Source organism: Populus nigra, chromosome 5 (assembly GCF_951802175.1).
Source record: "Populus nigra chromosome 5, ddPopNigr1.1, whole genome shotgun sequence".
NCBI lineage: Eukaryota > Viridiplantae > Streptophyta > Magnoliopsida > Malpighiales > Salicaceae > Populus > Populus nigra.
Genome location: NC_084856.1, coordinates 11,837,875 through 11,909,963, shown reverse-complemented (window position 1 = coordinate 11,909,963; position 72,089 = coordinate 11,837,875). Strand labels below are relative to the sequence as shown.

The 72,089-nt window shown below is 30.2% G+C and overlaps 2 protein-coding genes across 10 annotated transcripts; both read left to right on the top strand.

Annotated features, from left to right (window-relative positions):
- The first annotated feature begins 42,350 nt into the window (after positions 1-42,350).
- On the top strand, positions 42,351-47,618 carry LOC133695071 (BTB/POZ domain-containing protein NPY4-like). 7 transcript variants are annotated; one of them, XM_062116852.1, is made up of 5 exons: positions 42,351-42,430; positions 43,195-43,842; positions 45,208-45,277; positions 45,440-46,615; positions 46,825-47,618. In XM_062116852.1, exons 2-5 carry the CDS (start codon positions 43,781-43,783, stop codon positions 47,395-47,397), a joined length of 1,881 nt encoding a protein of 626 aa, XP_061972836.1. In that variant the 5' UTR covers positions 42,351-42,430; positions 43,195-43,780; the 3' UTR covers positions 47,398-47,618. The 7 variants fall into 7 exon arrangements, with proteins under 7 accessions (XP_061972836.1, XP_061972835.1, XP_061972834.1 ...); XM_062116851.1 differs by lacking the exon at positions 42,351-42,430 and adding an exon at positions 42,474-42,580; XM_062116850.1 differs by lacking the exon at positions 42,351-42,430 and adding an exon at positions 42,490-42,645.
- Positions 47,619-68,252: 20,634 nt separating this feature from the next.
- Positions 68,253-71,827, top strand: LOC133695034 (transcription factor bHLH74-like). Of its 3 annotated transcripts, none has more exons than XM_062116781.1 (8): positions 68,253-69,862; positions 69,974-70,207; positions 70,288-70,353; positions 70,450-70,518; positions 70,976-71,047; positions 71,138-71,278; positions 71,362-71,443; positions 71,541-71,827. In XM_062116781.1, exons 1-8 carry the CDS (start codon positions 69,329-69,331, stop codon positions 71,546-71,548), a joined length of 1,206 nt encoding a protein of 401 aa, XP_061972765.1. In that variant the 5' UTR covers positions 68,253-69,328; the 3' UTR covers positions 71,549-71,827. The 3 variants fall into 3 exon arrangements, with proteins under 3 accessions (XP_061972765.1, XP_061972764.1, XP_061972763.1); XM_062116780.1 differs by having other exon boundaries at positions 71,526-71,827; XM_062116779.1 differs by having other exon boundaries at positions 71,523-71,827.
- Positions 71,828-72,089: the final 262 nt, after the last annotated feature.

The window sequence follows — 72,089 nt, the reverse complement described above, 5'->3', positions numbered from 1 at the left end:
TTATGACCAAGTTGATAAGTGTGTGCAGCAAGTTTGTGATTTTGATAGTGAGGATGGATAAAGCGTAGCTTTGAGCTATGGCTATGATTTTACCAAGATAGAAGAGATGGACAGGTATATATGTGTTCCCCAAAACATGCATGAATCAGCATTGGCTTTGCAAGCTTTGCAAACTGTTCCCCATGATGCAGTAGTCATTCACCCCATCATGGACAATGAATGGGTGGCGCCTATCCCTTTAGTGCCCAAAAAGATTGGAATTACATTTGAAGAAATACGAAATGATGCTTACGAGAATGCAAGGGTTTACAAAGAAAAGACTAAGAATCTTCATGACCAAATGCTTACAAGAAAGGAGTTTCATGTTGGAGACAAAGTCCTTCTTTATCATTCGCGTTTGAAACTTTTTCTTGGAAAATTGCGCTCTCGTTGGATTGGACCCTTTGTTGTTTCTAATGTTTTTCCTTATGGTGCAGTTGAAATTACAAGTTTAGAAACCAACAGAGTACTCAAGGTCAATGGGCATCGTTTGAAACCTTTCTATGAAGGTTGGACGGCAGAACTCACCGCTTCTATAGAGTTAGCTGAACTAATCTATGAAGAATGAGCATGCCACATGTCAAGCCAATGACATAAAACAAAAGCGCTTACTGGGAGGCAACCCAGCACAAAAAAAAATCAGATTTGCTTTCTTTTTCCTTATCTTTTATTTTTTCGCATTTTAATTTATTTTCTGTCATTCTCTTATGTTCCTTTGCTTTTATTTCAACATTGAGGACAATGTTGTGTTTTAAGTGTGGGGGTATTGGGAGAATTTTAGTTTTCTTTGTTGTTCTAAAAAAAAAAATTTGTGTTTGATCTTTTTAACTCCCATTGGTTTTTGAGAATATGAGTATTATGTATGAGAATTAATTAAGATAGATGAAGATATAAATCAAATGAAGGAGTATGCATGCAAATTTTAAGGTTTAATTGGTTTAGGGATTTACTTTGAGAATATGTCATGTTGACTTTATAGTGTTATAACAATGCAAGCTTTTGAGCCTTCAACATTATATTCTTTGATTGTGCCTTCTTTCAATGATATGTATCGCTAGAACTTGCTTCATATCTTGTTGAGATTACATTCACATTACATATATACATGAAGATGATAACGGCATTAGGAATTTTAACCACTTGAGCCAAAAAGCCAACCTAAAGCATATTATCCTTAGTGAGCCCCTTTTGAGCTTGTTTATCTTTTCTTTGCTTTATCCAAGTATAAGCCTTAACTTTTTATATGTTTTTCTATTCCCCTGGCCAAGGATTAGTAGAGCATATACTTATGATATCTCATGGAATTATGGTTGGAAATTATGTGAAAAGAAAGAAGAAGTGATGCTTGATGAAAAGATGGGCAAAGTTGCCAAAGGTTAAAAAAAAAGAAAAAAAAAAGAAAAAAAAAAACTGTTCATTTATGTTCTTAAGATTTTATGTTGAAAAAGCTTGAAATCGAAAGAAGTTAAGCATTGGTGATTAAAGATGAAAAATTTATGTGCTTTGATGGAATATCTTGTTTGAAATATCATTTTTCAGAATGCTCTATTTTGTTTGGTTTGAACCTTTCCTTTTACTTTCTTTTACCTCACCTTAATCTTAGCCCCATTACAACCGGAAAATAAGACCTTTTGATTCATGTAGTACCTGTAATAAGTTGCTAATGGAGATGAGATTGAAAAGCAAGCTTATGGTAGAACATACTCTTTGATTGAATTTGAGAGATTTAAACACATAAACCCTAAACACATGAGTGTTGGAGTGTATATCAATGAGAGGACCTATCACTTTGGCATGGCATAGATTTCATTTAAATCCCGACGATTGATTGAGTTTTGAAGTTTGCATGTAAATGAATCCATGAGAATTATACTATTTATCCTTCATGATTGTATTCTTGTTTATAATGCATATATTCTTGGACATTGATGGGAGATTAAGAGATTGATCATAGTTATTTTCAATTTGATTTTATTTATCCTTTCTCGAGGACGAGCAAGAGCTAAGTATGGGGGTATTTGATATAACCATATTATTCGATAGTTTCACCCACATCTACCTAATGTTTTGTCCATGTTTTATATATAAAATGCCTTGATATTCTTTATTTTATGTTTTGAAGGCATTTTTGGATGAAAGATGCAAAAAGGAGTAAATTGGAGGTAATTGGCAGATTTGACGTTCAGTCGATGTTTTGTGCAGAGCATGAGTTCTAGAGATCGAAATGAAGTGATTCCAGTGGCACTAAAAAGCTAACACCCATACCTTTCTGGAAATGTAATGCAAGAAAAATAAAAAGAGAAAGATCATGGAAATCACATCTTGCAAAGTCAAATCTCGCATTCTGCCAGTGTTGACCTTTGGCCATTCAAAATTTAATATCTAGAGCTACAGACTTCCAATTGATGCAAACTCAATTGTTGTGGATTCCTGACTTATAGACCTATCAACGCTCCAAATTTCAGCCAAAAAAATGTCATATGAGGGAGATATGATTTTTCAAAGATGACAACTGAATTCTGCCAGCAAACAGGTTTCGTGAAGAAACAAGTCCAAATTACATTCCGAAGCATCTAAACCGACATCCAAGTTTTTATATCAGCAATTTAGCTCCTCTAAGTCAGAGCTTGAAGATTTCATGCAAGGATATTTCTTCTTTTAGGAAAAATAGTTATTGAAGTACTTAAATGTAAACTGTCAACTCAAGGAAGGACTATTTTGTAAAATAGAGACTACGGTTTCTTAGCATATAAAAAGAAAGAGAGAAGGAGGCAGCAGCCAGCAGAAAAGAGGGAGAGCAGAAGGAGGCAGCAGCCAGCAGAGAATAAACACAAATTCTCTCCTCTACAAACCCAAAAATCATGCTCTTTTCATTCTTTAGAAGTAGTTGTTCAATAGTTATGCAAGGCTAAGCTCTTTTCTTGGTTGCAAGGACACAACAAACCTTCGGATTTCAAGAACCGTGAGATTTATTCTTCCTTCTATTTTCAGTTTATGTTATGAATGAGTATGATTGTTTTCCTATGTATATTTCCTATGATTGTTGTTGATGATTGCTAGAGCGGACTCTAAGTTATTGTTGTGAACAATCTATTGCTAAGTTTAATATCAAAACCGGAGTTGTGATATATGAACTTGTGAAGCAACTAAGCTTGATAATTGTGGCGGAACTACGTTATTGAACTTAGGAAGAACATTAGAACAAAGTGACACAAGCTGCGGACAGCTTGTATGTTAATCTTGATGAAATTATCTAGTTCTTAAAGCTACCATTAAATTGAATCATTAGTGCGGACACTTTGATTATTTATTGGTTAGGATTAGTTATACGGTGGATCCGTTAATTAATCAACGTTAAGAAAAGATAAAATTTCAGAACATAAACTGCAATTTTCGTTTCAAGGATCGGTTCTAATTTCCGTTGGTGGATGTGTGCTTGCGACCAAGGTTTGTTTTCTTGATAAGTTTCGGTTTTAATTGATTTTGTTTGCTAGTTTAATTGCTACCATAGTTTAGATAATCACAAACCAAATCCCCCCCCCCCAATTACATAGCGTACAACATAAAAATCTGACTTGAAACTTCCTCGTGGGATCGACCCTTTGCTTGCTCTATACTATCTTGTGTGTTTTAAGCTAGGGTAATTAATTTGTGCGACCGCGACATCGCAACACATCACCTAAAACCTGGGAATTGTGTGCACTTCCTTCTTATCCAGCTAAAACATATATAAACTTCAAATTAAAAGTTATAGTTGCTAAAACATTTTGTGGTGTTTCCTCTTTTCTACCTCGAAACTTTCCTTGAATTCAACAGGAACATTTGTAGGAACATGGATACTATCAATTGCTCCCACACAATCCTATATAAACATGAAAAAAATAATTTATAACTTTTTTCTTATAGATGTAATTAATTAATGTATAAAAATATTTGTATTGTTCTCATACCTTAAAATTATGGTAGAATCTACGATTATTCATTATCTCCGTGGAAATAGTATCCCTAGGTCTTTAATAAGGTGTTTGTATAACTTAAGAACTTATTTTAATACAATTCTAAAGTAACGATAGATAGTTTCAACAAACATATAATATATAACACTAATAAAATGAAATCTTTGGTTTCGACCTATAATTTGTGAGAACACAATTACTTGCTCCCTAATAGACACATTTTGAGTTGATCGTAATAGGTCACGACTTGTGAGAACATCAATCAAATTATATAATACAATTGATTTCATACGAATTTGTTCGACGCAATGTCTATCACCTCGATTCAAAATGCTATCAATATAGAATTCTCGTTGAGCAATTGCATTTATACGTGGTTGTCTTGGTATATAAATTATATTTCTTTCTCGTTCAATAATAGCTACCCTTGCAGTTAAAACACTTACAGCTACTTCCATACATGCTGCATGAATAATCTTACTATCCATAATAAGAAAGTGAAGTTTTCTGATAACATAACCTAAAATTTTTAGGAAAATAAGTATTCAAAAAGCATATCAAATACTTACGCAATCAATACAAGAAATTATAATCAAACTGACACACATTATAAATTAAAAAGTTAGAAATAAAAGGAGCTGATAATGTATCATAATTATTGCAATGATATTTGATTCTATAAACAAACAAGGCTTTAAAGTGGATCACTAGTTTGGCAGTAGATACTGAATGGTCAAGTTGGTGGTAAAGTTTGGCAGTAACCGGTGTGCACACATATGCAAACATCATGGCTCAATACCATAATATGGTGACAGTTCTCAATCATTATATTTTATGGTTTGAAAATATAATTTTCTTGCAAAATTCACTCAATCCCTTTACAGTTTCATGGTAACAAACTATTTGTGCTCTTACTTGCCATCATTTATTAGTACAGACCGAGATCAGTTTACTAGGAAGGGTGTCTCATTCAAACATTATAAAGCTTTTGGGTTTTTTGTCTTGAAAATGAAGAGAAGATCCTTGTTTATGAATACATGGCAAAAAAAAGAGCTTTTAGACTACCAAATATTTTTTGTAGACTACGATTTATTTTCCATTAAGGAGAAAATCAATTATTCTCAATTTAGAGTTATATACTGCAATATTAATCTCAACATTGTATAACCTTATTTTTTTTCTCCTAACACACATGTTTCTCCTGATACAGAGAAACCAATTCGATTACTGTCATGGGAAATTAGGCTTAAAATTGCGATAGAAATTATTGAAGGACTGTCTTACTTGCATTCATTAGAACACCCAATAATTTTCAAAGATATAAAGAATCTATCGCATAAATAATTTCAAACAATAGCAATTAAGATTTTTAAAAGCAAAGGTCGTTCCATTTCTTATAAGCATCTAAGATTGAATCAACAAGCAAGATCCTAAGATCCTATACCAAACAAAGCATGGGATTGTTATGTTTTTTTTTTCCCCAAAAACCAAATAAAACATGAAAAACACAACAAATTAACAAGATCACAAGATTTATGCCACAATCACAACTACAAATCCAAACAAAGAAGAGGAAAACAAAAGGCAGATAATAGAAAGACATATGAGGAAAAGGATTACATGAAATAAGATGATTTAATGCTTCAATGGAGATTGTTACAGATAACAGAGAATAAAAAAAAATTATTATGATGATTTTTTGTTCCAATAAAGAGATTTGAGAGAGAGATTTGCAACAGCCACATAAAAGTATTTTTTTTTGTAGAGATTTCCATTAAAACTATTTGAAACAGAGAAAGAGGGAGAGATTTTGTTCCAATATTCATACGTCAAAATGAGATGTTTCTTTGTAAAGAAATAAAAATGTTTTTTAAGAATAAAAAAATAAAAAAATAGTTTTTAGAAAAGTGTTTTTCTAGAAACAAACAAAATCCTAATTAATATAAGAATCCTTAATGAAGAAGAATTTGTAATAAACTAATTTATTACAATCCTTGTTTAATTAGAATATTATATTCCATATTAGAGTAGAATTTTTTTTTGAATAATTTAATTTCTTGATTAACTATAAATTTAATTTCTTGATTAACTAGTACTTGACACCTATCTTTGTAATCTTAAGCACAGCACAGGTCTCCGGTTCTCATCCAGCAACAGACAGCAGCAGCAGCCTGGAGCGGTAGTAGCTGCACTTCCTCTCCTCTATTTCAGCCGTGGACAACAGCAGCGCAGTTTCTCTCCTCTGCACTGTGAGCAGTTCCTCAGCAACAGCAGTAGTGGTTGTCCTCCCAGTTGCAGCAGCACCAGAGTTTTCTGTTCCTCTCGGTCACGACAGCAGCAAACTCCAGTTGCTTCTCTGCTGTTCAAGGCCAGCAACGTGAGCAGCAGCCGTCTCTCTACAGTGGCTAAGCAACGTCCACTCCCTATCCTTCTCTTTTCACAGCAGCTTCGTTTTTCTTGTTCCAACCGAGAGATTCCAGTCGCCAGCAGCACTGTGAACAGCAGCAGAAGAATCAATCGAAAGTAGCAGGCCGTGAGCAGGAGTTCTTAGCTTCAGCAGGCCAGCAACCTCAGCCGTGGTTCACCACCAACAGCCACCCCACGCCAGCAACTTTCCCTTCATACCGTGAGCACCAGCCTTCAATCCATTCCCAACCATTTCGATAACTCAGACGCAGGTAAGTTTCTCTTCCAGCCTTCACGTTAAAGAGTTATGTCCAGCAAATGTTTCATTCTTGCTATAGTAATGGGTTGGTGAAGATAGGTTTAATCTTGGGCCCTGGCTTAATAAGTTTCATGGCTGATGATTTCGCTAAAGCCCACTACTTTCCATGGGCTTATGAATGTTTTGTTGGGACTTACATCTGAGCATAAGTTTTGGATTGGGCTTATGTTTGTTTTGGTTTCAGCTAGAAAGCCAATCTTGTATGGTTGGGCTAAAGCTATAAAAAGCCTTAAGGCCATGTTAGGCTTGATAAAAATTTTATAAAAAAAAGAAGCAATTTTTGAGTTGGCGTAAGGTTTATTTAGCAAACATATTCCAAGAAAAATTTCAAGCCTTGTACAGGTAGAAAGCCCAGCTCATGTGGTTTAGCTAAATCTATACATAGCCTAAAAACCATGTTATGCTTGATAAAAAATTTATAAAAAAAAAGAATCAATTTTTGGGTTCATAAGGTTAATTTAGCAAACACATTCAAAGAAAAATTTCAAGCCTTGTATTTCTACTTTTTATAGTGTTTTCCCAAACACGGCTTCAGTTATTTAAAAAAAAAAAATTAGAGAAATAATTTTACAATTAATTTTGAGTTCCTCATTTTTTTTTACTCTCTTGTATTTAATATTGCATTTAATATTTGAAATTGTGACCTCCAAACGAGATGTTTTTCGAGTATTAAATAAATTAGTTTCCTTCCACAAAACACCAAAAATCTTTATTCAAAAATACAATTTTTATTTTTACTTTTCGTATGGGCCAAGTCTCTAAAAAAATATTATATTTGCATATTTTAGCATATTAAAAAATCACAAAAACAACCTTTTATTTTTACATGTATTTTTAGATTTAGTAACCAATTTATTAAAGTCATGAAAACTTGGCTCACATTTTAAAAATATCAAAAATATTATTTTATTTGATCCAATATCAAGGATTACAAACTTTTACATAAGATATGTTCCCGTTATTAAAAGAAAAAATACAGAAATATATTTCGACTCTAGAATAGATAGGTTTTAACCTGATAAGATAAAAAACTTCTTATTGAGGAAAACTTTTCTTAAACTTTAGACATACCAACAATTAGAAAACACATCAATATCTTAATTTGTGTCAGACAAACAAAAAATACAACTTACTATAGGTAAGGTGTGCTCGGGATAATACGTCTTCTCTATATATAATCAGTCCCCTTATCTAAACTCTGAAATCAGTTATGGTTTCTAGTGATAAAAAAATACTAGGTGACGACTTCATCCCTTTTTTACTAGTAAGAAACAAGAATTCCTTGTTCTTTTTCCTATTAGCAAAGAGACCTCGATCTGGGAAGATGATTAACGCGACACCGCATATGTGCGACAATACTAGGACTGAATGGTTAGCCATATGTAAAGATGGTGGATTAAAGGCTTATTGCTAGATAAATATTCAAAATGGGATCTTGATTATACATGTTTAATACAAACGTTTTGATGAAATATAAATGTTTATTTATGTTAATGTATATTGTGTTTTAGGTACGTCGCATACCAGACATGAGCAATAGATTATTTGTTTACATTTATAGATTAAGTATCTACTTTGTATGTAAATGTTTTAAAAATCTCATTTTGGTTGTGTAACAAATAATGTAACTAAATGAATATCTAATTTGAAACTAGATTTATCATGCATGTAATTTTAAATTAATAATTACTTTTATTATGTGTATTGAAATTGTAATGCATGCTTGTGTGTGTGTGTGTGTGTGTGTGTGTGTGTGTGTTTTGATGATGGTAAAGATGATGGAGTGAAGGGGTAAGCTTGAGGTTGCCTAATATGTTGAAATTGATGTGGTGATCCAAGATGGTTGGATTTGAAGTATATGAAGATTTGATGTGTCAATTATAAGATGTGAGATTTTTGAGAGGCTTCTTTTCATGGGAAAACTCTGCTGAAATTTTGTAAAAAATTATTTCTAACATAAAAGGACTGCATGAAATTCATCAAATGGAAAAGGTTATTGAATAACCAATGAAAAAACAATTCTTGGTATTTTTCATGCAAAGTATTGTTATGAAATGTACAATTTGGTTGAACAATTTGGGGTTGTTACATAAAAAGTGTATACTTGGTCTTCAAATATAAATTAATTAATTGTTAAATTGATAATAAATTAAATTATTCTATTTTATTTTGATAAGAATTATGATTTATATTTAGGCCAACTTATTATGAAATTAATGAGTCGCACACACTAAGAGCTCTTAAGTTAGAAATTAAATTAGAATAATTAAACAAGAGTGAATTTATTGTAAATATAGTTTAGAAATAGATGACTATAATGTAATTAATATAGGAGATTGTAATTCTAGACTTGAAAAATTTAAGTTGAGACTTGATTGAATAAATTTCTAAAACTTTCATGAAATAATATATGGGATATTATTTTGAAAACAAAATATGATATTTTTCTATTTATAGGTTTATCAGGTTTTTCTTATAAATAGAATACCATACCTTTATATTTAGTAGTTGTTTTGTTATAGAACATACAATATAGAAAAACTCCTCAAAATACAAAAAAAAAAAAAAGAGTTAGCACTCAAAAGCATAACGATCTCTCTTCTAAAAGTGTTTTAGGATTTTTCTTATTAGCGGTTCATATAGATTACTATTTTGCGACAATTTGGCATTGAAAAAGGTGACCAAACCTTAGAAAGAAGATCTAATCTTCAAGCAATCTTTGTTCAAACCCTAAATGACATTATATTATCAAACAAGAACCTTGAAAATCCTAATAAAAAATTAAAATTATCATTTCTATTGTGTCGAAGAGTTTGGGAAACCTAGTAGAAAGATATTTCTTGAATTAAATAGGTGTGAGAGAGAGCTGTATGAAACTATTTTTCAATTAGAACCCGAGAAAAAAATGTTGGAAGAAGAGTTAAAGTTTTTGATCTCTCAACATAACTATTGAAATTCAATGTCAATAAGGAGAAGAAATAATTGGTAACTAAAATAAAAGAAGAGGAACTACTTGGGATTAGTGTTTATCATGTCAAGTTTTATTTTGTTGTTATTTTAATGAATGAACAATGAGATCAAGATTAATACATTTTAGTCATGAATGATAAAAGTGGTTTCTAAATTTTAATTTGAGTATTTTATTATGATTTGCAATAAATTTTTTATATCAACTATATTAAAAAAGACTATAATTTTTTAATAAAACTAATATCCATTATATAATTTAAAATCAAAATCTAGAATTCAAAATGAAATGATATGAAGGTGAACAATATCAAAATTAGTATACCAATAGAAAGTAATCTCCAATGTTAATTTCAATCACCAACAACATCAAAATTAATAACTAAACAAAATAATCCTAACTCATGCAATAATTTGATGAATCCGCATCCACAAATCATAGTGAACTACAACTAAGATTCTTCATTCATTTTATGCTTCATTTTGGTATTTCTAATGTTCATGTGGAAATATAGTTCTTCTTTTATTTGTTTTCATGACAAGCACTATATAAAAAAAAAAGCTACAATTTAATGAAAGAAGATACATATTTATTGAATTGAACAATGAAATTTAAAATGGACATTCATATTAATTTGTGATTCAACCAAAATAATACTCATATCTACATCCATATTTGTAGAGACACCAACACCACCACCAAAAAAAACCCCACCACCATCTTCACCACAAAAACAACAATTAAACACCCCTTATACTATTAATATCAAAATCCATTCTCACCCTAAAAAATTCACTAACATCAACATCAACTAAAACATTCTCTGCACTACTATTAATATCAAAATCCATTCTCACCCTAAAAAATTCACTAACATCAACATCAACTAAAACATTCTCTGCACTACTCACATTAACACAATATCTTCATTCATATTATATGCACCACCAACATCAAAACTAGCATAAATGTTCATATCAATATCAATACCAACATTTATATTGACGCTATATGGATTTGCAACCTTACCCTTGTTTTTCTCTATACAATCATAAACATGAATATATTATTTTTAATGTACATTATATTATAAATACAAAAGCAATAAAATGATAATTTTAATAGAAGTAATATAATTTATCTTTACAAGGAAAAAAGTTATTGTTATGCCACTTTTATGATAATTTGCACACTTCATTACTCTATCTTTCTTAGATAATTCTATAACACCATTATTAGGCTCCCAAGATTCTCTAATCCTAAGTTTCTTAGGTCTTGCATGTTTTATTTCTATCACTATTGGATGAATAGGTGGTTTAATCTTTAGATAAATCGTTGGCCCACTAATTATTGTATGCAATTCTCATAACCTTAACAAACTTGTACACGACATAATCAACTTCATTTAAATGATTGGTCTTGCTGATAGCCAAAACATGACTACAAGTTATCTATGTAAAGTTATATTTTCGACAAGTGTATTTTTTTTCTTTAATTGATTTGTTGAAAAACAATTATGGCTACGCCACTAAGCCAAACAAATTGTTTTTCTGCTTCAAACTACAACGCAACATTTCTCTATTTTCCAAAGACAAGGATATGCATGTTGTTGTTGGACTCCTTATACTCTTTTAGGTCTGGTTTTGGTTTCACATTCTTTATGCATTAAAAGTTTTATTTCAAGGTGATGTCTTAGTGGACGCCTAATTTGTATCACATAATGTATAAAAGACTCATTAGTGTAGTTTTTAAATATTATAATATACACTTAATGTTTATAAGCATGCTTGCTAATTTTAGATAGATTTTACGTACATTTAGGTATAATGGGACCCTTTTTTATTTGGCTTCGGTCACTCCTCCTTACTTGGTTGGAATATCCACTCCTATATATAGAAGGTGGAGATGGTGTTTGGGATTTCTTTCATGCTCGAATCATAGCTATTGATTCGCTTAGAATGGATCACAAATATTGGTAACAAGCCAACAACTTGGTACTGTAAAACTAAGTTGTTAAGGTTGATCGGGTCAATCTCTATGGACTAGCATTACAGAAACTCTAAGGGTAACCATTTGGTGGGAACCATATCGAGGTGTAGTACAATGTCAGGGTGTGAGGGAGGTGTGTTTTTGTCTTGTTTGGCAAGGGTATAAGAAAGAGAAAAAAAAACATTGCAAAATGGCCTCGAAACTAGGCATCTTCGGGTTTTTAAAAGGAAGATGTGGTGCCAAACAACATGTTGTTTGGCTTTTATTATTTTTTTTCTTAATATTAGGCAAAATGACATCGTTTTATTTAATAAATCGTAACCTTAGATTAAATTAGGTCATAAATTTCCCTTTTGATTTCAGCCCTCAATCTCCAATTTGTTCAATTGAATCTAAATTTAATAATCAATTCTATTTCACTCCTACTGTATTTCAAAAGGATCCTTTGATTTTAGTGTGTTTTTCAACATTGATCTTGGATATTTTTAATTTCATCCTCAATCAACCTTCAAACTTCTAATTTCTTCAAATTCACCCCCTATTTATTCGCTATGTTTTCATGCCCTTTGCATCTTGATCCTTAGTTCTAAATTCTTCAATTAGACCTTAACCACAAAACTTTTATTTTCTTGTAATTTTTCCCCTGGTTTTATCCGATTAAGCTTGTAAAAGTTAAATTTGGTCCTTCAAAATTCTAATATTCTCAATCAATCCCAAATCAGGCTTTTAAATTTAATTTTTCACCAATTAAGTCCTTCATAAAATTAATTTGGCCCACGTAAAAGTTTAATTGTGCACTTAATTAATTTTTTAATTTTGGCCTAAATTATTTCTTAAACTTAATTAGGCCTATGATTAAATCAAATCAGACATTTAAAAGTCTAATTAAGTCTTTAGACTTAATTTTTATGCAAATTCATCTGATTTTCACTTTAAGTTAACCTTGATTTTACATTCTTCTTCATGTTTAGGTCCTTCAATGGTGCAATTGAGTTTTCAATTTTGTCAAAGGTTTAGTTAGGTTTTTCATCTATTATTTATGCATATAAATCCATCTTGAGCCTGTTTTTTTCCAATCAAGTCGTTTGTCTTTTCTCTATTTTTATTTTATTTATTTATTTATTTATTTTTAAAAGAAAAGGAAATTTTTTGGGAAACCAAAATTAGGTTATGATAGTTGCCCTCTTTTTACAATGCTTATGATAAAAAGTCTCATAAGAGACTTTATATAGTAAGCTTGTGAGGAAGAAAAGTTAAAATAATATGGATTTGCTAAATCAAGAAGTGGTTAATCCTTTTCAAAGTGATGACATATTCAAGAATATTTTCAAGAATGATAAATATAAAGGGTGAGAGCTCAAAGACGCATTTAGAAGATAATAGTGCCAAAAATACTATTTAAAAGAGATAAAGCTAAACAACTCACTACCTAAATGTGAAGGCTCAAAGGTGCACTAAGAAGAAAATAGAGTCAAAAGAACTATGTAAAATAGATAAGGCTGCACATCATACTATCTAAAGGATGTGGGCTCAAAGGCGTGAACACTATTTAAAAGAGATAGGGGTTAAGCATCACACAATTTAGAGGGTGAGGGCTTAAAGACACACTTAGAAGAAAATAATACTAGAAGCACTAAGTAAAATAGATAGGGCTAAATAGCATGTTATCTAGAAGGCGAGAGCTCAAAGACGCACTCAAAAGAAAATAATGTCAAAAGAGTTATATATAAGAGATTGGACTAAACATTGCACTATCTGGATGGTGAGGGATCAAACATGCACTTGGAAGAAAATAGTGTCAAAAGAACTATATAAAAGAGATATGGAAAAATAGTGTGCTATCTAGAAGACAAGGGCTCAAATGCATACTAAGAAGAAAATAGTGTTAAAAGCACCATGTAGAAGAGATAAACACTGTATTATCTAGATGATAAGAGCTCAAATGCACACTCAAAAGAAAATAATTTCACTATGATAGAGTAAGTGGCTTAAAAGCGCACTCAAAATGATATGCTTCAGAGTTGCATTCACATAACCTTAAAGGTATCTCATGATCTTATATTTTTTAAATTGAACTACTTTTATCTTTGCATTGGCAGAAATTAAACCTCCAAATGACCTTCTTTGTTGGAAAGAGCTAATCCTTGATTTTTTTTTTCCTTAAATCCTTAGTCTAATGAATCTGAAAAGATCTTTTCCAAGTCCTCAACTCGGTTAAATTTTATATACATTGGACAATACAATATGAAAAGTGGGTCTAAGCCTTTTTCATTCAATAAAGGCAAATAGTTTTTACAAAGAGTTTTCACATGTGGGGATAAGATTCCTATAAATCTCTATTCATTCTCAAAATCAATGCCCTAATTGGATACATTTCTTATGAAAGCTAAAATATCATTCAAGTCTCCTCGTATCTATTAGCATTGTTGTGGATCAGATAGGCTTTCACTTGTTATTCATTTGTCCTTTAAGCCACCCTATCAATTAACTTGTTCATTTGCTCTATTTTGTAGTGGAACATGGTGTTGTCTTAGAGCAGCGCATTATTGGCTACAGTTAGTGACATGTTATTTCTATTTAATATTTGAACTGTCTTTTCAAGCTGTTAGATCTGGTCTTTAGCCCTTTAAAGTTCTTCTCATTCATTGCCAAGCTTAGCTATCTTCGTGTTCATCTAGACATCAAATCTACTAATGTGATCTTGCTTCTTTGAAATTCTGTTTTAATTCATTCAACTCTCCCTCAGCATCTAGATACTGTTCTTTCAGCTTTCTCAATTCTTCCTTCTAAATTTCTAGCTCTGATTGGACTATAGGACCCGTTCTCTTAGAGTGTTTGCTATATCCTAAATTCAGTGTCATTTGAAAGTTAACATTTATATCAATAACTTTCATGAAGAAACGTTCTTTAGATATCATTGTTTCTAAGTTCTAATTCAGTTAAAAAAAAATCAGGTAGCAAAATTATCCAATAATTTTAGCTTTATAGATAGTGTAATTTTGATAAAACAAACTAGATGTTCTCATGCATCATATAATCATTTAAGCTACTTTTTCATATAATTTCTCAAAACAATTCTTCAATTTTTATTCAATTTTGGCTGAAACCCCACTAAATGAACAGAGAGTTTTCTTTTCAAGTTTCATGCCCATTAAGTCTAATTCCTTCACTTTTCATACTCTTTTTTTATTTCCACCTTTCACTAAACCAAACATTTTTTTTTTCCTAATTAACACCTTATCCATTTATTTATTACCTTTACTACCACAATTCTACTTAATTTACGTTGCAATCAATTCAAACTGACCCAAGCTCTTTTTCTTATATCTAGGTCGGAACATAATCACTTTTCTTATGTTTCTTTTTAATTACTTCTCCATAAAAATTCAATACAAGCAACAATATTATACATAAAACACATATCAATTTGTTAAAAAATCCAAACTCATGTTTTCTTCCTCTCTCTATTGTTATTCGAATATGCCTATAAAGGCAAGTGTAATTCTTCTTTTGAATTTCTTCCTAATCTTTTATTAATAAATCATGTTATACTTTATGTAACTCAATTTAATCCATTCTCTTCACAATTAAATCAATCATGTCCATCCTGAATTTATTTGTGTAGGTCTATAAGTCGTACCTAAGGAAACATGATTTTTCTTTAAACTTTCATATAATAGATCTCATACCCACTCATTAAATTCATCATACTACACATTTAAACACAAATTTCCTGCTAATTAAATTAACAAATTCAAACTCTCCCTTTATAGGTGTGGTCGAAAATTCCCATATCAAGAGCACACATGTTCCTTCAAATTTTCTTCCAAATACTACTTGACCCAACCCTTTTTCATGCCAAAAAACATAGTTCTAAAATAAATATTCAATTCAAACATCTTTATATGCAAACTCAAACTCCATATTGCATTTCATCACACAAATCATCTCAATTCTACCAAGATTTTAAGTCAAGCTTTAGGCTAGGATTCTTACCACTTAATCTCTAGAAATCAAGAAGAAATAAACAAGAAAATCAAGCTTTTTCTTCACCTCCTCTTCTTCCATTTAACTTTCAAAACCCTTGCTTGAATCTTATAATGATCCTTTTTAAACTTGTTTTTATGTATGATTTTCACTTACCCACATTTTAATGCACTAAATCTTACCTTACCCAAGTATTTTCTCTTTATTTTCTTCAAAAATCAGATACAGTGACTTCTTTTGCCATTAGAAATGTTCAACTGTTGTTATATAAAGGGAGGGGGAGGGTACTTTTTAGTTATTCACAAAAATAGCCCTCACTTATACCTTTTTAAATTTTTGTTCACATAAACTACTCGACTACTGCTTAAATTGCAACCCCATCTTGAAGTCAGATTAATCTAAAATTTTAAACCAAGGTAGGGTAATAATATGTCAAGAGACCTCTTGTATAATTTTTCAGCTCAATCCAATTATCAAATTAAAAGTTAAGTGTGAAATAATAGAATTAGTCAGTAGGTGGTTTTATACTAAAAATTTAAATTTTCTTATTCCATCATTACATCAATATCATCAATTATCTCAATAAATCCCTAAGAACATTTACTTATTTCAAACTATACTTATTTGTCCTTTTCACCATTTATTTTATTTACAATTTTTTTACCGTTTCATGTTAACATTACCATTTATTTTTACCGGTGCTCACGCTATTTTTTTCATGTAAGTGCTTACATGGTTACATATTAGGAATTGATGAGTCAGCCCAAGAACAGGAGTTGTGATTGGGGAAGGATTATGATTTAATCACCCAAATACGGTCTATGGATCTATTGTCCTTTAGATGATTTCACAAAAGAAACTAAAGGCATGGAATGAGTAAATTTAAACATATGAGTTGAGTTATATTATTGATAAATAAATGAATATAAGGATCATCAATGTGAAGTATGCGCTAGAATAACAAATGTTTGGAGAAGAGTTAATAGTGATGAGCTAAGAGATATATAACATGGTCTACGAAAGGTCAATAGAGAATGCAAGGAGTTGCGTATTTAATGATAGCAATTTGGAATTAGTTGCAATGAATTGCTAAATGTTGAAATTTATTGCATAGTACTAAATTGCTTTTATAAATTAAATTGATAACTAATTCAATAAGTGTGTGTGTGTGTTGCATGCCCATACCATTTTCCATCACAACAATAATGGTGTAGCTACTTTCTTTTGTTATAGCTAGCCAAACTTTATTACCATCATCTTTTGTTATGTATGTAGAATGTTGTCTTCCTTTATATACTTTTGGGATTATAGTTAATGAACGTATACTTGTAATAGATTTGGACTATTTATACATAAATCTATAATTATAATAGCTGAGATTTAATTATGCATGCATCATATATATTAGATCTAATATAAAACTTATTATTGCATTGGATGATATAAATCATAGAAATTATATGGATGTAATGAAGTATGGGTCAAGTTATGCTTAAGGTTACCTTTGGAATTGTTAGATGGATTGTGTTACATGGTGATGAGAAATTGTGGTTGTAATGTTGAGTTTTTGCAGGATTAGTGCTTGAACTAAGTTTTGGATAGGAACCCGTATCGAAGAAACTCCACATAAATTTTATTGAATCGGACAGATTATTCATTTAACTAAATAAATCGTTACTAATATGAAAGAGGACCTAGGAAAAATGATAGGGATATTTCCTAAGAAAGAAAAAGAAAAGATGTTTACTAAATGGATGATCCAATATATAAATGTACGTAATCACACTAAGAAAAGATAAATATCATTGATATTTTATCGTGCCAATGTATAATATAAACAATGGAAGTAAATCATCCTAAATGAAAAGTAAAAGAAAAGAAAATCATCATTTTAAGGGTTCACAAAGGAAAAAAAAAGATTGTATTATGAATACACTATGATTATGAGTAAATTGCAAGTGAGAAATATATTTGGTGATATACAAAAAAGGGCTTATAAAAAATGACTCTATTTTTCATAAAGGTGGTTTGATTTTATGTTATAAAACTGCTTGTAAATGCATGGGAATCACAAATTCCCTTCAAACATTCATCATTTTCCCTCATCTTTCAATATTGTTATGTTAATTAAAGATCAAAATAATGAAAACAAGCGAACAAGGAAGGAAATTCTTTGCATGAATCTATATGACCACAAGGTTGACCTACAATTAATTCATTGTTTTTTTTTTTTTGCCCAATCAAGCTTATGTTTTGTTTTTTTGCTTTTGCTTTTGCCTTGTTCCATTCCAGGCAAGGCCTTACGTTTGTCAATTCTGACCTATTTAGTGGATGGTGGTATTGGAGTTACCCTAAACGCAAAAAAAGCTGGGTGGGACTGAGAAAGAGCCAATTTGCAGGGACTGTAATGCCATTATTGATTTGTCTGTTCCTTGGTTAGCTAACTCTTTTAAACCCTTTAATTTGTGTTTTCACTTCACTTAAATGTTTTACCTTCTTTGTTGTTTATTTGACTATTATAACATTGACTAGTTTTAGTTTTTAAGCCTTTGTGCTTTGGATTTGTGGATTCTACTGCTTTGTTGATTTGTTGTAACATATTTCTTTTCTTAACAACAATGATGCAGCAATGTTGTTGTACTTTCTTAATTGCTTATTTTTCACTTCTTTATTTTTAACCTAGAACCACACTACTCTTTTCTTGAAACTGCAAATACTTTTCCTATTTATTTTCCTACCACAGAATAACTTTTTGAGCTGTCATTCCTTTCAGTAAATAGTCTTATGATGATTATTATAAAAGAACATGTTTTTTTTTTGTCAAATATTGATGCGTAATTCTAGGTTGCAACTATATCTTTGCTTTTTAGCATGTTTATAATGTTCTTTGTTTCTCTATTTTTTGCTATAACAAATATCATTCTAAAATTTATCTCCATTTTAGATTACATCCTACATATCCATGGGTGGCTCACTCACTTTTTCAACACTTTACATTGTCACTGTTTTTCTCCCCCTCTTGTTTTAGCTCATGCACCATCTGCCTCGGTGTTGGAGTTGTTTTCTTTCCGATTTTTTTAGATCTCTGCATGCTATTGAATCTCTTTTCATCCTTTTAATTTTTCCTTACCTACCTGAACATTTTTTATGTGTTTGTCTGGCTTTTCTAAGGGAATTAATGACTTAAACAACCCAGACTTTTAGAAAGGTTTTCCATTCAGTCTCCCTAACTAAATAGATTAATAGATTGATGAATATAGAGAAAATAAGCTAATAAATTAGTCAATTGTTCTAGATTTGCATGTCATCTATGCTATATATTTAAGAATTCCACTTTCCTTTTTAATAGAGGAACCTTAACAGATAGGTTTTACCTAAATGCAACGACCTTCTTTTTTGAACTACATGGACAACCCTCCACTGCTATTATAAACTCCAATGATTTCATATTTAAAACTTCAGTTATGTCAAGTGCACTACATTGTCGCCTAATTAATTCAACTGTTGAAACATAGGGTTAACTTCTCTCAAACATTTTTTTTGTTAGACATACATGTGTTGTTAAGACATAAGACTGCTTTCTTAAACTCTAGGTTTGCCCTCTTTTTTACTAGATGGACAACCATCTTCTGCTATTTTCTTACTGCAATTGTAACATGTCTAAAGTTTTGGTGGTGTAGATTGCACTACCATATCTAATTAATGAAATTGTTGAAACATAGGGTAATGCTCTTTTAGCCTTTTCATTGCCAAGCATGCATGTATTGTTGCATCACATTATTAGCTTATTATAAGTTTCTAGCTTTTTGATTTTTTATTTCATTTTATTTTTTCATAGCATGCTTGAAAACATAGGCTTCTCAATTAGTCTTCTTTAAAAAAAAAACTCAGCTTAAGGATTCCCATCTTAGTTGCTTATGCTTTAAAGGTTGATATGTGATGTGCACTTTGCATAGCTGCTTTTTTCATTTAAATGCATGCTTTTTTATAGCATATTTCTTGCATTTTGTGTTAAAAAATCATGATTGCAAGGAATCTACCACTCAACAAATCATAGGAAGATAGGTCTTTTCTTTTTGCATAATTACTACTTGTACACTATTAATTTATATTTATGATATTTGTTCAGAACTTCTTTCTCCACCTTATTGTTTTGTACAACACATTCTTACCCTTTTCTTGATCAATCAAGAACTAACAACTGAAGAAGAAGAATCTTAACATGACTTTCTCACCTTTTCGTTGTTCTTTTGATGCAAGATCAATAGCTTTTGAACTTCCACCGTATTGGTCAGGATATTGATGTGAATCTCATGGATATAAAGATTTAAAAAACCCATAGTTAAATCGATCATTACTAAGAAAGCTAAATTCATACTTGTGATTGAGCTTGACACAACGATAACCTATATTGAGACACCAAGACTATAGAAACTGAACCCCCCAACGCCTATAAAGAGATGTGAACAAGTAGAAGACATCTTGAAGCTTAGTTAATTCTTTAATAAGTCATAGTAGTTCAATGAAGAATCAAATTAAGAGAATTTCCTCACATGTATAATAGATTATTCTGAAATCAAAGTCTATAAAAAAAATCTAAATACAAGCTAAATAACTCTATATATAACAGGTAAAAACATCCTAAACAAGTTTGAAAAAATAACAAAAAATTTATAAATAAAATAGAAAAAATAATTATAAATCAACTAGAAAACTAATACAATTCTTGCATGATAGCTTTTGAACCTTATCGCACGGCCTTTCCAATGTCTGACCACTATGAAATTTTAAATCTATATAAAATAAGGCCTTTAAAATTATCTGAACAAATTTCAGCTTCATTCAACAGTTGGATAAAAAATTTATACTTGTCAATGTAAGACTGTGTATTAAGAAATATAAGCTCAAAACACCTCTAGTGTCCTTGAATGATAAGGAAACCTTGTTAATGAGAAAATCTACAAAACAAAAGAAAACACAACTTGTTGACATGAGAACCCTTGCCAAAATAATCTTAATTGTTGTCATCTATATTGTCCTTGTAGAAAAGAAATCCTTACTAAATAAGAAGTGCACAAATCATAAGGAAACAAATAGCAAAATTCGTACAACAACTTTTAGATAGTATCATGATGTCTTTTTTTAACTTAGAATAACCTAATAATAAAACAAGACCTCTCAAAACTTCTGATGAAATTTCAACTTGATTCAACTATCGAATTGAGAGTTATGTTTGTTAGAGTAAAACTACACATTAAAAAATATTAAGCCAAAAACCAAATTTGATTGTCCAACTCTTGCATAGATGGTATCGTTCCCCTTCTTTTCAAAAGGATTCGTCATTGAATCACCAATTGAAACAATAGTAAGATTAAAAGCAACGGATGCACTCATTTCATTAACCTCTAATGTAAGTTTTTAGAGCTCTTTTTTGCTAATTTTTACCTTCAACGACGGTGTATTAATATAGCAGCTTCTCTATCTCATTTTGCATCCTTTCAGCATGCAACTTCTCTCTCGCATTTTGTATCCATCCACACTAATTTTATGGGGAGACTAAGATTATTGTTTGAATAATGTGTAAATGTATGTTCATATGGTTTTATTAGTATAAGAAATTATTATCGGGATAGGTGTTTAGATAAGGATGTGTGAATTTTGTGTTGTGAATGTGTTTTAGAAAAGTAGTGGAATATGGAAATTTATGATATTGAGTAATTAGAAACCAATGTAACAATATTAGGAAGGAAAATTAAAGTAGCATTGTTAGTAAAAAGTATAAATGAGCATGATTGGTATATATGGGAATTGGGGATATGTTTGAAATATATGAGTAAGCATGATTTACATGTATAAAAGTGAAGATTTTATTTGAATTGTATAAATGATAGTTAGATTGGATTGTGTGTGTGTGGTATCATATGCTAAGTAATTGTGAAGGTTTAAAAAATAACATTTAGAATAAGGTTGTGGTTATTGGTTAAAGAAAATTGTGTATTTGTACAAAGTCTTGTATTATTAGTTTGTGAATTGTTAATTATTATGATTAGGAAAATTAAATTAGAATTATTGGTTGAGTATATGATTGTCATGTGTGGAAGTTTAAAATTGTATAAACAGTAAGCGGAATTGTTGAATTGAATTGTTGTCGTGTCTTGGACATTTCACAATAGGAATTGAATATTTTGCGAAGCAAATGGATCATAACGGTGAAGTGTTATATATGAAAAAATAAATTGACTGCAACGGAAAAATTTAATATAATAAATGAAAATAAACCATAATGAATGGTGAGAATTTAATTAAATTGACCGCAATGGTAGAATTTAATATGAAAAATTGGATTTGGTCACAACAATGATCCTAGATAAAAGAAATATATAAAATGGAAAAAATTATTTGACAATGTCAAAAATTGACATGAGAACTTCTTAAGATGGGAAAATATTTGAATATGCCAAGATAATGGACATAAGGGATAGTTGAGACTTGAAATATATGTTTTAGCTAAAATTTTGGTTGTAATGGAATAAATGAATATTTATGTATGAAAAATATATAGATGGTCCATAAATTGGCCAAATGAATAATTGAGCATGAAATATATATATATATATATATATATATATATATATATATATATGTGTGTGTGTGTGTGTGTGTGTGTGTGTGTGTGTGTGTGTGCGCGCGCGCGCGCGCGTGTGTGTGGGCGCAAATGAGTCATAAAATGGTATAATGAATAATTCACGATGAGAATTAGACAAATAAGCCATGAATTAACATGAGTTATATATAGAGGGAAATGAAAAATAATATGGATGAGCTTTGATTGAGATATTATATGTGAGAATTGAAAAGTGAAACTAACAAGCTATAAATGACATGAGGAATATCAAAATATATAAATAGCAGTAAGTGGGTCGGAAACAACACAATGGATGATTAGATTAACATACAAAATCAATTGGTTAAAAAATAATTTATAGACGTGGAAATAAGTGAAGCGAATGATGAATTGAGATAATAACCTTCAATGTTAAGGGTGGTATGATAGACTAATGAAATAAACGATTAAGTCAAGATGTGATCAGATTAAATAAGGGGAAAATGAGATTCTAAACTATTTGGGACTATCAACTAGAAGTATTTGTGATGATTTTATAGAAATAATTGAACTAGATTGTAAGTGAAGATTGTAATGGAAATATTCATGGTATCGACAGGAAATTTGGTGAAAGAATACTTGTGTTATATTATTTTTAGAGTTGATAAAGTAATCAATTGAAATGAATATTTGTATATTGATAATCTTATTTTATGTTCCTATGTGTTCTACAGGTGTTTTTCTTTTTGTCCAAGGTATCTCGAGATCGTGTTCAGATCTTTAAGGATTATTTTATTTTAAGGAAAAGTTTGTAAAATTAGTTAATATTATATAGTAAATTATTGTATGTTTATTAAATAGAAATGATGTTCAGATTGTAAAAATAATGAAAATGAATGATGAAAGTGGTACGTGGTAAGCTCAAGGCTACTTTATGATATAGAAAGAAAATCCTCTTTCATGTATATGATAATTGGAAAGATGAAAAATCGCACAAAAAGTTCAAAGTGTTATTGGCTAACATAGAAACCCTTGCCAAAATAATTTCAATTGTTTCCACCTAAATCGTCCTTGTAGAAAAAGAATCCTTACTAAATAAGAAGTCCAAAAATCATAAGGAAACAATTAACAAAACTCATATAGTAACTCCTAGTCTGTATTATGATGCTTTTCTGAACTTCGATTAACTTGAAATGAACTCAATATAAAATAAGACCTCTAGAATCTTTTGATGAAATTTCAATCTGATCCAACAATTGAATTGAGAGTTATGCTTATTAGAGTAAAACTACATATTAGAAAACATTAGGCAAAAAACTAAATTTGATTGTCCAGCCCTTGCATGGATCATGTCATTCTCCCTCTCTTCAAAAGATTCATCCTTAAATCACCAATAGAAACAATGGTAAGATCTGGAGCAACTATAATACCCATTTTATGAGCATCTTATTTAAGCCTTCAGAGCTTTTTTTTGCCAATCTTTACCTTCAACGACACTGTATAAATATAAGAGCTTCTCTCTCTAGTTTTGCTTCCTTTCATTGTGCAACTTCTCTTTCTTGTTTTGCATCCTTTCGGCACTAATTTGAAGTTTTCCGATCATCAATAAGTTTCTTTGTTTCTGCAAATAGCATTGTAATTTTCTTGCACTCATTTACTAAGCTCATAGAAGCCCTTTCACCATTAACATTTGTAGCTTGGAACCTCAACTTTTCTTGCCTCCTAGCATTAGCAACCCTTGAGAATTGTCCCTTTTGCAATTTAGCATCTCTTTTATTTACTCGTTCAAACCACTCATCAAATCTCATATTAATCCTTTCAAGTTGATATTTTATAGCCTGTAACATAAAAGGTTGGTTTTTCTTCTTTTTCGATGGGGATGTATCATCTTTGAAAGATATCATCAAAATCTAAAAATCAAGTTAGTAATAAAATATTCTCATACACTTTCTCATATGTTTTCGCTCAATAAAATATCACTCCACTCGTATTTGATTTAAATCTAGTTTTTCAAGGTAATACATCAACATTTTCATCTTTTACCTCATATACTCACGTTTTTAGTTCTTTAAGAAAATAATTACAAGAGATAACAACCTTATTTGTTTTCACGTTTTAAAAGCGTTTTTGAAAAAATTAAAAATTTTTATTTTTTTCTTAGTTTCAAATTAATATTTTTTTAATGTTTTCAAACTATTTTGATGCGTTGATATCAAAAATAATTTTAAAAAATAAAAAAAAATTATTTTAATATATTTCTAAATAAAATATAATTTAAAAAACAATCATACTCGCCCCAAAACATACAAATACTGTATGCCACACCTAGACCAATTGTTGTTTTCTAAAAAAAAAAAGCTGTCACTTGATGTTCATTTCAGTATGGCCACCATTAAACACGGCCGAAGCATGGGACTTAATTATTCTTATATTTCTTTTTTCTTTTGTTTCTTTTTTTCTGGAGAGTTGATGGTTCATGTGACTAGAAGAGAAGCTATAATGAGTATTTGTACTTTCGGTAGAAAAACAAAGAGTGGTCATGATTCCTTGTTGGTACTTTTGCACTTCAAGGAAAGCTGAGCTAAAGCCTAATTCTCTGGGCACGATTATTCGATTGGGATTACATTCAACCTACCATCTCACGAGAGTTGATTAGCATGGATTCTGATATTAAACTATTATTAGACCTAATCACCACTGAGTCACGGAAAAAAAATAGTTCTAATTAAATTGTGTCCTGTAAAAAAAAAGTCATTATACACGCTTAATATAATAAATTAAAAAATATATAAACTAATAAATCATAAACAAATTGTTAACATTAATTAAAAACAAAAAAAATCTGATTTTCTTTGTAGAAAATAAAAAATAAATGTATATAAAAATGTAGTTCTCTTGTCAAAATCCCCTTTTTTTATTTATGAATTTCTTTTTTTATGAAATAATGATTTTCTTATTATCAAAATGGTTATTTGAGCAAAAAAAAAACTTAAATCAATTAAAATAAATATTTTTCAAAACACAAATGATTTAAAATAAGTATGAATAAATGTATTTATATAGCCAATGCTTCTTCTTTTTTATTTGTTTATTTCTTTTTAGTTTTTTAGGGAACACGGTTTTGTTTTTATCAAAAGCATGGTTATTCAAAAGAAAATTTATGTTGATCTCTAAAGAAATTATAAAGCAAAAAATAATTAAAAATAATATTTTGATTATTTTTATGCAATAATATAAAAAAATTAAAGAATAATTAATTTGAGAAAATATTTTAACACTTAACAATAAAGAACATAATAAAATTTATATTCCATTTTCATTGAATATTTATGCACAACTCTTTTCACTTGAGGTACACTTTGAATTATGGGTTACATTATACTAGTTACTTAGCTATTCTAGAAAGAGAAAGTGATGCAAATTGAATTTTTGATACTAAAAATTTAAAATTTACTAGTTGATATTTACACTCGATAGAGAAACTTTGTAAGGGAAATCCTCTATGAAAATGAATATCATTAGATTCATGATAGAATCAAAGTTTATTTCTCTTGATAAAGTTGGTGAAAAAACCAAATGACTTCAAAGTTTCTTAGAAGATATTCTATATTAACCAAAATTATTGCCAGCATACAAATTATTGAAAATTATTTTCAAACAAAAATATTTTAACATGAAATATTAACATAATTAAAATAAATTAAAGGTGAATGAAAAATTAATCTCAAATATTCCACATTGAAAGAATACAAGATTTTATTGTAACTTATATAAAGAGAAATTGAGAAGTTTAAAGTAGGCCTGTAGGACACCAAAGTTTTTAAAAGGAAAAGGCATTAGGCTAAGTGGGTTTTGGGTTTAAGACACATCCGTGATCACTTGAGTTGAGCATAGGCACGAGTTTGGCCCCAGGCCCTAGATCTCGGGACCTACATCTTAAGCTTAGGCTTGGGTTTGAATTTGGTATAAAATAATATTTTGGCTCATAAAAAATTATATTTTAGCTTATATTTGAACTTGAGTTTGGATTTGCTGTAAATTAATTATTTGAGTCATAAAAAATTATTTTTTATCAATCCAATTTATTTAGTCAACCCATGAATGAATAGTCTAAACATTAACCTTCCACCTCGTAAACAATTTATTTTCATAGGAAAGACTTTAGGTTTTAAGGTGAAAAGGTATCATATTTTTTATTTTTTTTATTACAAATAATTAAGGAAAAAAGTGAAAATAAATTCTAGTAATTATTATAATTAATTTTACATTAATTTTTTATTCAAAAAATCAGTATAAAAAAAGATTGAATGAAAGATGTTTTGCACACTAAACTCTTTTGCCTTATTTTCAACATTTTCTACTCTCTTTTTTCAGGTATATTTTTTGTAGAGAGTTTTGGAGTTCATTTTCTTGGTTCATAGAACTTGAGTAGTATGTAACTAATTAAGGTGGGTAGTGTTGAAATATTGAGAGACTGATTACAATTAATTTTTAAAGACAAATAAAATTTTAAAGTCAAAAGATACCATCTTAATAGCATAATAATGTGCATTTTTTTATATTCCAAGTGCTTTAATAACACTTAAGTGTACCAAATAATATGTTTAAGATATTTTCTATACTATTTTTCCATGCAAGCCGTTGTCTATAAAGCTATAGTTTTTTATCTTTAAAATTATAAAGCTATATGCTATACATGGGATACCTAAAGGTCCCTAAAATTCAAGACATCTCCGGTGAGCTGGAAAGATAATTCTCTCATAAAACGTAGTCGTATCATCATTAGGTAATGGTAGTGAAGGAGAGACACTTGGACTGTATAAGCAAGACCACATGGTATGGGTCAAAGTCTGAATAGGCCAAACACGTGTCCCCCCCCCCCCCCCCCCCCCCCCCCCCCTCTTTCTTCAAGAGGGCAGCACACCCCGAAGAAAAGAAGCTTATTTTCATTTCTTTCTTCAAGAATATTGTGCAATTAGTTTCGACAAGCACGCACTATTAATTATTTTATAATTAACTCCTTGACTATAGAAAGCAAAAATAAAAATAATTATTAGAAACTAATTCCTCCAACCGACAATTCTCGTGGACAGAATCTTTGAAAATATTGTGAATCTAAATTTGTGTCTGTCTTTAGTTCAGAAGTCCCGACATTTGTCGAAGAATCAATCTCATCTTGCATAGATTTTATCTATTGCTGCAATTATACTTTCTAGTTAAACAACTGTATCAGGTGTGCGATTTAAACTAAAATATTTAAATAAAAATAAAAAACTAATGCCCATGGCATTTTAATTTAGATTGTATCTTAAAACACTCAGGACTGTGATAGATTTTGTTCGAGTTATATAGTTTTTTTTTATTTGGTGCTTTCAAATTTAGTTATTTAATGCTACAGTTAATGATTTTGTTCGGTTAACTTCGCAAGGATTTCTCATAATTTTTAAAAAAGATTTCAGTATTAAATTAATGTTTGATTATATAAAATTTAATTTGATTTTATTAATTAAATATAATTAAAAGTATGAGTAAAACATTTGACTTGCAACAAATTCCTGTACCTTTTTTTTTTTACTGTAACTGAGGTGTATTTTTATCATTTTAGTTCCTACACTTATTTTTTCAATTTTAAACCTTACTTTCTAAAAATTTTATATTTTCATCCAAAACTTTATTTTTTTCATGTTTTGGTCCTTAAAGCTGAGAGAGAAGAAAGAGTTATCAAAAAATAATGAAAATAAAGAGATCGATTAGTCTAATTTTGACTAAAAAAATAAGAAAAAAAGGTTGTTTGGTCCAGGTTTTCTTCTTAATGAGAGGAGTGTCATTAAAGTTTTCTTAGGCTTCCAATATGAGCTGAAAAAATAAATAAGGGTAGAAAGAGAGTTTTTCCATTGTTTGATTTTTTGTTTTTGGAACATTTTTTGGATTTTTAGGTTGATAAATTGATTTTTTAGTTTTTAGGGGTGTTTATTAGGTGTTTGAAAAAAAAGATTGATCAGTCCAATTCTAAGAAAAAAATAAGAAAACTTGGTGTCAAAGTGTTTTTTTTTACAAAAAGAATGTCATTGAGGTGTTTTTGAGTTTCCGTATAGCTTGAGAAAGTACATCAGGGTGGATAGAGATTTTTTAACTTGTTTAATTTTGTGTTTGTAGATAGTTTTTTAGATTGATAAATTCATTTTTCAAAGGGTTCTATGGGTGTTTTTAGATGAAAATAGATTGAAAATAGATTTTAAAACAAAAAAAACATTGACAAGTGTCAAAGTCATATAAACTTAAACTCTTAAAAGTAATAATTCATAGTATAGAAAGTAAAGATATTATCTCATTATAACTTAATTACAAGACAAATTAGTTAAGCTTAAATTAAAGCAAATCAAATACAAATGCAAATTTTAAACCTATAATACAAATGCAAATTTTAAAATTTTAAACCCCCAAATTTTAAACCAAATACAAATGCAAATTATAACTTAATTACACATTAATTTTGAAAATAACTGAATGTGGGTTTTTTTTAAAGATCTAAACTAACTAAAATAGCTTTAAAAAATTAAGAGAAGAATTTTTACCTTTATGAGAAGTATTCTTCAAGGATAACCAAGTTTTTTTTTTAACTTAATTTTTTTTTAATTTGATCAATCTATATTTAATTGATTTAAAGTTATTGTTGATGATTTGTCTTAGAAAACTTCGCAAAGGTTTCTCATAATATTTATAATATATATTTTTTTAATTTTATCATTTAACATAAAATTTTTATTGATTTTTTTATTCTTATTTCAATTTTATTCTCCAGCATTTAGTTAATTAAGAATTAGACTATATAATTTGTTTGAGCTTATTTTTTATAGGGTTATTATAATCTTCTTGATATTAAATTGGTGTTTAATTTTATAAGTGTTTATTTTTTATCATATAATTAAATAAAAAATAGTTTTTAAAAAATTTATTTTATAGGTGACCTTAAATTAACCATGTAAATCTAATATATTATTGTTTTAATATTTTAAAAATAAAAATAAAAATATTCTTAATTTTTCTAAAAAAAACTACCGATAAAAAAACATTTTCTTTGTATATGTGTCAAGCCACTATCTTAATAAATTATTGCACGTTAAAAGGCAGTCCACACGGCAATTTATCTAGTTTATGTGCTACCGGTGAGATTCTTGATGCAATTGCAAAGTAATATTAAGAAACTAATTAACGTTGTCATGGGAATGCGTGGAGCATAAACTAATTAACCCCATGTAATTGTTTATATATATTTTTTATTTTTTAAATTTCGGATTGATTTTTAGTGACATTGGGGGCAGTGGATTGCAGCATTGCATGTGAGATGAAGGGAATAAAAAGATTGGACACGGGAAAAAAAGTTGTGGTCACAACTTGTTTGTCCACTGACTAGGAGAGATGTTCATCATTGTGATTGGACTATCTAATTCTTTTATTAAGCCTTTTTTTTTAAACAAATATTCTATAGCAGCAACGAGATCATTGTATCCTGATCGAGTTGTCTATCTAATTTGACTAGGTAATTAATATTAGGCTGTGTTTGTTTTCTGAAAAATGATTTTTGGAAAACTATTTTTCAAACTTTCTTGTGTTTGTTTGTCATTGGAAAAGTTGGTCAACAGAAAATACTTTCCTGGAATTATTTTTTTTTCAATTTCATTCTTATTCAACTTTTTAATTTGTAAGATTTGTTCCTCATTATTTTAATAAACTTGAAAAAATAAAACATTAATAAGTTATTTTCCAGCTCATTTTTCATAACATAACCAAACATTGGAAAGTGTTTTCCAACTTATTTTCCATTACACTACCAAACATCGAAAAATACTTTCCTGGAATTCACTTTCCCAGGAATTCACTTTAAAAAAAAAAACTACTTTCCTGCAAACAAACGGGACCTTAATTAAAGTTCAAAAGGGTGGAATGGAACCACCTAAATAAACAGATAATCACTATTTAATAAAAATATAAGCATAGAAATTAATTTGTACATATATAATAACTATAGGTTAATCATTCAGTAAAAGGAGAAACGAGGATAAAGCAATTTTAATGTGATATATTAATTTGTACATATAACTTTAGGTTAATAACTTAATCTATTAACTTATATTCAAAGATAAAACTAACTCAATAAAAGATATAAGGATTGATTTAGCTATTAATCCTATAATATATAGATGGAAAACTGGATATTATTTTACAAGAAGTACTTCTAAGGTACTATTTTTTTCATATTAATATATAATTATAAGTTAATATTGTATCCCAATCAAAATAATATAATACTTTGATGGAATGTTTCAATATAGAAGTTATGGAATTTGAAATTAAATTTTATATGCATCTATATAAGATATAGAAATAGGATTAATATTTAGTGTGTGATTTTTTTTATTTATTTAAATGTCTTTGTTTTAAATTTTGTCATTTAAGTGTGCAAGTTTTCAATTATTTTCTCTGATCAACTATTTCCGTTAGATTCCATCAAATATCTGGTAGATACATAGGCCATGAGAAAATTTAAATTCATTTCTAATCCATTGCCTATAATTTTATTTTATTTTCTTAAAGTGTATGTATTTTTATTTTATTTGAGTGTGAAATTTTAAAAATTGATAAATTGACTATTGTTTTTAAAAAAATCTAACAAATTTTGATTTCACAATATTATATGTGCCATATTTAACCAAGTCAAATAAAATTAACAAATCAATCATAATAATTTATTCAAATTAAAAGAAAAATAAGAATAAAAAGCATCATTGATGATTTTCTAGGTAAATCATAGTTGATCACTTTAAGTACACATGATGAAGAAGGATACTATAGTTACTTTCAAGACAATAAATGGAAGCTCTCTAAAAATTCTTTGATTGTTGCTAGAGGAAACATGTCACAAGCCAAGGTGATTAAGGGGGAGGTGAATGCAATTAAAAATGTCTCTACTAATTTATGGCATAAGTGGCTTAAACACTTGAGTGAGAGAGGCAGTGACATTCTTGCCAAAAAGTACTAGCTTCCTTAAAAAGGTATGAACTTGAACTATTTCACTTATTTTTTAGCTAGTAAACAACATAAAGTTGCATTTCAAATATTACCTTTATATAAAAGACTACATGTTCTCGATTTGGTTCATACTAATGTTTGCTCCATTATTGATAAGTCTCTTAAAGGTACTTTATACTTTGTTACTTTTACTGATGATCATTCTAGAAAAATTTGGGCTATTTGATTAAAATCAAAAGATCAAGTGTTTGATGTCTTTAAGGATTTCTATGTTATAATTGAAAGGAAACTGGTAAAAAGCCGAAATGTGTTCAAGCTAATAATGGTGGTGAATACAAAGGCTTTTTTTCAGAAGTACTATAAGGAACATGATATTAAACTAGAGAAAACAATTTCAAATACTCCATAATAGAATAGAATGGCCGGCTGAGAGAATGAATATAATCATTGTTAAAAGAATTAGATGTATGCTTTTTCATTTAAAGCTGCCTTTTTGGTTTGAGGCAATGAAGATTATAGTTGTCATGATCAACTTTTCTCTATCATTCTCTTAACTATGATGTTCTCGAGAGAGTATGGAAAGAAAAAAAAATGTTTCTTATGCGTACATAAGAATGTTTGGTTACAAAGCATTTTTATTTGTTTATATGGATAAAAGGTCTAAGCTTGACAACAAAATAAAACAATGTTTTTTTAATAAGTTCTGAAGATGATGAATTCAGCTATAGGTTATGGGATCTAAAAGAAAAGAAAATTATTAGAAGTATAGATGTTATATTCTTTGAAGATCAAACCATTAAAGACTTTAAATAAAAGAAGAAAATAGAGTCTACTAATTTTATTCATGTTAATTTGGAAGCAAGACCTACTCTATAATTACATTTGATGCCTTTTAATCATATGAGAGATTTACAAAGTGATGATAATTATGGTTTGCCTTTTAATCCATTAGTTGATGATCCTCAGCTAGTTAATATAGATGATGATGTTATTATTTCTAGACAGGTTATTCAAGAAACTCTAAATAAGCCACAGTTGAGGAGGCCCACTAGACCTCGATAAGCTTCCACTAGATCTCCTCATGAGTATGTGTTGGTTACTAATAGGAAAAAGCAATAATGCTTTAATGAAGCTATATTACATGAGAAGAAAAATAAATTATTAAAAGCCATGAAAGAAGAGATGAAATCCTTGTATGAGAATCACACTTTTGAGTTAGTAAAGCTTTCTAAAGGGAAGAGAGCACTACTGGACCTCGCTACGCTTCCACTAGATCTCCTCATGAGTATGTGTTGGTTACTTTTAGGAGAAAGCAATAATGCTTTAATGAAGCTATGTTACATGAGAAGAAAAATAAATTATTAAAAGCCATGAAAGAAGAGATGAAATCCTTGTATGAGAATCAAACTTTTGAGTTAGTAAAGCTTTCTAAAGGGAAGAGAGCACTACTGGACCTCGCTACGCTTCCACTAGATCTCCTCATGAGTATGTGTTGGTTACTTTTAGGAGAAAGCAATAATGCTTTAATGAAGCTATGTTACATGAGAAGAAAAATAAATTATTAAAAACCATGAAAGAAGAGATGAAATCCTTGTATGAGAATCACACTTTTGAGTTAGTAAATCTTTTTAAAGGGAAGAGAGCACTCAAGAAAAAATATGGTTCATGTTGAAAATTGAAGAAAATTCCTCATAACCAAGATGCAAGGCTTGATTGGTTATGAAAGGTTTTGGATAGATGAAGAATATTGATTGTAAAAAATATCAATTTGATCAATATATCTTCAATCTGATTTGTGTTCGGTTTAGTTGCTGTTTTGAATCTTGAAGTTGAACAACTTGATATGAAAATTATTTTTCTCCATGGTGACTTAGATGAGAATATCTACATCAAGTAACTTAAAGAGTTTAAAGTGAAAGGAAGCAAGCTAGTTTGCAAGCTAAAAAGGAGTTTATATGGTTGAAGTAAACTTCAAGATAGTGGTATAAGAAGTTTGATTCTTTCATGGTGGATTTTGGTTATGGTAGGACCATTTTTTATTTTTAAGTGTTTATAAAAAGGTTTTCTGATAGTAACTTTATTATTCTTTTTCAATATATGAATGATATGTTGATTGTTGGCTATGATGTTAAGAGAATCTAGAGTTCAAAAGAAGAGTTAAGCAAGTCTTTTACGAAAAAAGACTTAGGATCGAAAAAACATATTCTTGGCATGAAGACTACTCATGATAGGAAAAATGAGGAACTTAGGCTATCTTAAAAGAGATATGTTTAAAATACTTGAGATATTCAACATGAACAGGTCCAAACCTATTTGTTCTCTATTTGCAAACTACTTTAAGATAAGTTATAAACAATATTTTTCAAGTGATGAAGAAAAGAATGAGATGAAAAAGGTACTTTATGCATTCACAATTGGTAGATTGATGTATGTCATGGTTTGCACAAGGTCAGATATAACTCATGTTTTTGATATGGTTAATCGATTCCTCTCTAATCTTGATAAAGAATATTAATTAGTGGTGAAATAAATACTTAAGTATCTTCACAGTACTTCTAGTTTTAGTTTATGTTTTGAAAGTGGTGAAACTATGTTGGATGGATAAATAAATGCATAAATGGCTGATGATGTTGATTATAGAAAGTTCACATCTAGGTACTTAATGACCTTTATAGATAGAGCAGTTTCACGGAAATCAAGATTGCAAAAGTGTGTTGCATTATCCTCTATAAAAGCTAAATACATTTCTCTTACTGAATAGGGAAAATAATTGTTATGGATGAAGAAGTTCTTACATGAACTTGGCCTAGTGAAATAAAATTCTATGTTGCACTGTAACAGTCAGAGTGCAATCCATCTTAGTAAGCATCCAACTTTTCATTATCGATCAAAGCACATTAAGGTTAAATACCAATGAATTTGTGATGTTATAGAGATGAAGTCTTTTGTTGTTGAAAAAAACATATCGATGATAATGTATTAGATATGATGACCATACCTTAACGAGAGAGAAGTTTAAATTTTATAGAAGGAAGGCCCACTTAAGTCTAAAGGGGGAGAATTGTTAGGCTTGGTTCTTTTTTTTGCCACAACCCATATAAACTAAGAGAAAAAGGGAAAAGGCTTAAAGTCTTTTAGGTCAGGTAGATGATTAGGTATAAAAAGCTAATTTTAGTTTATTTTTAAAGTGGTGGATGACATACAAAGAGAAAAAGAGAGAAGAGGGTAGTTTGAATAGTCTTTTTGTAATATTTGATAGGCATTTGATTCACTGTTGGATTGAGCAGAGGGTTTGATAGCAGGTTTAGAACATATAACACTTCATTCTGTATGGTTGGATTGAAGATTAGAGCTATCTAAGTTAGTTTGTTCTTTACAAAAGTGTGACTATCAGTTTTGTGAGATTCGTTTCAACTATTTCTCTTTAATGTTGACGTATTCTAAGAATATGTTGTTCTTAATTATTTATGTTATAGCATTTAGTTTTACCTAAGGAAGAACAATTATGTATTCATCATTATTATTATTGATAATAAAAGTTTTTAAGTGAACTACAATCCCATGGTTTTTCCCTACATTAGGGTTTTTCACGTAAAAATCTTGATCTTGATTTTTTGTAATTACTTGTTCAATTTGTTGATTGGTTTATCCTATTTTTAATTGCACAAAAAGAGAAAATAATCAGGACTTATAGATTGTGAATTTTGTTATATTGGTGTCTTTTCCCAACACATAATACTAGGATTGTGTTTGTTACGGAATAAAAACAATTATAGACAAAATGTGAAAATAAAATTTAAAGACAAGACTTAAGAGCATTAAAAAAGCAAGGGATAATTACAAAAAAAAACTATAATTTTTTTTTCACTTTCCCGTTGTACTTTGAAAAATTACATTTTACATCATGGTGTTTACATATTAAATAATTGTATAAATCCTCAACCTCATGTGTAAAAAAAATTTAAAAACAATATCTGAATACTTACATGTTTATTATTATATTCATTTTAATGACTAATGAGTCATTATATTAAATATTATAATTTTGCCACTGAATTAAAAAAAAAAAACTATCCATTACCTCTTTTTATTACAATTGTGGTCCTCCTTTTCTTTTCCATTACCATATTAATAATGGGATCTCAACTAGTAGAAGCCTACATCACTCGATCTTTCCTCTCCTTCAACCACCGAACACCTGCCATTATTTTAGCCTAAAACCACAACAACCCACTACAATCACAACCTCTCTCTTAAAAAAAACCCACAAATTATGCCAAACTCTGCCAATTAAAAAAACCTAAAAGTCCAGCTTGAAACTGTACAAAATAACCCAGAAATCACCAAAAATTTTAGTCTCTTTTAATCCAAAATCTACGTAGAAATCACAGCCCTCTTCCTCTTTAAACAAAGCATAAATCAACCTAAAAAACAACCCATAATCTTTGCCATCAACATGTCTCAAAGTAAACACCTAATGAATATTGCAAACAACCTATCCTTTCTTATCTCATCCACTAATTTTTCAACATCATCAATTTTACCTTACAAATTGGAATGCTTGCCTTTTTGTATCAAATCAACCTAGGAAGAGTATGGTAGTGGAGAGAGAAGGTGGTATAGTGGAGAAGGTATTTAACATGGTTGATTAGTTAAGAGAGGGATTGGAATAACTATGAAGAGGAATTTTGAAGATGATTTTTTTTTCTAATAATGCTAGGATATTAAGCAGATAATTTTAGAACTTTTTATAGTTTTCAAGGATCCTTAATAGGTAGCAAAATAGCTTCCAAGTGTGGCAATGATTCCTTTAATGTTCTAAAATCCTTTTCCTACATGGATTTCTTATTTATCCTAACTACATAAAAAAAGGTTAATGGTATTTAATGGCATAATATTTTGGGAGTTTCCATATTCTACAAAGAAACTAAAGGGTTAAAGCTATTACAATGTTTTCCATGCTTATTTAGGAGAGTTAAAAGTTGATTTTAGACCGATTTGTTTTATATGTTTTACGCTAACAAACATAATTATTTATCCGACTGTTGAATCGAGCTGAACTTTTACAATAAATTTTTAGAGGTCTTTTTTATATTGATAAAGTTTAGAAGCTACTATGTAAGAATTGGTTGATTTAGGATTCCTTTTTATTTAGAACTCTTTTATTATTTTTTCAGAATTGTTTAAGGCGTTTCTACCTAGTATAAATAGGTTTATTTAGCTTGTACTTAGGTTTTTGCTTTTGAGCCATAGTGTTTTTAATAAACTTGTGTTTTGCATGTTGGGACAAAGAACAATCAAACTTTTTTCTTTGTTGGGACAAAGAACAATCAAACTTATCAAAGTATAAATGACTTTATGGTGTTCTTCCTTATACTTTTCATTCACGATTGTCTAATCGTTGGGTGAGGATTCATTCCACTAGTGTTGGTGCTTTGATTCAGGTAATTTTTATGTCACACTTCTTATGAAACTTGATTTTTGGCTTTCCACGATTATATCAATCTTGCATGTCAATTACGTGACCATATGATCACGAGATTCGCTTAAAAAATATTTGGAAACTTTGAATGTTGGATTTTCTAATGGAGTGAGGTCGAGAGTGAATAAAGTGTAATTATATATAAGGGCAGTTTTTTTTAATCTTTTTTTAAAAAAATTTATTTGACTTAGGATATAAAGTGTAATTTCTCAAAGTATAGCGGAAAAGTGAAAAGACAATCAATTTATAGGAGGTTTTTTGTAATTATCCCAAAAATTAATATATAAAGTGTTAAGAATATTTATACAATAGAATAGAATATGGTTAAATTCAAAAAGGAAGAAGAAGAAACCTAACATTTCACAAGAAAATAAAAGATAACTTTTCCATCTACTTTTTAAAAATTATCTTGAAAAAATGGGAAGGAATTCAGAAAATGAGATGGATGCCATTAAGAAAATGAGATGGATGCCATTACTATCGAAGTACGAGAAAAGAATGGATGCATAATTTTTTGGTAAACATAGGTTGTTTCTAGCTTTTCTTTTCTTTTTATTATTCTCAATGTTTTTTAAGTTAAAATTCCAAGAAAAGAGAGTTGCTTAATTCCTTTAAAATTTATTTTGTATTTGATAAAGGAAACATCGAACTTGTGCTTGTCAGATTAACATGTATTTACCTCATTAATTTTAGCAAAGCTATAAAAGACTAGAGAGTCGAGAAATGAGGTATTCTTTAATTTATTTTACTTAATATTGAGTTGCATAAAACTTCATAAATGACTCTTTATTCTTTAATTTAGTTTACTTAATATCAAGTTTAAATAAAACTTCACAAATCATTAATTTCTTTTAAAACTAAAGGTTAGAATTAGATGGTATAAGATGTTAGGTTTGAGCTACTAAAACATCTGTAAAATAAATTTTTATTAGGCTTAAAAGATTATATTTAAGCTTGATTAAAAATAGTTTTAACTTTGTGTTGTGTGAATGTAAAACTTAAAACAAAAGGGAGGTTTGTTGCGAATATGATTATATAGAAGATGATTATTGATTAGAGCAAGATTATTTATCTTGGAATTCAACGTTGCTTATATAACTTTATATCTGAGTAACACAAATGGATGATAATTGATATGCTTATAAATTATAATTTTGGACTATTAGAAGATAAAGAAAAAAAAATGACAAACATTCTTTATAAAAGATGTCTTCATTTTAAGTCCTGTGATATGTATATTGTTGATGATGATAAGATAATCACTCTCTAAAGAACAAATGACTAGAAGATGTGCCATTATTTAATGTGTATGTTTTGCCTCTATAATTGATAGCAAGTAGATCAAAGTTAACCTAAGAGGTAATGTATTTAGGGGTAGCAATTGGCTTCAGAGCTTGCCTGGCCGATCCAGGGTTAAGCCTGCATGAGATCTAAATGTATTTCTTCTCTAGGGGTGTTGTCTTATTAAGGATTATCGACATCCCAAGTCTAACTTAGTGGTAGTTTTTTGTGGAGTAGTTGAGTTTTCAAGGATTTAGAGGCTTAAATTGACTATCTTAGTTCCAATAAAGCATTAGGCTATACGATAAGCCCGAACGTGAACGAATGTGAGCTAATTTAAGCCTTAGGATGGTTAAGTGAGTTTCATTGTAAATCCCGAGAAAAAAAGGTTGCATAAATTGCAAACTAACTAAATGGAAATAAAGTGAAGAAATTCATGCATAGGGTTAAATTAAAAAAATAGGAATTCAGAAATTTTTGGGATATAAATTTTTGGGTGAAATATTTCGAGACATTATAAATTAAGCCGGAAATGTTGAGGATTGGATTAAATTGAGGAAAATAAGCCAAACTAAAAGTTTTAGGGTGGAGTTATAAGAAATGAAAAGAGGTATAGCTTGATTATAAGAAGAAAAAGATGTGGGGGCAAAAATAATACACTTAAAGAAAATGGGGTCTAAGTACAAATAAAAGAAATTATAGTGTATAAATACTCCTCTCCTCACCAAAAATCTTCAACAACCAAAAGGAAAGAAAAAAGGGAGTTTTTGTATCAATTCTTGCAAAATCAAGAGAGAAACACCAAAATTTTAAGAACCCATCCAAGATTAAGGGTTTATAGATGGAATAAACACTTGTGGGCAAGGTATTAATAAGAAAATTTAAACAAGAAGAGAAGAGAGAGAGTCGACTGTAATTAGAGAAAAAAAAAGGAGGAGGTCGAAAATCTTCAACTGGTTGAAGATCGAAACCTTACTTCTTACCGGGTAAGGTGTTCTAAACATGATCTTATAATTCATTTTAAATTTGATTATGAATTGATGTCTTGATGTTGAATTATAGATTAGGGTTTTTAGAGTTGAATTGAGGAAAAAGTATTAGTTGTTAAAATTAAGTTAATTCATGTGTGGTATGTGATTGGGGGCATGAAACCATGATAATTTACCCAGAAAATGTAGTTTGTGGATGTTATGTGTGAATGAAAGGGGGTGATGAATCTGGACAGGCTCATCTCCTAACTTTCGGTAAGATTTCGAGTAGGAGGATGAGGGAATTAGGATCAAGTATATTGGTATTACTGTACTTATTGCGATATTCATATTTTAATAATATGTATTTTGTTTCAGGTCCATCGCATGTGAGACAAGAGTAGATTTTAGCTTTTATTCACCTTTTGTTATGTAGTATAGGGGGGATGACCTTATATTTTGTAAATATGGAAACGTTTGTATAACTTAATTTTTATAATTAATGTTTCGACTTGATTAGATGAATTTAATTTTGTAGTTCATATAATCATATTCTATGTATGTATGTTTATATCTTTTATCCATCCATAATGATAATTGTTGTTCAATGTGTATCATAAATATTGTGATTGATATGAACAATGATGTTTTGTGGGATTGAGACACAGGAAGATTGGGTTAAATTGAGTTACGAGATGCGAGATACATGTGAGTGTGAGTGTGTGTGTGTGTGTGTGTGTGTGTGTGTATACACTCTGTTTATTAGTGAACATGAGATTGTTGTTTTATCCCGGATATGAGGATGTCACATTCATGACCCATCATGACTTTGGGTTTGTGTTTCTTGTATTTCTTACACTTAGAAAGTCTTATTTGTATATTTAATAACTTCTCTCCTTAAATGGTGTGACAAAAATTATCATAAAACTATAAGTTTGAATGTGAGATAATATTCTTGAGAGACTAGTCATATAACAGATTTGGTGTGTGTTTGGTAATGCGGTGCATGATGCTTTTTAAAAGTGTTTTTCAATTAAAAATATATTAAAATAATGTGTTTTTCATATTTTTTTAACATCAACACATGAAAACCATAAAAAAAACACATAAAAGTAATTAATTTAATGTTACATTCATGACCCATCATGACTTTGGGTTTGTGTTTCTTGTATTTCTTACATTTAGAAAGTCTTATCTGTATATTTAATAACTTCTCTCCTTAAATGGTGTGACAAAAAATATCATAAGATTATAAGTTTGAATGTGAGACAATATTCTTGAGAGACTAGTCATATAATAGATTTGGTGTGTGTTTGGTAATGCGGTGCATGATGCTTTTTAAAAGTGTTTTTCAATTAAAAATATATTAAAATAATGTTTTTTTTCATTTTTTTTAACATCAATACATGAAAACTATAAAAAAAAACACATAAAAATAATTAATTTAATGTTTTTTCATGTAAAAAACAGTTTGGAAAATACTTTAAAAAACAAATTGAACCACATAAACAAACACTCTTGATGTAGCCCAGCTTGATATAACAAGTGAGGTTGTCAATTCCGTTCTATTTTTTCTGGAATGGCCGAAACATTTCATACCAATTAAAAACGAAACAAAACGAAATAATTTTCATCTCATTTCAAATCTTGGTCCATTCCGCATTTTTCAGATAAATTTCGGCCGGAATGTTCCGATTTCATTTCACATGTTTCGTTCCACGCTTGAAAAGCCTTTGAATCAAATTGAACCCGGTTCAATTTGATTAATTAAACCACTCAAGTATAAACTATAAAAAGTTCTTTTTCATTTCTATTTTCAATAACAATGATATTAATAATAATATTGAAAATGATTATTACTATTTTCATTAACAATGATATTAATTTTTTAAAATTAGATTTATCACTAATATATATATATATATATATATATATATGGTTTATATTCATGTTTATACTTTGTAGAAATTTGAGCAAAATAAGGGATGCTTTAGATCCTATTAACCTAAATAATATTTACCTATTGAATGAATGGATTTGTGAATAATCTAGCCTTCTTGATGGAAAGGATATAAGTCACCTTTATCTACTTTAACTTTAAATGATGAAGAGATATGTTTTGATGACAAGAATGAGCTTGGTGGAAATGATCAACTATTGAAATGTTTAATTGGTGACTTTCCCTGCATATCATCACAAGATCAAGATTCTATATTCCATTTCAATTGAAAAAACAAAACACTTACCGAAATGGAATTGACAACCTTGATAACAAGTGATTTTAAGTAGTTGGGTGTTGATCTGTCACAACTAGACAATAATCTTTACAAACAAATTATGTGAATTGTTTAGTAGATATATTTATGGACTAATGATATAAGTCTAGACATAATAAGAGGTATGGTTGCTCCAGATCAAAATAATGACCTAAAAAACTATAATTTTTTATCTGACTGTTAAATCAGACTCAAATTTTTACAAGATTTTTCAAAGATTTTTTTTCTTATAATAGGACCTATGGCGCTATGCAAACGTTGAATCTTCAAATATCAAAATCTCATCGTAGAATCCTAGTTTGGGCTAATTTTGTCACTTTCCTTATTTTATTTAGATTTTATATATATTTTTTGGATTTTATAGTTAATTTTTTATATTTTTATTTTATTTTCTAAGTTGAGGTAGGGTTTCTAATCTAATTAAAGTTTTGTAAATCTTCTAAAAAAAATATACTTAATTAATATTATTTTGAAAAATAATAAATTATGAATTTTAAAGCTTATACGTGAATCTCCTATCTCTTATCAAATATTTGTATGTTATATTTTGGTTGTTGTTTTTAGTTTTCACTGCATGCATTTCCTTAAACCAGCATAAAAATTATGTTCTTTTGACTTCCAAAACTCTCGAATAGAGGACTATGATGGTATTAATTTGATATGTTTTAAAATGAAGGGCATAACTCACTTATAAACTCCATGTACCAGAGGTTTTTATTTTTTAAGACAAAATCCACTGTATTAAATTTGAATCATCATGGTCGTTTACTGTTATTTCCATCCATAAAGTTTGTGCATGTATGCATCACTCGAAAAAATCGAAGAAATGAAGTTGTTTTGCTTTTAAAGTGAAAGAAAGTGGTTTTAATTATGAGTTGTTTTTATTTGGGTGCTTAGCTTAGGTAGGTTTCAAGACATAGGATAGGAGTAGTGAAAAGATACATGAAAAGAAATATGGTGGGGGCGGTGGTGCTTATTCAAAGCGAGTAAGAGAGAGGGAACATTCTCGGATTTGGCTTTTTATGTGAGTGTGTGGGCAAAGCACGCAGAGGTTGCTGTCAAACATGAGGAACAGCTCATCTTTTTTATGGAAGGTTTTTTGGGTTTTGTTGGGTGTATTTTGTGGTATGTGGGGTTTCTTCATTTCCTTTTCTTTTCTTTCAGTCTCTCTCATGCACTGAATGTTGTGTGTTTAAGCACTTGTTTTTACCAAGCTTATATTTGATTCTTGTTTTTGGTCCTCGACCACAAGCTAATAAATAAGAAACACGGAAGGTGCATATATGCTTGTGACAGTTTTTTTTCGGGAGATTGGTCTCTAGAGAGACATTTCCCAATATGTAAAAGTCTCGAAAATACGACGTACTCTTATGCTTTGATTCTGCTTTTTTGTGTTGATGATCTTGTCAATCAAGTATTGCTGTTTGTTATTTTTTTATATTAAGTTCTTACAAATTTCTTGGTTTGCTTCTTCCTTTTTACGTTTTCCTGCTTGTTTATCCTTTTATGAGCATTAATTGAAGCTGGTTTCCATAAAAATTCTACTGTAATTGAAACAGTTTTTGTTTATATTTAAATTACGTGATACCATTCCTTATGTTGGGAAGTTTTCGAATTCTTGAACCCGAATTTATGACTTGTTGTGGTAATTCATGAGGTTTGATTGGTATTTATTTATTTTGGTGTTAAATTATGAACACAGATTCTGTGTCACTTTCTTGACTTGATTCTGAAAACTCTTACGTATTCACCTCCACTTTGAAACAACTTTGTTGGTAGTGATGCTCTCTCTCTTGTATAATCCAATTCCCCTCAAAATTGATGCCTTTTGTCCACTGTTTTGGTGGCTCCCTGAACTAATACCAAGATATGCTGTCTTCTCGTTGCAGGTGTTGTGTAGCTTAAATTGAAAGGTGACGGTAGGGGATTCAGATTTGTAGAAGAATGTGGATTTTTGGGTTTGGGTCCCGAAATTGAAAGGTGTCTCTTTTTCTAGTGTTTCTGTGGGTGATCTATTGATTATATACTAGGTGTGTGTGTGCGTGTACATTAAAAAAAAAAAAGCAAGCAGAAAGAGAGAGAGAGATGATAAATTAATGAAATAAGACTTAGGACGGTGGTGTCAATTTTGAGCAAGTGGGAGTGTCTCTTCTTTTATTTATCATGTTTGAGAGAGTTTAGAGGCCATGTCTCCTTGATTAACCTTCTCTGTCCGGTGTCCTTGGACTCTGTTACCATTTTCGTTAGCAACCATTTCACTTTATTACAAAACCACACTATCCCCATTTACTCTCTTTCCCTCCTCGACCTCGTTCTGTGGGCAAGATCCGTTCATACTACGAAGCTCGTCAAAACATTTTATTTGTTTTCTTAGTCTTCCTGGCGATTTTAGCTTGCAAAGTTTTGGATTTCGTGGAGTTTGGGAATTTGAATTTTTGAAGGTGAAGCTGAGGGACTTATCTTTGTTAGGCAAATATGAAATTTATGAAACTTGGATCCAAGCCTGATTCGTTTCAGGCCGATGAGGACAACATCAGGTAAGTCTTGATATCCCACTTTAAACTAGATGCTAATTTACATTAGCTTTAATCAATTTACCTCCGCTGAAGACCATTAAAAAAAAAATTATGTTGTTTTTTGAGCAATTAACTTCTATCTTAGCTCTGTTATCAGGATTTTAATTTTTCCAAGTTCAGTTGCTCTTTCCCAGTTCAGTTTCTTTTTCATATTTGAAGGGTATTGATTCTATGGAAGAGTACTTGTTTCACTGCTTTTAAAATTTTGTTGGTGGATGCTTAGTTATTATGTATTTCGAGGACATTTTTTTAAAAATAAGTCTTGTCAATATCAACTGATGTGGAACAAACTCGGCTTCTAAGTTGATGGAGAGATCATTTCAATGTGGTGCTGTCAACTATGGTTTTAGATAAAGGTTGTCTATTTCTAGTGATATGCTTCTGAAGATATATGAGGTCTTTAGACTTTCAACTTTGAAAAGCAACTATTACTTCAATTTTAAACATGTTCTAAGTGCGAGTTTGACATTGCAATAGCTTCTCCAATTGCGTTTTAAAAAAATTGTAAGTTCTAGTTTTTTATTAAGCAAGTTTTCAACAAGGAGTAGGATAAAATTGGGATAAAATACATACAGCGCCACAAAAACAAAAAGACTAAACCTTTTAAGTGAGAGCATGCATGCATCGGTTTCTCATTGAACATAACAAATCGAGCCGAGTAGGAAAAGACTTCCATAAAATACTACTTAGATAACATCTGTGCCAGGTACTAAAGGGCGTCTTATTCATTGAAATTCAATAGTTTCAACTAAGCTGACTTGAAGTATTGTTTTCCATAACGTTTTTCACATTTTACTATCAAGAAAGCATGTTTTGGCAATGGTGTGGTGCCCATTCTTCTTTGAATGTTAGGTGCTATTTGGCAAATAAGTTGTTCTTGTATGAGCCAAAATCCTTCTGTCGTGGGTTCCACTCTCTCTGTTGTGTCCCTTCAGCTCTTAAGACACTAGATTCTCCCTGTACTGCAATAAAATACAGTGTCTGCTATTCCTTCAAAAGTTGAGAAGGCATGACTTATCAAATATTAAAGCCCTCTTCAAAACCTCAAGTTATTGTGTTAACAGTAGTTTATTTCTTTACTCAAATGATATAACACTGAAATATCTTTTTTACAAGAGGTTTCTCTAATATTCCATTTGAACTCAACCTGATAATCCAGAATTAATCCATTCCCTTTCTGCAAAAGCTCGTTCTTGCTTTTTCATATTTAAAACTAAGAAGACGTTTATATCCATGGTTCTCTGATTCATCACTAGCTCTAGCATTGTTCTATATGAGTTATACAAATTTGTTTGCAACATGATGAGAGAAACTTCTGTTTTTCAGGTATGTTGCAACTGAGTTGGCAACGGACATAGTGATTAATATTGGGGGTGTGAAATTCTATCTGCACAAGGTATGAATTATTGGACGATTTTAAGGAATAATAGTCGTACATTGAACTATGAAAAAACGAGTTAATGATAATGATTCAATTTCAAAATCATAGATCTTGCTTGGTAGATTGTTCTGGTACTGACTGCCAGGGTTTATGGGATTTCCTTTCATGTTTCTCTAGTTTCCACTGCTATCCAAGAGTGAACATCTGCAGAAGCTGGTTGCGAGCACAAGTGATGATGGTGATGAAATTCTTATCCAGGAGATTCCTGGTGGACCTGCTGCTTTTGAGATATGTGCAAAGTTCTGTTATGGTATGACTGTCACTCTCAATGCATACAATGTGGTTGCAGCTCGGTGTGCAGCAGAGTACCTTGAGATGTATGAAAGTGTTGAGAAAGGAAACCTTGTCTACAAGATTGATATCTTCCTAAATTCCAGCATCTTTCGCAGCTGGAAAGATTCTATTATCATCCTTCAAACCACAAAATCTCTTCTTCCATGGGCTGAAGAATTAAAGTTGGTTAGCCATTGTCTTGATTCCATAGCTACAAAGGTTTGCATGGATACTACCAAGGTGGAGTGGACATACACCTATAACAGGAAAAAGCTCCCATCTGAGAACGGGAAAGATCCTCTGTGGAATGGTGTAAGAAGACCCCAAGTAGTTCCTAAAGATTGGTGGGTAGAAGATCTTTGTGAACTTCAAATCGATTTATACAAAAGGGTAATTACAACAATAAAAACAAAAGGAAGAGTCTCCAGTGATTTAATTGGAGAAGCCCTGATTGCATATGCCTTGAGAAGACTGCCAGGTTTTAGCAAGGGAATTGTGCAGAGTGGCGATATTACAAAATACAGGTCATTAGCTGAGACCATTGTCCGGCTGCTGCCCACAGAGAAAGGCAGTGTTCCCTGTGGTTTCATGCTTAGGTTGTTAAGAGCAGCAATATTGTTAGAATGTGAAGAAACGGAAAGGAATGAATTGATGAGAAGAATAAGTCAACAGCTCGATGAGGTTACAGTGGCTGATCTTTTGATTCAATCTTCAACAAGGGAAACAACAATGTATAATGTTGATATTGTGCAAGGCCTAGTAGAGATGTTTGTGGCTCATGAACAGAATGCTAAGAATGCTCTTCTTGTAGACAGTGACTTCCAGGAGAATAGAAGCCCCAGGTTTGCATCAGATGCTTCCAAAGTGCTCGTGGCAAAGCTGGTCGAGGGTTATCTTGCCGAAATTGCCCGAGATCCCAATTTATCTCTCTCAAAGTTTGTCAATCTTGCTAACACGGTATCAAGCTTTGGAAGAGCATCACATGATGGATTGTACCGCGCCATCGATATGTATCTTAAGGTAAGTTCCTAAAATTTCATTTTTTATACAAGCATCACTTATTGATCATTTCCTCACTTCAATATATATATGTTGAGATATGCACATAAGCAGTTTTGTCATTATGTGTGTGAATGCCTAGGTAGATGCGAGATCACCACTTACACATGATCTCTGGATTTTTAATGTTGGTTTATAAGTGCTAAGACTGATTGTTATTGTTGGTGCAGGAACACCCTGGGATCAGCAAGAGTGAGAGAAAGACAATATGTAGGTTGATGGATTGCAGGAAGTTGTCAGCAGACGCGTGCATGCATGCTGTGCAAAATGAGCGGTTACCCTTGCGAGTTGTTGTACAGGTTCTCTTCTTTGAGCAGATTAGGCAAGCAACATTATCTGTAGACAACAGCACTCAAGAACTACCTGGGTCTATTAGGGCCTTACTCCCGGGTGGGTCTCATGGGAGCTCAAGATCGACAACCAATACAGAAGAGGACTGGGATGCTGTGCCAACAGCTGAAGATGTCAAGGCTTTGAAAGGAGAACTTGCCACTCTAAGGCTAGGGGGCAGTGGCAGCGATAGAAATCTGAATGATGGCGCCAAAAATGATGCTGAAAAAGTTGCAGCTGGTAAACTGAAAGGTTTAGTCATGTCAAAGATCTTTTCGAAGCTGTGGTCAAACAAAGAGCGAAATGGTGAGATTAGCAGTTCCGATACATCGGGTTCTGCCACTGCAGAGGAGACAAAATCTACTCCTTCAAGAAGCAGAAGGCATTCAGTATCATTGTCAGAACACCCTTAAGCAAAAAAGTAAAGCATGGGCTTGTTGTTGGGCTTGTAAAATTATCTCAGTAAGTTGACCACTAGGGAATTCTTAGAATTCACTGACGATTGCCAGCGGAATCTCCACTGCGATTTTCCATGTAAAAGAGGGCTATTTTTTATTTTTAGCACATTCAAAAAAAAAAAATTGGCAAAATAACCAGAAATGCAACTTTTATAGCTTGTTGCCACTTGGAATAATGATTTTCTTAAAAAACATATTAAATAAAAAAAAAAGACATCGAAACTCTAATTATAACACCACTAATAGTATCAAAAAAATTTAAATGAGAGTAATCAATAGTGATCCAAGGTGGACACACTTGCCCTCCAAATATGGAGGGTGACCCATTTGTTTTTGGCAACAAATGTAACTCACTCGGGTAATCGTTGATAAACTTGTTTGGTATCATTATATCCGTCTCTTTGAGATCTTTCTAACGGTACAATGACATCATAATCAAAACTTTGGTGTGTCTTCAAGATCTTTTATTTCTTTATTTTCTCTCATCTTTAATGCCCATTTAATATTTTTTTTAAATGATGTTATTTTAAATAGCGACGAGTTATAAAAGTCATGTTTTCCACTTGCGACACATAAACATTGCTATTTTATCAAAAAATTCAATTGTGTTATTCTACCAATATTTTTAATTAATTGTGCTAATTTTGAAAAAAAAATCATAAAAGAGATAATGTTGAAACATATGGGGATGTATTAGAGTTTTCACTATCGAGCAAAAAAAGAAGAGGGAATTACCTTAAGTATTCTCGTTCTAAGAGATTGATGCTTTGAAAATAACCTAGTTTTTCATACCTCAACCAACCACCGATGTCTAGTTTATGTTTGTCAAAGGATTTCACCTTTTACTGTCAACTTTTACCATACTTATCATGCATCATCTTCAACATTGATAGTGGAAACTTTTAAGACTCCTAATGTTCTGAATCTAAAGTTCAAAACTTTGAACCTTTTGAATTTAAAATAAAAGTATTTTTATAGCTTGAATGTTTTTTAATATTATAAAGATCTTTAAAATTATATTGATGTGTATGAAATTAAAAGTTATAAGGTAATTGTAGGTGAAATGACTTTTTGTTAAATCTCAGTTTTAGAACCCTAATTGACCAAGGGTTATTAAAACGACGCCGTTTCATTTAAATGAAACAGTGTGTTTTGGCCAAAATATTTGGTTTTAGTTCAAAACGACATTGTTTTGATAAGTCCAGAAATTAAAAAAAAAAAGCCACATGACTTGTTATCTAGCTACTACAGATCTTCTTCCTCCCTAAAGACCCCAAGAAAGTTGGTTTTGTTGTCACCTCTCAAGCCAAAATCACCCTCATGTCTTCCTCGAACAGAACAATAAACGTACCCCCTTACACCCTGCATGTTGTACTCCTACCTAGAAAAAAATAAAAGGTATTTTATAGCCTTGAAGATGGTGCTATAAAAAGTTAAAACCCAATGCCCTAACCAATCAGGCTTGCCAGTGTGCCCATTTTGTTGGCTCTAAAACACTGCAAAGCTTGACCTTCAGCCTCAATGAATGGTTTGTATTGATTCTTCTACATCAAAGGGAAAGAATGGTTCAGCTCAAGGCCCCTAAAAGCATCCCAATGGCTCTTTAAAAACTCATGCAAAAGGCCATGCCAGGAAAAAAAGGGAAAAAATAGAAATTACCCTTTGAACCACCGATCCTCACCTTTGTTACCAAGAAAAGGTACCAAGGAGGCAACACCTTTAGATAAGGTAAGCTTTCAACTTTGATAAGGGGGTGTAGCTTAATGAGAACACCTCACTCCCTTTCCATTTTGTTTTCATTGTTATCTTCTGCATTAAGTGTCCATTGTACCTTTTCTTAAAGCCTTTTGTTAGTTTAAATACAATGGTTGTCTGCATTTTATGTTTAACCATGTCATGCTTTAGTATGAATACATGTGTTTAAATGTTGTTCAAGGTTTAGTTTGGATGTTTAGTTTTGTTTCTGAATTGATATATGCTAGTTAGAGATGTTTGTTAACATGCTTTACTGTTCATGATAGTCATTAGAGTCTTTATGATAGCATATTTTAAAGTTTGGTTGTTGTTTTTTTTTTTTTCCTGTTGTTCTTAGATTTTTGTTAGTATTTTGTTATGCTTGCTTGGGCCAAATACATGTTGTTGATGGTTACAAATGTGAAGAACAACCTATGAAGCAATGTTAGAATATGGTTTTGGCTTGTTATAGAACATAGACTATGCCTTTTGTTTTGCCTTTAATTCCCTGTTTCTTGTTGTTTTAATAGTTAAAGTAAGTTGTTTTTAGTATGCTTAAGCTTAAATTGACTCTTCCTAAGTCAATTACAACAAGTTTATGATTTATCCATTAGGATTTGACTAAAATTTCAAATAAAATAAAAAAAAACATTTTTTTCTTGGGTTTTAGATTGTTTAGTTTTTAACATGGTAAGACAAGAATCTCCTTACTAATGAGAACTTTTCTTAAACTTTATATAGACTTTTCTGAGTTTTTTAGAATGGCTAGGTTTTAACCTGATGAGATAAGGATTTTTTTACTAATGAAAACTTTTCTCAAATCTTAGATAGACTAATGAATAGAAACACGACTTAGAACAAACAACAAAGCAACTAACCATAGATAGGGTGCACTGGGGGTGATACGTCTTCCCCTTGCACTACTAGTCCCCTTACCCAGACTCTCACAAACCATTAGGGTTTTTAGTAACCAAAATACTCGGTGGCAACTCTCATTCCCCTCTATATTGATAAAAAAACAAGAATTTTTTGTCCTTTTCACCCATATCATTCCTGATAACCCCACTCTGGAGGATAATCGTTGCATACGTGTGACAATGTTCAAGAGGTGGAAGAGCTAGCATTGGTGGAAGTAGTGGTGCTATCACATCTTCTTCTCAACCCACAACACAAACACAAGTAATTCATCTAAATTTGCATTATGAATTATCATTATTATTCAAAACTCTACATGGACTTATCAATGTCTTTTTTGAAATTTAGAATTTGTTGATACTTTATATTGTTAAGTGTTTTATGATAGATGGAATAATTATGGATCATTTTGGATACTATGTCAAATTTAAATGTTTGTGGATGCATATTGTGTGCAAGCTTGTTATTTGCTTGTTTTAAAATTTATAAGTCAATTTTAATGTTTGTGCATGCTTTTAAATGTTTGATGTTGATGAGTTGGTTGTTGACTCTAAGTGGTGTAAATGGAGGTGGAAAATATATGGATAAATTATTTTTAGAGTTAAGAATAGTAAGGGAAGTAGCTTGAATTTTATGGAGAGGGAAATGAGAAATATGATGTTTGTTGTTACTGGAAAAAAGGTGTAGGGAATGGCTAAAATTTATTGGTGACAATAGCTAGAATTATTTGTCAGGAATGGATAAAATTTATTGGTGATAATGGCAGGAATTGATTAGAGTGTGATGTTTATTATTCTGTAAAAGGTGTGGAAAAAGGCTATATTTTTTTGGTGAAATTGGGTGTGCTAGTATTGATGAGAGAAAATGGGAGAAATGTTGTTAAATATATAAATTATGGTATTGTTATAATTATTGTTAAATAAGTTACAACTATTTTTTTTAATCAAGCAACAATCAATTTGAGTGGCATTTTCAAAAAACAATTGCTTCAAGGTCTTTTTAGTCATTTTCTAAAAAATAATAGCAACCTTGTAGATAATTAAATATTTTTAGACTATTTTTGGCACATCTATCAGATGATGTAAAATGTTACATGTGTTTCAAACTAAAGATGTAAAGCATAATATTTCAAACTATGGAGATGAAGTGTAATTCCCACCAAACTTTAAGATGTTAAAGTTAGTTTCTCTTTTTTAAATATATTGAAACCTATATCAAATTGGCAGAATTATATTAGTAATGAGTGGTTTATTTAATGATAAAATGTAATGGATTTGAATCATAATGCATGTATTGGTAATGTTTTTTATACATATTTATATGTCATAATTATTTTATTGCACTATTATTTAAGAGGATGTCACTCCCTTCTTCTATTACATCTTCATCCAAGCAATCATAAGTATCAATTACCAAGTCATTTTCCTCTTTGAGTTGTTCTTCCTTGTTGATAAAGATATATAATGAAGCTAGTTTAGCCTTTACAAGAACAATTTGTTTTGTCAATTGGAAGTTAATGTTATCTTTACAGTTTTTAATCTACAATAATTTGTCATTACTCTTGGATATGTACCACCAGTGCTTTTTTAATCAACAATGCAATTGATGAAGTTAAAGTTTGAGTAACTTATGAGGTTCATTTTTTTTATTCGAGGTATATAAGACTCAATTTAAGATTTCTTTTAAGATATTTAAAAATAATAGTGACATTAAGGTATGACTCTTTTGGACTGGCTTGAAATATAACATATAAACATGTATTAAATATGATATCCAGATGACTAGTAGTTAAATATAGTTTGACTAGAAATCAAACTACTTCAATGTTTGTGCCATTCATAAGACCTAGGGGCAACATGATCCCCCAACAATATATTCTTTTTCATAGTGAAAGTGGCTATAATTTTACTTTTTATAGACTATTATACTAATGCATTTTATGAGAATTGACATATACTATCAGTGCTCATTTAATTGACAATACAATTGATAAAGTTAAAGTCTAAGTAATTTATAGGGTTTATGTTTTTTTATGTAAGGGTACTTAAGACTCAATTTAAAAGTTTTTTTCAGATATTTAAAAAAACAAATGACACTAAGGTATGACTATCTTGGACTGACTTGAAATATAACACATAAAAATATACTAAATATGATATATGGATGATTAGTAGTTAAATATAATTCCTTATACCTTTTGACATCCACCTCCTTATTACTTTCATTCTTATCGAGGCTAGTAGTGGTCCTCATCGGCGTTGGACTTTTTCAAAGTGATTCAAATCCAAACATTTTATGAATCTATTTAGTATACTTGGATTGGTCGATAAACATTCCATTTTCACTTTGATTAATTTTAAGTTTGAGAAAAAACATCATTTCACACATCGTACTCATCTCAAATATGGCTACATATCATTTTTTTTATCAAGGTATTTAGGCGTTATATTCTCTTAAACTAGGCCTTGGACACCTATCCTTGTTTCCATCTCCTTTTAAAATCTAGAAGATACTTGTGGTTGTTGACAAGATCATCATCCTCTCATCACTAGGTTTGGATAATTTCTACTGTGACTAATGTTTATACAAGTCATTATCAACTAGTTTTTTAGGCCTAAATATTTTCTCTTGTTGCTAAGTTATCACCTACTCGATTTTAACCCCAAGTCTTCACCCTTTGGAGAATTATATGGCATATTGCATTTATACACCTCATTTGAGGCCTATCTTGTGATTGCCAAACCACCTTTTTATGTACCACAATTCAACAAACTCTAGTCTTTGTCATGGTTGATCAACCCTCAATAGTCACGGCTGTAGTGATAATGGGGAATGGATCATCATTTATTTTAATCTTCTTGTAAAAAAAAAAATAGATGTGTCTAGATTCAAAAGCCTTCTAAATTTGGTTACTGAAGACTATGCAACTATTAGTGTCAAGTTTTTAAAATTCATGTCATTTACAATATTTCCCCCCCTTAATCTTATTAGTAGTGGGGATAGTATGTCAAAGAATCATCTCAACCCAATAGCTTAAACTGTTAGGTGAGGTTCCAAGATACTGTTAGATGAGGTTCCAATATATGATCATATTATCTCTAACATAGTATGATTTCCAAATAGCTTAATTTTTATCCCACGTATCAATTAGACAAAGAGTTTTTTTTACTCTTTTCATATCACAAGAATACCCTTTGTTTTCTTTAACTGCTTTAATAGTCTTTGTATCTTTGTTATCAGGTTTAATAGCTTCTTAGGTTTTTTTTTAATATCGTGATCTCAAGTAATATCCTTTTTTTTATGAGTGATATGAGTTGTTATTAGACTTTATAAAACTCATCATCAAGTTTTAAATTAGTAATGAGTATGCACTCACAAAATTATCAAAATAGCTAACAAAGTATATCTCTTTTAATAGCTTCTTTTCTACAATTTTACTAGCATTTTCTCATAACAATCAACATCATTCATAAGGGTGTAGATAGCTAAGTATTTGGTTTTTATGAACCTTTTTTTTATATATTCCTTCTAATAGTAACTTTATGAACTTTTGCTTAGTTATGGTTATATTGCACATGACTTTCAATGACCTAAACCACAAGGCATAACTTTCGATGTACTCCCTTAAATTCTAAACTATTCTAGTTAAATCAACCAATGTGACCTTTGGTTTTGTGCTGTAGAAGTGCTCATGGAAATGAGTTTCCATCTCTTCCAAATTATTGATTGAATTAGGAGGCAATGTGACAAACCAATGGAAAGTTGTTTTATCAATATGAATTAAACAATCTTAGTTTTACATAAGGATTGGCAACACCATCACCATATTGGTTAGTGGATTTGGCAATGTATTCTCTAGTTTATTGGTTATCTTTCCTAAAGAATTGTTAAAAATCTACAATCTTTATTCTTTTAGGATTGCAGTGCAGTGTATCAACCCATTTAGATTATAAATGATTATAAGCAAAACTTATTTTTTATCCATCTTCAATTCTCATATCTCTTTAAGTGTTAGGCTAGCATGACTTTATCGATTCCTCATGTCTATTACAGATCAATAACAAGAGGTTGTTGTGGAAGGAGATTGAGATTTTCTTGCTATAATATATCATGTAGGGCATAAAATTACCTAGCATCAAATTATAGGAAAGGATGGAAGTTCTATAAGGCCAAGTAATTGGCATTTAATTGTTTGTATACTTGAGAAGTGGATAGCATATCAAGGGTAATAATGTTGAGGTTAGGTTATATTTGTTGTTGTGTATAATACACTGAAAAATACCTTTTATATGAGGTGAACACCCCTATTAAAGTGCTTGTGGTTATAAAACTCCCCATGATATAGCTCGTAGGCATATATGCCCATGAATTACCAAACTTATTCTAACATAACTCATTATGTATCTGAGCCTACTTATCAAATATGGCATGCATGGTTCGATTAACCACCACAATGCTCTTATGGTTGGCCATGTTTATTGTGTTATCCTTCTAGAAAGTCCTCGCATCAACATTAAAAAGATTTATATGCTAATAATAACATGCTCTCTTATGAGCAATAACCTATTGAAACAAAATGATTAGATTCTCATAATCCTATATAGAAATGGGAAGTTTGAAAAGGAATCTTAGAGTTTATAAGATGGGACCTAGATGGTCTTTTAACACCTTTTTTCTTCTCATCAAAGTTATTTAAAAAGATTTTTATTATTCAGAAAAAAAGAGGAACAAGCATACTTGGAGAGTGCAATACAACTGAGAGTCATCTGTTACATTCTAGAAGGATGAATCACTCTAAAAAAGGAATCTATAGTTTCTCTCCTAATTGGTTGGACTATATTTACAATGATTTACTCTATAAGTAAGGTCTTTGGTTCACGCCTAAGATGACCTAGTTTTTCCAAACAAAAGAATAAAAGAAACATCTAACTTCTTTATACGTACTCCACTTGGCTTTGGGTTGGGGATATAACTCAGTTGGTGGAGCTTCACTCTTGTAAATAGGTCATTGTGGTTATAGATTGGATGTTGAATTGTCCAGGTGGTAATGATAATATCTTGTACCTGAATCTATAGCTCATATTTTCTAACTAATAGGAAAACATATCACTAAAAGACTATACTAAGACCAATATAGATTGTTAAGAATATAAAACAAGCAACGTGGGCAGTTGGTTAAATCTAGTATAGATCATACATGGATGATAGTTAGAGTTGATGACTCTCCTAAGGTTCCCTTGTTTAGGATCCCTAGGGAAAAGAATCAAGTTGGCTCTTGTGAACAACTTGATTCACTATCCTCTTTCAACCTTTTAGTGATATAAAAAAAAAGGAAAAATCCATGGATCAATCCCATCATCTCCACCTTATAGGAATTATGAGATCTTTTCAAAGATGCTTTTGGTATCCAGGGGTCGTGGACCAACCATAGAACCATATTCAATAAGTGAAACATATTAGTTATTTGCTTTCAAGTTAGGAAATAAAGATTGAAGGGCAATAATTCATTCTTAAAACTAGCATTCATAAGAGCAAAATGGTGTGATGGAAAAGGGTGAAAGCTCCCTCGTTCCTGAGTTTCCTCTAATTGGATCCTTAAAATCTACAAGAATCATTTTAATTCTCTAAAATCATGTAATTGATAGACTGCTAGGTAAGGGAATTTTCTCTTTCAACTGCTTTCCTTTAAGTTGCCTTTTCTTTTATCTATAATGGTAGAAAACTTTATAAATTCAATGGCATTAAAGTTGTGAACAAGAGTTGTTCTTATACCTTTAGTAGGTAAATCCTATAAGACTCCAAATTTTAAAGGAATTCCTACTCAGATGACAGATCCTGCCATAGTTCAGTTCAATCTCTACTCATGAAATTTATATTATTATTTCTACTAGATGAATAAACCTCGAGTATTGTTTTTAGTCATGAGTTCCCATATGAAAACCTAAAGCTGCTCTTTATCATTTTCTTCGACCATAAGCAAGTTCAACTTCAAAGTAATCATCGTACCTTTTGAACATATACATCCCAGAGTTCAATACATAGATTTAAATGTGGTACATGCATATAATTAAAATGAAATGTGAATTATGCATAAACTAGTAATTGTGCCTCTAACTTTTGTTTTTATGGAATGTCCACTTGACAAAAATTGCTTTTCATTTATTTATTTAAAGGTTATATGATAACAAATCACTTAAGTAATCCATCTTGTGTACTTTTTATACATTGTTGGAGTGATTTAAGATGGAGACAAAGAAACATTTTCGATTAAATAATGTAATTGACATTTTTTATTCCAAGTAACGATTTATATGCAAGACCTATCAAGAGATCCAATAAAAAAAGTTTATAAAAAAATAACTCATATATTATTATATTATAATCTTATATGAAGGTAAGTGTTTCTTCTCTCTTATTTTTTAGTGAAAATAGAATAAGCTTCCTCGCATCATTCTTTCTAACTTCATATGTAAGTGTTTTTTCTCTCCTTTTTTTTTTTATGAAAATAGAATAAGCTTCCTTGTATCCTTCTTTCTAACTTTATATATACATATTGACTTATAAAATGTTTCTCTTTTTCAGTGTCATCATGGGCTTCAATGAGTTACGTCAAATAGTAAGAATCAATATTTTTTGTTTCCTTAACAGCAACCTTTCTGCTTTTGGTTCTAATTTAACTAGATTATGATTACCTCTCTTCTACGCATGCCTCCATTGATCTTCATTGGAGGACATGGATGATGATGGAAGGTAAAAATAAAAAATAATACCACATCATTTGGGCTCAGGCCCAAATGGTGCCATCACGTTATTTGGTCCTTGGCCCAAACAGTGGCTCAACACACTGTTTGGGCCGCAACCTAAACAATGCCCACATTATTCGTGTTATGGCCCAAGCAATAACATTCATATCAAATACGACCAGATGGGACCTCTTTCAAATAGATTCTTGAAGTACATGTCACACGACACACCAATCAACTATATTTGTTGCTCATTCCAAGAAATATATTCCAGTTTGCATGAAACATATTAACACTTAAAAATCTCTTGATTGGCTCCCTCCTCAGCCATAAAATATTCACCAATGAAATAAACAATCTCCATTGATCTAGCGTAAGGTACAACACATTGTTATCAAGATGAAAGAATTATTACACCTATAAAATCCTCAAATAAGCTACGATGAGTAAATTGTGTATAAATATCCCCTGAGGATTTTAGCCATTATCCTTTATGGATTGACATTTTTACTAATCATGTACTTATATTACTATATTTAATCTTTGATGAGTTGTAGTGTATCTTGCCATCGTTAACCCCCTATTGATATAATAAATTACATTACTAGCCAATTACTTGTACTCTTTACCTTATTAATGCTTTCTTCTTTCTTAACAAAATACTATTTATCATAAGCTTTATTTTCTAAACAAAAGATTATTATAATCTTAAAAGTGTGTTTTTATAAAACAAAACAGTAAATTAATAAATTGTTAATTTTAACATGAATGTATTAAAAAATATAACAATAATAATGTTGATTAAGATTATATAAAATATCTACAATAAAAATTTAAAATATATATTTCATTTGTATTTTAAAAATATGTATATTAGGTTGATACATAACTATTCAGAAAGCAATTATTAATATTACCATCAAATATGCTAATATCATTTAGAAAACAAATGGTATAATAAATTGAGTAATTATCTATGTATCATTTAAATAAGTTTATTTAAAAAGTGTGAAAGAGAAAAAAATAATGGGAAAAAAAATAAAGGGTCAGCCACCAATAGGCCTGGCCCAGATGAAACTCAAATGCACCTAGTCTTGGAAACCCAGACCCACACACCTAGTTTTTATTCTTATTTTATTAAGTTGATTATCCTATTTATTTTGTAATACGACAAACGATTATTGCCCACTTGAGCAGATGACATATCATTTGCTTATCACCCTTTCCTATTGTTGAAGGTGTCTTGGGAGATTAAGTTCCCAAAAAACCTAGATTTGACCTTGTTTTTTAGCTAAAAACATAGGGGGTACCTAAACCTCTATAACCCTTTCCAATTGCTTTAAAATCTCAAAATCAAATAAAAAAACTTTGAGCTCCAATCCAATGTTTTTGGTATCATTGAAGATGAAAACCACTGACATTAAGTTCCTCTCTTAAAGACAAATTGCCTTGAAATCTCAAAATAATTAAAAAAAAAAAACTATGAGTTGTAATCCTTTTTTTTTTGTATCATTGAAGGTGAAAACCACCTACATTGAGTTTCTCTCTTGAAGACAAATCCATAGATGCCAAAACTAAAGTTATTAATGGTTGAAATCCAGCCACTAATTTTCGTATTTCCTTAAAAGTTTTTGATGACTCTCTATCCTATTTCAAGACTTAGGGACATAAATGCAAAAAAAAAAAAAAGTTTGAGATCAAAACAAAATATCTACAAATAAAAGGGATAAAAATAAAATAAAAACTAAAATTAAGAGAGTAAGTAGATTTACGCATCTTTTAAATAGTAAACAGGGGGAAAAGACTGCCAATTATTGTCAATTTCAAATTTAGTTCTTGTTCTTTTAATTTTATCTTTTGTAATAATTAAAAAATTGCCTATGTAAAATCATCATGTAATTAAATTCTAAAATAATATTTTAGACCACATGCATGCGTAAAAATGAAAGCTAAAGAGAATGAAAAACATGGGATAAAAACAAAAGAATTTTTAAGGACCAAATTGAAATAATCTGTAACTTGAAGATAAAAAAAAAGAACTTGAGGGACCAGGAAGGAAATCAGATGCAAGTATAATGCTTATGAATAGGAAATTATGAGAGGATGAGTGGGAAAGCTATTGTAAAAGACTATCATGTTTTAGTTTTCTTTGTTAATAAACCAGTTGGTTTTTGTTTTAGGTATAGTTATTGTCGCTTCTAACATTACGATGAACTAATGAAAAAGTGTGTGGAATGGGTAGAAAGGAAAAGGAGCCCCAACTTAGAATTATGATCATTAAAAAATCTAATTGGTCTTCAAAGATCTAAAGTAAGAGACTGATTATACTAAAGAAATGATATTATCATCCTAAAATATTATACTTGAGGTAAGTTGCATTACTACTTGCTTTTTATTCTTAATGTTTAGTTGTGCCTAATCTATCAATCGTCTATCTATATGGGTAAGAATGGATATACTGTAATGAATTGAACCTTTGATGGATGACTGGTTTTAAGTCTATCCAATCTATAGCCTATGCCATCTTTATTACTCCCAACTTATTTGGTGAATTGACATTTCTACATCTATTTACTCTTGATCATGACCTGCACTTGTTAATAATCTATTGAGTCATGTCAATAAATAAATGAGTGGATTTTTATTTGGCTCATTAAACCTTGCTCAAATCCTATGATGAGGTGTCACTAAACATTTTGGTTATGCAACAATGGTCTATGGATAATGACTTGTTCAGGTTCATTTATCCTATAGTACCGAGGTTCACTAGTAATGTTTTACTAAATGAAACTTTTCATACCCTGGTCTTTAAATATTGAAGCAATAACCATTTTGGGTTGATTTACTTGGAGGTATGATCTAGTGGCACTAACATTCAAAACTTCATTGATGAATATTAGATTGAATGGGGAATTAATACTCTTGATTAACACTAGGGTGTATCGATGAATATTAGACTGAAAAAATTAAATTGAAGACATGCTTAAAAAAAACAAGTTAGCATAGATGTTACTCCATAATAATATTCAAGATAATAAGCATGTTATGAGTTTATTTATCTCAATTAATACTTGTAAATATGAAAATATTTATTTTCGACGCAATTTTAAACAGGAAATTTTTTTTAAAGGGGGTTTTAGGATGGCGGTCTTTTAAAGATGTTTTGATATGGGCCAAATCTCGATGGGTTTTACAAATTAGTTATAAAATCCCAAAATAAATGCTTGTGATATTAAAAATATTTTTGCTTTATTTGTTTACAAATGTGAACGTAAAAAAAATGCTAAAATGACATCAATAATTAACAAGACATGCATGAATTTCAAAATAGATGCAATGATTTTTTTTATGTATGAGAGTTTTGGCATCTCACGCACACCATAGACTATTCCTAAAATGTTCCAAACCTTCTTGACATGGAAAAGCATTGAAATCAACAAAAACAAAAAATTTAAAGCAAAAATATTAAGACAAGAACATTTGACAAATAAGAATCCTTAAGGGAAACAATTTAAAAATCATTAACCTTGGGGACAAGAGAAGATTCAGTATGTGAATGCCAGCATATGACAAAGACATGATCAAAGGAGGTAACTAATTTTAGAAATCGTCAAATCATGATAGCAATCTGTGTTTTAATATATCAATGAGGGAATCGAGACATCTATTTTAAAGCTAAGTTCAAATAAACAAGTAAGTCTAGTTACATAATCTAAGGTTTGAGAAAATGAAAAATAGTGTCAAGAAAGAAAAAGGAAAATAGTGCTGGAGAAGTTCATTCTTTTCATAAAACAAGACCATTATAGTGCATGGGTTCCAAGTTGATCCTTTTTCATTTGCATAGATCCCTAATTAATCATTTTTCACGTAAATCTCAAGTTGATCTCATTTGCATGAATCTCAAGATGACTTGGACCTCAAGATGATTCTTTTATAAATCCAAAGTTGATATGGATTCCAAATTGATCCTTTTAATATGGATACTAATCTGGTCCTTTTAATATGGATTTAAAGTTGATTATTTCATATATATATGGATTCTGAGTTAATTTTTGTTTTTATATGGACTTCAAGTTGATTTCATTTGTATAGATCCCAAGATAATTCTTTCATTCACATGGATCCCAAATTGATCATTTTATTTTTTATATTAATCCCAAGTTAAATCCATTCATTTTTATAATTTTTTTGTGTGGTCTTTCTCTTTCTTTACAAAATTTACTATACAAGGTCAAAGAAAAATGAATTTGTCCTTGTCTTTACATCATAAATGTAAAAATTGTAAAGAGGTGACATATATCATCACTCATTTTTTATCCCTTTTTTCAACATAATTTTTAAAACTTGAAGAAATACCAAAATTCTAAAAATTATATATATATATTCAATGCAATTTGAACAATTTCTTGTCATTTTATAATTTTCAACTATTTTGCTTATTGTTTTTGTATTGACAAGTTTTTCAAAAAAAAAAGAAAAAGAAAAAGAAAAAAATCAATCAAATAAAAAGAATTTTTTTAGTGAGAAAATGTAATTGAAAAATAAGAAGGACTAGTTTAGAAAAAGTTTTGAAATACAAAAAAAAAAAATGAGGGAACACATTTTGTTTTAAAAGAGAGAGAATATAAAAAAATGGAAGTTAGAAAGTGATAGAAATTTTTAGAGAAATTAAAAAAAAATAGTAATTGGGTATAGAAAAATTTAGAGATTAGAATATTTTTAGTAGTATAGTTTGATTTTTGATGGTTAGACCCTCACACCCCCCCCCCCTCTCCCCAATCCCACAACTCATATACTCATATATAGAGGTAAGTAAAAAAATCAAAAAATCAAATAAGCTAAAAAAATTAAATCATAAAAAAAATCAATTAAACTGATTAGATTTGGTTTCGGTTTTATAAATCTGAAACCAAAAAATCAAACCGAACCGAATCGAATGAACTGAAATTAATAACCGAGCTAAACCGAAAAAAATCGAGTCAAATAGTTGAGTTTCGGTTTTTGCTCTATAATAACCAAACCAAAACCCGTTCATAACTTTTTTGGTTTTAGCTGAGAGTAGGGGGACCACGGTAAGCATCACAGCAACCGCGTCCACTTCTTCATCTTCATTCACAATAGCCACGACAGTTCTGGTTTTAGCTGGGAGTAGTGGCACCACCTGTGTCAGTCAGGAGCAACAGCAAGCCCTTCTTTTCTTCCAAGAACAGCCACAGCACCAGCATCGGTCAGGAACGAACAACTAAAGTTTTCAGCCGTAAGCAGTAGCCTTTGTCTCAGCCGTAAGCAGTAGATTTTAGAAAGTTGTAAAATGTTGATTTTGATTGAGTTGGTTATGTGACTTTAGAAAACTAAAACCATGAAAGATGTGTGGTTTGTTCTTGGTTAGGTGAATGAGATGACGGTTAGATATAACCATATTATTGTATTTTGATATTCCTTAATTTTGATGGAAAATATTGTAGTGAGCACATTGGAGATATATTATTGTTGAAAATGGATGATGATGACGATGAAGAAATATACATATAAAAAGACTTTAGTAAAATAATAATGAAATTATATTTGTATTAGTTATTCCTATTAATTATTAATTGATCCAAGATAGAACAGTTTTATATTAGATCATGTGTTATGGATATTGATTATCGATTAATAAAATTAATTAATATATAATTTAAGAATTAATTGTTTCAATTAATCAATCCAAAATAATATGGTGCGATATTAGACCATGTTCTTTAAATATTAATAAATGAATAATGGTATCTATTAATACATAACCTATAGGACATTGGGTAATAAAAATTTTGGTCATCACATAATCATTTCTTCTCACAAATTTTAAAAAAATCAATATGATGTTCCTATTATTTATTAAATAGACCATGATAAAATGATCAAATAACAGACCCTTTTCTTAGGATATTATTTAATGGAAAATAAGAGTTTTTCAAGCCATAATAATTCTTATACATTAGGGTTTTCATCGTCTACTAAATAACTCAGGATGGAATGGTTTAATATTGAAGTCCCATCCAATGTTGTTATCTAGTGTACAGGGCATGACCATTGTTATTCAATTTTATATATTAAATGGTTCTATTGTGTGTTAAATAACCCAAGATGGAATGGTCCGATGTGAAGGTCATGTTTCTTGGATGTTAATTAAGAGACTATAAATTCAATTAATATAACCTTATTATTCATCAAAATGACCCTGGAATAGTAAGGTCTAACATCGGATCCTGTTCTTTGGATGTTTTTTAATAAATAATGAAGACATTATCTAAATAGCATATCATTTTAGGCAAATGATATAAATACAGTTATTATTAAAAATTTATAACAATATAATTTATTTTAGATATAATATATAAGGTGATGTCTATTTTTTTTAATTACATAATTAATTTTGTATTCAAAATCTATATAGAACAGTTAAGTTTTTTGGTTATTAAAATATTAGATCCCCCTCCTAACTTCGCTTCTGCTAAAAATCTAGTAATTATAAAAAGATTGATTTATAAAATATTAATTGCATGATATCATGTATCTAAGGTAATAATAACTCCAACAACAACGTACATGAAAATGATTTTCTCCGGGTGTGAGTACCCGCATAGATTAGTTAGGTACCCCATCTCAATCATCATATCTCCCTCCTCTGACTGTGAAGTCCTTCTCTTCACGTGGGATCCGCATGATCAAATCAACTTCAATCCCACACCACACACCATTTAGAGCGTGTTTGGCAGTGTGGTTGCGGGTGCTTTTCAAATAACTTTTCGTGTCAAAATGCATGCCAACGATGTTTTTTCATTTTTTAAAAATCATTTTTAACATCAGCACATCAAAACGATCCAAAACGTACAAACCATATTAAATTTTAGCAAAAAAAAAAAACAAAAAATTTTCAAATTTTTTGGGAACGCGGCCGCAGCCGCGTTCCCAAACGGAAAGTTTACACCAGCTACTTGTCTTGAGTTGAGTATGTATTTCAAATTGTAATGGTGATGATGATTTAAAATATTTTTATTTAAAAAATATATTAAAATAAAAAAATTATTTTTGATATTACAAGATTAAAACAATCTAAAATCATATAAAAATTTCATTTAAAAAAAATAAAAAATTCAAAATTTGAGAGAACGCGATTTACAATGTATTTCCAAACACACTCTAAATCTAGAGTCAAATCATTTTTATTTAATTGTAAAAAAAAAAACCTATAAAGATGCCCTGAAGCTTAAAATCCAATGTATATTAAATGATGTATTTTAGATATTAAGATTGTGAGATATTATACTATTTTTAATATATATATATATATATATATATATATATATATTAAAATAATAATATATTAGATGAACCGCGGTCAACTCTTATTAATTTGTAAAAAACACCATTTAAGACATGAGATCGTGATAATTTCATAGAACTCAAATTGAAATAGAGTAAGAAGATCAATTTCAATAAAAAAATATCAAAAGACAAAAAAGAAAAAAATTATTCAATTTTTTTTAAAAAATTAAAAGCAAATAAAAAAAGAACTTAAGTAAACCTATGTAAACTATAACAACCCTAATTTTCTTGAATTAATATCAATTATAATGACCTAAATTTTTTTATATTATTATTATTATTTCTATTGAAAATCCGGTAGAGTTTTCTCTATATTTTTAATATCAAATTATTGATCCAATATATTCACAACTTGCTAGTAGTTCAAATATCATTTATCCCACCATCTAGGACACGTATAATTTAATTATCACAAGAACATTTATTTTCTTCAACATTCATTTAATAAAATTAAAATTAAGTAGTAATAAATTTTAAATTATAACTAAAAGTGAATTTAAAACTTGAATGGATGAACCTTTAGAATCATCACAATTTATATAATGCATTCAACAAAAAAAAAAAAACACAACTTCTTTAACAACATTCATAATTAAATTTGTTAGATAAACACAATTTAATTACAAAATTATATTACAATAAAATATAGCATTTTCAAATTACATCTGTTTAGTTTTACAAAATATGCACGCTATTAGGTGTTATCAACTTTTTAATCAATAATTATTTATTATTATTTTCTATATCTAATGTGATGATATATAAAATGTGAAAATATCAAAATACCCCTATAGTCCTTTTAATTACACAAAACACCCATGTAAAAACACCCCTAAAAGCAAAGGTTTTTTTAGGCTAAAATCGTTATTTTTCTATATATGAAAATTGAAAAAACTTGAAATACCCTTATCCAGTAATTCTTTTTTTTTATCTTGAGGGCAGAGAAATATTTTTACTGTTACAAATATTGTGAAAAGCCAAGAAAACTCCTGAATAACAATTTTAAATTTTGTTAACTCTAGAGATAAAAAAATATTTTTTTTTCTATGTTACAAATTTTAAAAAGACACGTACACCCCAAAACAATCTTCTAATAACCACTAAGCTAGAAAAAAAGACCCGAATGCCCCTAAATTGAAGGCTGAAATTTAAGCCACCTAGGCGTAAAAAATTAATTTTATCATAACAATCTACAATAATATATATAGTGAAACTCCCATGTCTTGTAGCTCTCTTTTTTAATAATAAACAAACGAGTATTTACCATACAAATAATTCATTCATCATTTGTCTCGCACAGCATTATTGCGCTTCTCGAACAATTAATTTCGGATTACATTATACTTCCAATTCCAGCAAGGTCACAGCCAGACTTGAAGTTGACCATATTATTTGGTTTGACCAGGCTTGGCTACTCGAGACTCGAGAGGCCTTTTTTTTTTTTTTTTTTTGGGGGTGCATACACTACACCGACAGCTGGAAACTGTACCAGGACAAGAGGGTAAAACTGATGATTAGATTCCATTATTCCTTGTGTTCTCCATCTGCCAGAGCCTCCAAAGTAAAAATAAGAAGAAGAAGAAAGATTGCCGCAGGCGTTAATTGATAAAATAAACAATATATATATATATATATATATATATATATATATTTGGAGACACTGTCTTCTGCTTTCTTCACCTACAGTACTTTCTTTAGAGTTCCCTAATCATAGCCGCACAATCGTGGCTTGTCTGATAATCACGTAAAAAACAACCATCAAATAAAAGGCAACTCTTTTGATTTAGACCTTTTTTTTAAATAAAAAAACAAAAAATTAGAGGTATTGATAGGAAATTACACATTTACCACTATTAAATATTTTTATCAGCACGTTTATCATCTCATTTTTTACTGAATATCATAATATCTTGGTATCCATCACCATTCTTGATTATGAGGTTAATCTCAATAGTTAAAAATAAGCAAGATAAAGAAGAATTTAAACGTATAAAAAAACTTAATATTATATACCTATTGGTGATTAAACTTTTATAAGCTATTTATAATTAATTTTATATAATAATTAAATTCAATTAGAGTATTTAATTTGAATTTAATTGATTAAAAAGTTGAATTCATATGTTTTGAAAAGATATATTATCACTGAATTATTTTATTTTTTTATATTACAAAGGAAAAAGTGATTAAAAAATGAGTATTTTGAAAAGTCAATTTTAATATTAATTTTTTTAATATAATAGACCAGGGGTTAATGTTTAATTTAATTTTATACTATTTTTAGAGTTTAAATACCATTTAAAATTTAATTTTTAATATTTAAAATAATTTCAAACGTGAACATTCGTTAAAAACTCTAAATTAAGATCATGTTAATTTGATTGCTTGGGAAGAGGAATTTGGTGGGGCCACGTGAAACATTTTGAAGGAGAGTGGAGGGGCTGATGGAGAATGATGGACCTGAAGTGCATAATGAGATTTCTCAACAAATATAAAAAACAATATGAAATGAGGGGTAGTTGGCACCGAGAAAGATGAGCGTGGAACAGCAAACGAGGTCTGTTAGAATAGTTGGCAAATGTGTCGGTAAAAAGGAAAAAAATAAAATATAAAGCAAAGCTTGGACTTGAAGAGAGGAACCTCTTCCAATCCATTTTTCTTGTCTGGGAAAAAATTTACTATTTTTGTTTTTTGTCTCTATATAAAGAAAAGTATACTGTGCATGGTTTTTATAATTTTTAAAAATATAATAATAATAAAAAAAAATTACGAGTAATGTTTTACATAGGATAAACAATGAGTGTCTATGATAATGAATTTATTCGTATCTTATTTATTAGGCATCAGATATAAAATTTAGATATTCATAAATTATCTATCAGATTTGAGGTCCATTATTTATTATTATTTATTAATCAATAAAAAATAAAATCATTAATATATATGATTTAGATGGATTTTAAATCGGGTTTGATAATATCCATATCTTACCCATTATCTATCAAGTCTAAAAAATATTCACTCATTCAAGTCTCCATTGGAATTAAATTATCTTTCCTATTTCTAAGCCATGTTTATTTGTAGGAAAATAGATTTTTTTGGAAAATATAGTTTTCATGGAAAGTGATTTATTTTTTTATGTTCGACAATAAATGAATTGGAAAATAATTTTCGGTGTTGGCTATGCCATAAAAAATAAGCTGGAAAATAACTTTTCATGCTTTATTTTTTTTCAAGTTTATTATAAAAATAGAGATAAAATCTGAAAGATGAAAATGTTGAAAGAAGATGAAATTGAAAAAAAAAATCTAATTTTATATATTATTTTAAATAAAATAAATAATAATAAAAAATAAAAATCAAATCTGGTAGATAAAAAATTAAAAAATGAAGAAATTAAAAAAAATATTTTAAATAAAACAAACAAAAACAAAATTAGTCATTCAATTTTTTTTAAGTTTTGGAAGTGTTTTTCTTTAAATTTTTCATGTAAAGTGAATTATTAAAAAGTAAGATATTTTTTCATGTTTGACAATATTAAAAAAATTAAATTGAAAAATAATTTTTAATGTTGGTTATGCTATAAAAAATAAGCTGGAAAATAACTTTTCATGCTTTATTTTTTTTGAAGTTTATTAGAAAAATAAAGATAAAATTTGAAAGATAAAAATGCTGAAAGAAGATGAAATTAAAAAAAAAATCTAATTTTATATATTATTTTAAATAAAATAAATAACAATAAAAAATAAAGATTGAATCTGATAGATAAAACATTAAAAAAATAAAATTAATTTTATAAATTATTTTAAATAAAAAATATAAAAAGTATTTATTCATTTCAATTTTTTTTTTTAGTTTTGGAAAGTGTTTTTTTATAAAATTACTTTCCTTTTGTTAAAACTAATTTTTCATTTTATCATTAATGATTTTTTTTAAGGTTACCAACCATTGAAAAACAGGAAAATGGTTTGGACCAGGTTCTGTAATAATTTAACAGCAAGAGCAGTTGGGCAGTAGTTAGTAACTTTATTCTTTTAAATCGTACTTGTCACCTGTTAAACTCGAGCAGGTAGCCCAAGAGACTCCCCTCTCTCTTTTACTTTTGTTTTCACACTCTCCGTTTCTATAGCTTCGCAGGTCTCTACATTGCTGTGATCTATCAATAAGGTTGGAATTTGATGCTTCTTTTACTGACTGGAGAAGTGCCTATTTGGTGAATTTTGGTTTTTTCTTGTCTATTTGAAGAAGCATTTGATGCTCTTCAGGGTACTCTCAAATCACCCATTTAGGAGACCGTGAATGAAAATCACTTAATTTCAGTTCTTGCATGATTCAAGCAGAAATTGATTCTTCTCTGGACACCCATATGAGAATATTGCGAAAGGGTGTCTGAAAGCGTACCTTTTCTGGGTTCTTGGGGTTGTTTGGTCTTTAATTCTCAAAACTTGGAACTTGCTATCTTTTCCTTTTTAGGACTTTCTCAAGATACCATTTTGCTTATTCCGAGTTCATTGCTTCAAGTTTTGTGGTGATCATCTTGAATTTAGGTCTTAATTGAAGAGATTCAAGGGTAACAAGATCAATGTATTGGTGCTTAAATGTGTGGAGAAGGTGAAATTTTTTTTCGAGTCCAACTAAAGTGAAAAAAAGGGAATCTGCTTTCCTTTTGATGAGCTGTTTGTTAGCTAATGCCATTGTTTGTCTGTGTCTACTTTATGCTCTGAAAGGTTCACTTTGTTGTCTGTAGGAAGCATTTTCCAATTTTTTTCTCTTGCAAATTAGAGAAGACTTGATCGTAGGGTTCTTTCAAATATTGAAGTATGTAGCTGGTGCTGGGTAGATTTTACGCATGTTACATTGGATATCTCTTTTTTCACTTTGTCTATGGAATGCTGCTGCGTGGGGTTTCTTTTACTTTATAGCACCCTCACAGTTTTATAAAGCTGCCAAGGTTACTTGTTCCTTGCTGAGTCCTCCAAGATATGACCACATATATAGTTCCTTCTGTTATATACACTGATAGATTTAGCACTAGTCTTCGCTGACTGTTGCTTTGGGGTTTCTCCTCAATCACATATATAGGTTATTCTTTAGGCTCTGGGGGTTTTGCTTTTGAGTCCCAGGACATGGATGGTAGCGGTGATAACAATGGTGATTTGGGATATCAAAATAGAGTTGAGAGTGTTATGAAATGTCCATCTTCAGGAATGAACACTAACCCCTTCTATGTTTCTGCTTGGGATCCAGTTGTTTCATTTAGCCAGCTTGGGAATTTTGGTGGTTCATCAACAGGGTCTCAAAGTGAATTTTCCAATTCTCCTTTCCCAATTGTAATGGAAAACCCAGGAATTAGTAACACCTGCCACCTTGTTCATTACCCATCTGATTCAGGCTTTGCTGAGCTGGTGCCAAAGTTTCCTGGCTTTGGAAGTGGGAATTTCTCAGAAATGGTTGGCTCTGTTGGCCTAACTGAGTGTGGCCAGATTGTTAATGCTGGGTGCCCTCCAAATTACAAGGAGGCAAACAATGAGAGCACTGCACATGGTGCACAACGTGAGGAAGATCAGCAATTATCCGAAGAGACAACTATGGGAGCCTTACCAAATGGAAAGAGAAGAAGACTAGTGGCCGAGTCCAATTCTCCTTTTGATCCAAACAAGGTAATTTGAATTAGGTCTACTCTTTTAATTTAGCATGTTAAAGATTCTGCAGCATTGTAATTGTGTGTTTCCAAGTTTGTGAATTCTTGAATCTTTTGTTGTTGAATATAGAATGCTGAAGGAGAGTTTCAAAAGGATCCTTCTGGAGAGAGTTCTGATATTGCAAAAGAACTGGATGAGAAGAAACAAAAAATTGAACAAAACTGTGGTGCTAATTTGCGTGGCAAACAGGTAGCTAAACAAGCTAAAGACAATCCTCAAAGTGGGGAAGCTCCTAAAGATGATTACATTCATGTAAGAGCCAGAAGGGGTCAAGCTACCAATAGCCACAGCCTTGCAGAGAGGGTACCTTCTCATTATTGAGTGTTAACAATCAGAAAATGACCTGGCTCATTTTCATATTGAACATAGAAGTCTTTTTGCAGGTGAGAAGAGAAAAGATTAGTGAGCGGATGAGAATGCTACAAGAACTTGTTCCAGGATGCAATAAGGTACTTAAATGTGGTCTGCCTTTTTTAATGGAAATTATTTATTTGATTTAAAAAAAAACAGGATGCTGATTAGTTTGGTGTTGATCATTGTTTTAGATTACTGGCAAGGCGGTGATGCTTGATGAGATCATCAACTATGTGCAATCACTGCAACAGCAGGTTGAGGTATGCTGTTCTAAGATTGAGATTATCGTCTATGAAATTGTCATGTGGATTTGTGCTCATCATGTTCACTAGCCACATCATAAGCTTGCTAGTTTGAAATGGAGCTTAGCTCTAACCTCTAGAAAAACACAATAATGCACCTTCAGAGTTGGTGGAAGCAGAATAAATGAAGAGTATATGTTTTTTAGGCTCTGCAAAAGGTCATACTATATCTGTAGTCTAACTGAGGTGCATGGGATATATTGCCCATAAAGGACAGTGATTTATAATCTGTGATTCCTGTAATCAAATAGATGAGAATCAGCTCTAGCTTCTTTTTTACAAGAATGACATCTGCAAAGTATACTAGATTGAAAGATGTAAACACCAGGAGTTCTACATGATAAATTTAAAATTACTGAAGCCATTTGTGCTTCCACATGACTATAAGTCACTGATATGTTGCCTGCTATTGCAGTTTTTGTCAATGAAACTAGCAACTGTAAATCCAGAACTGTACAATGATGTTGAGAAGATTCAATCTAAAGATGTAAGCAAGGTTTATGTGGTGAAAGAATTTCAACACAATTTTCATATATGTTTCTTTGAATAAAGTCTAATAGGATTCCCTTCCATCCAGATCCTTCATTCACGTGGTGGCAATGCAGCTATTCTAGGATTCAGTCCTGGGATAAATTCGCACCAGTATTCACATGGGATTTTTCAACCTGGCATACCAGTCATTCTAAATTCCAATACACAATTTTCTCCAGCACATCATGTAAGTGAAGGATCTTTGCAAATGCTCTGCAGAATCAATTGCTCGTCAGCAACTTATCCTTGGAATTGTTTCCATATGTGTAGGCTGTATTAGATAACGAGCTCCAGAGCTTTTTCCAAATGGGATTTGATTCCAGTTCAGCTGCTGACAGTTTAGGACCAAATGGTAACCAGCAGTTCTTATAATCTCAACTAAACAAACTTTTGTTTCGATTTTCCTGACCTGTAGATACTAATGCTTTCAGCAGGGCATTTGAAACCAGAGCTCTGAATGTTGAAGAGAGATAACAAGGCATTGATTCCACCTAACAAAGAAAATCAAGTGGTTCAAGTTGACTTTCATATTGAAAGAAAACAAAAATAGTCAAGAAAATTCTTCTGTTGTATAGGTTTAAGCTCCTAACTGTTCGTTCTTCAATTTTTTTGGAAGAAGATTACGTGCTAGAATCACAGATATATGTATATTTTCCAACTAAGAACTGAGACTTTTGCTGGTGATGTTTGTTGATTTTTGCCTGTTTCCTTGGGAATGAATTTGAGCATGTATGAAGCTCTCTCTTGTAGGGTTTACCAAGCTAACAGAATACATGTGCCAGATATTTGTTTTTGTTGGTACCCACGATATGTTCAAACAGACCAGGTTATATTTAGCTGCCATGGTGTGAATTTTTTTTTTCGGGCATCATTCAAGCTTTGATCTGTTAAGGTTTTAATTTGCGTAGGAGAGGGTAGCTTTCTCTTTTTCCGCATCCCATTACTTAGTTTTTACTGGGTAGTACCGAATTTTTTAGGCACGTTAAATTGGATTTAAA

Excerpts from the sequence above, each read along its gene's own strand:
- LOC133695034 (XM_062116779.1), top strand. The coding sequence starts at position 69,329 with ATGGATGGTAGCGGTGATAACAATGGTGATTTGGGATATCAAAATAGA. Across the intron at positions 69,863-69,973 it reads CTCCTTTTGATCCAAACAAG|AATGCTGAAGGAGAGTTTCA; the intron begins GTAATTTGAATT and ends TGTTGAATATAG. Across the intron at positions 71,048-71,137 it reads AGAAGATTCAATCTAAAGAT|ATCCTTCATTCACGTGGTGG; the intron begins GTAAGCAAGGTT and ends CCTTCCATCCAG.
- LOC133695071 (XM_062116852.1), top strand. The coding sequence starts at position 43,781 with ATGAAATTTATGAAACTTGGATCCAAGCCTGATTCGTTTCAGGCCGAT. Across the intron at positions 43,843-45,207 it reads GCCGATGAGGACAACATCAG|GTATGTTGCAACTGAGTTGG; the intron begins GTAAGTCTTGAT and ends TCTGTTTTTCAG. Across the intron at positions 45,278-45,439 it reads TGAAATTCTATCTGCACAAG|TTTCCACTGCTATCCAAGAG; the intron begins GTATGAATTATT and ends ATGTTTCTCTAG.